Source organism: Lampetra planeri, chromosome 78 (assembly GCF_965212315.1).
Source record: "Lampetra planeri chromosome 78, kcLamPlan1.2.h2, whole genome shotgun sequence".
Lineage (NCBI taxonomy): Eukaryota > Metazoa > Chordata > Hyperoartia > Petromyzontiformes > Petromyzontidae > Lampetra > Lampetra planeri.
This window is the reverse complement of record NC_136183.1, coordinates 2,659,536-2,731,624: the sequence shown is the minus strand read 5'-3', so window position 1 is coordinate 2,731,624 and position 72,089 is coordinate 2,659,536. Positions and strand designations below refer to the sequence as shown.

General features: G+C 48.2%; 1 protein-coding gene, 1 long non-coding RNA gene and 1 pseudogene across 6 annotated transcripts; 2 read left to right on the top strand and 1 right to left on the bottom strand.

Annotated features, from left to right (window-relative positions):
* Positions 1–490: 490 nt before the first annotated feature.
* On the bottom strand, positions 491–15,612 carry LOC144738157 (uncharacterized). Of its 2 annotated transcripts, XM_078621127.1 has the most exons (4): positions 15,554–15,612; positions 13,617–13,804; positions 11,902–12,382; positions 491–3,119 (listed from the first exon to the last, which is right to left on the bottom strand). In XM_078621127.1, exon 4 carries the CDS (start codon positions 3,034–3,036, stop codon positions 1,684–1,686), a length of 1,353 nt encoding a protein of 450 aa, XP_078477253.1. In that variant the 5' UTR covers positions 3,037–3,119; positions 11,902–12,382; positions 13,617–13,804; positions 15,554–15,612; the 3' UTR covers positions 491–1,683. The 2 variants fall into 2 exon arrangements, with proteins under 2 accessions (XP_078477253.1, XP_078477252.1); XM_078621126.1 differs by lacking the exon at positions 11,902–12,382.
* Positions 15,613–42,219: 26,607 nt separating this feature from the next.
* LOC144738226 (uncharacterized) lies at positions 42,220–69,870 on the top strand (annotated as a pseudogene). Its single transcript, XR_013589186.1, has 5 exons — positions 42,220–43,783; positions 43,892–43,996; positions 54,943–55,112; positions 55,814–55,853; positions 65,986–69,870. The product of XR_013589186.1 is annotated as an uncharacterized LOC144738226 (transcript).
* Positions 59,413–64,685, top strand: LOC144738194 (uncharacterized). 3 transcript variants are annotated; one of them, XR_013589166.1, is made up of 3 exons: positions 59,413–59,478; positions 60,273–60,447; positions 63,545–64,685. It is a non-coding gene; the product is annotated as an uncharacterized LOC144738194 (long non-coding RNA). The 3 variants fall into 3 exon arrangements; XR_013589167.1 differs by having other exon boundaries at positions 63,542–64,685; XR_013589165.1 differs by having other exon boundaries at positions 63,515–64,684.
* Positions 69,871–72,089: the final 2,219 nt, after the last annotated feature.

The following is a 72,089-nucleotide window of genomic DNA, read 5'->3' as shown; positions in this document are numbered from 1 at the left end:
TCCCAAACCTCTACATCCACAAATGGCTGTGATTTGTCTCGGGCTCCATTAGTGACTTGGAAGTCAAACCCTGGAGCCTTCACAGGTCACCTTCACGAATGGTGACATTTCCCAGCTGCCATCTTTATTGGGTCCTTGCATCACAAACGATGGGCTAATGGAACTTCAAATTTCACACGTCAATCTCAGACCCTGCTCCTTGTAGACCTCCTTACGCGTGTTTCAGTTTCAAAACAATTCAAAAGGCCTTCCAAGTATACTTTAAGTGGTTTTAAATGTGTTCCCTGGCAGTTGTGAAGATTTGATTACTGTGTAAATGCATTCCAAGACAGTGCAGTCGTTAGATTCCGTGGAGGCGAGTTCTGCTCTTGGCAACATCACAAGCCAGAGAGGGGGAGGCCCTGACGGAACCCACTCTTTAATTTGAGGTGACGTCTTCAGAGGGAGCTTCTACATATTTAAGTAAACATGTGGAAAACAAGTTGGGATATCAATGGACACATATATAAAGTTTTATTTAAATGAAAGTAAAAAATGAATAAAACCTAGGCTAGAATACAAATCTGTAACAAAAATCCACGATGGCATCAAATGTGCTCTTTAAAGTACCTCCTTGCGAAAAAACAGATCGGCAGACATCTTTCATTCAACGTTCTCTACACGAAACAAAGGAATGTCTTACACAAACTATACATACCATGGACTTCTATGAATGCATGTGTTCAGTACAAGCCACCTGTGGACTGGTTTTGGTGTACAATGTCTCAACAACAGTCGGGCTTTGCTTCAACTGATGTTCATCAGCAAGGTCCATTTCAAGTCTCAGTTCGACAAAATTTATATACGTAGTACAAAATGATAATTAGTGTTGTTGAGAATGTATCTCCTATACGTAACTTTTAAGTGGTATACCTTAACTGATGAATGATCCGACTAGGCTCCCGATTTCAAAGACAATGAGTTGCCCCAGATTCAGATGTGGCCTGATTCACAAACATACCCTTTGACCCATACCACCAAAACAGATACTTTGTCCGGACATTACATATTCCATGTTTGACATTAATACACAAAATGTTGCATGTACGTACAGAATCAGACAGGTATTCTTTCAATTATGATTCAAAAGAATCAAGAGGCACATTGGCAACATTTTATTACTATAATGAAATGTACTGCATCACGTTGCAACGTATTTACAAGTTAATCTGACGAGATTAGGCCTATATGTGCCGCACTCTCATAAAGGGAAGCCAAGTAGTAGTACATTCTCTATTTGTTGCAGAGGTTCAAGGTTCAAATCCGACTGGTATATCAATCATCGCCCCCGACTTACAAACTCATATCCACATGCAAGCCAGTGAACGGTCACCTTGTGGCAAACAGGGGCAGATGCCCATTATGGGCACCCTTCGAGTGTCTAAGATGAGATATGTTAGAAAACACATGAGTCGCTCCCGGATTCGAGAACGACCCAACCTACAGATCCACAAAAACTGGCCACTCTTACACTGCAGTTTGAACCTAGAAATTGAGTGTTCAACTTCACATTATATTCATTAGAAAGGCCTGTGACAGAGGTGCATCCATTAGAGCTTAATTGTCTCAAGCTTGCACATCTACCTGGTCTCCATTTGACTTTGTATTGTCTAAGAAGTCCACCCACACCTTCACATCCACAAACTACTGGGAGTTGCCTCGCTCTGCCTCACAGTCAGAATTTAGTTCCTGCTTCACACTGCCTCCATCTATGTGAAGGTCCGATTTTGGAGTTGAATCATCTTCAAATTTAACCTTCACTTCTACGCTCTTCACTGTTACTTCTTCACATTTCACCTTCGCCTCTTCATATTTCACCTTGATACCTTTCAAAGTGTCCAGGCTAGGGTTGTCTTCTGGTTCTTGTTTCATGAACAATGGGGTCATTGCAGCACTTTGACTTTCACAAGCTGATTTCAGATTACACTTCTTGTGGATTTTCTGATGCGTGTGTGTTCTCTGGTGTTTTTTAAGATTTGATGACTTTGCAAACACCTTCCCACACAGAGTGCACTTGAAAGGTTTCTCTCCTGTGTGTGTTCTCTGGTGTGATTTAAGAATTGATGACTTTGCAAACGCCTTCTCACACACAGTGCACTTGAAAGGTTTCTCTCCTGTGTGTGTTCTCTGGTGTGATTTAAGAATTGATGACTTTGCAAACGCCTTCCCACACACACTGCACTTAAAAGGTTTCTCTCCTGTGTGTGTTCTTTGGTGGGTCTGAAGATATGACGACCATGAAAATGCCTTCTCACACACAGTGCACTTAAAGGGTTTCTCTCCTGTGTGTGTTCTCTGGTGTCTTTGAAGATGTGATGACTGTGCAAACGCCTTCTCACACACAGTGCACTTGAAAGGTTTCTTTCCTGTGTGTGTTCTCTGGTGTCTTTGAAGATGTGGTGACCATGCAAACGCCTTCTCACACACAGTGCACTTGAAAGGTTTCTTTCCTGTGTGTGTTCTCTGGTGTTGTTTAAAAGTAGATGAATCAAAAAATGCCTTCCCACACACACTGCACTTGAAGGGCTTATCTCCTGTGTGTGTTCTCAGGTGGGTTTGAAGATTTGATGACTTTGCAAACGCCTTCCCACACAGAGTGCACTTAAAAGGTTTCTCTCCTGTGTGTGTTGTCTGGTGGATCTTAAGATTTGATGACATTGCAAACGCCTTCCCACACAGAGTGCACTTAAAAGGTTTCTCTCCTGTGTGTGTTCTCTGGTGTGATTTAAGAATGGATGACCGTGCAAACACCTTTTTACACACACTGCACTTAAAAGGTTTCTCTCCTGTGTGTGTTCTCTGGTGGGTCTTAAGATTTGATGACTTTGCAAACGCCTTCCCACACAGAGTGCACTTAAAAGGTTTATCTCCTGTGTGTGTTCTGTGGTGTTGTTTAAGAGTAGATGAATCTGAAAATGCCTTCCCACACACACAGCACTCTAAGGGTTTCTCTCCTGTGTGTGTTCTCAGGTGCTGTGTCAAGTTTCCAGTTTGCATGCTGGTCGCATTGTTTCCTTCTTGTACTGAACTGCGCTGAGTGCCTTTGCTCCATCAGGCCAATTCTGCAGAAAGAGCGTCAGCTGCAAACAGAAAAGCATGTCCACACCATCTATGTGAGTATTGAGGCACAGAGGAATGCATATATACACAGTCACACATGACTTACACATCTATACATATTCATATTTTCATGATATAGTGAAAGAGATTCCCCAATTCATCACACGGGCTGTTAAGGCGCACAATGCGAGGGCAAATGGTCATAAATATGCCTGGACACCCTAGTGTCTTCAAAATTAATGTTTACCAAAAACTCCAAGCACACAATTTTGGTTGTCTAGCTACGACAGGAATATTTATTTAAGAAAAATTAGCTAACATAGCAAAGGCTGTTGAAAAGAATACTATTTGTATTATGCAGAAATGTATAAATGAATGTTCATTTGCAACTTAGAGGTGTGAAGCCAGGCTCAGATGAGCTTGAATGCGAGGATGAACAGATCTAACTTAAGCTGCATATGTGCAGTGATAATTTCCTGACTGTTTCCATTCTTATAAAATTTTGTTCTGTACCTGTTGAATTCCATGATGAAATGGGGCCTTGCATATGTTCTAGAAAAAGATCACCTCCCTGGGAAAATCTTGACTTAAAACTTTCGTGACAGCAGGAATTCATATTCTTTGGTTATTTCGGTAAAGTCACGTAGATAGAAAATAATAATACAAATAAAGTGAATAGAAAAAAAAAACGACTAATGTAGACTGTAGCCTGGTTCTTAACCTCGGTGAGCGTACTGGCAGTCTATAATGTCAACTGTAGCCTGGTTTTTAACCTCGGCGCGTGTATTGGCAGTCTATAATGTAGACTATTGCCTCTTTTTTTGACGAGACCTTTGCAATGGACTAGACCTTGGCGATGAACACTCACAGCTTTGTGTAATAACAGCCATAGAGGGTTCACGTGGGGATTGGCTTGCCGGTCCCGCTTTGTAGCCAATAAGGGGTGAGCCAGGGAGCATGGCCTCGGCGTGATCACGGCATGTTAGCAGGGGTGATTGGCCTGGACAATCGGGGCCTCAGCTAATGGGAAGCCGGATCAGAGGCGTGGATTGACAGGGAACCATCGGGAACGGTTAACGCTGTCTACGGAGGATTGGCTGGGGGGTACCACGTGACGAAGGGATTAAGAGAGAGAGGGAGAGAGAAGTCGGGAGCAGACTTGGGAACGAGAAGAGCAGGAGTCACGCGCGTACGGGGCTCTGGGTGCCACGTGCGCGGTGGGGACTTGGCGGGAAGTCTGCCCGCTTTCCGTTGTCTGTCAGAAACGGGGAGTGTGTGAAGTGTAACTGTGGAAGTTGAAAATAAAAAGGACCGATTCCGGAAGCCGTCTCAAGAAGGTTTATTACATTGGTGTCAGAAGTTCTTCTGCGACTGTTTGGACGATCGTCAAGATGACCAAGCACCTCAGAAAAAAGAACCTGCCCGAGCCTCCAACGGAGGAAGAGGCCGAGACGGACGAAGATGAGCTGTAGGGGGCTACAGCCCCTATGCCGCCTGCTGATACTGCTCTTCTCGACGCCTCTCAGCGTCGACTGGGAGAAGATGCGACCACCGCAGGAACGAAAGACGGATGGCGGCTGATGGTGGAGCAGATCGAGTCGTTACGCGCCATTCTGCTGAGTCTGGTGACCGCGGTAGCGTCCTCACCAGCCGTGGGTCGCCAGATTGCGGATCAGCTGGACGCCGCGGGAAGGGGTCCTACAAAAGAATCGGAGTCCACAATTGCTCCTGCCACGCGGGAAGAAGCCGACGTTTTGGGCGGGGCGGCTGCGCTGGAGCCGTCGGCCGCCATTTTGGGCGCGCCTGCCGCCACGCGGCCGCCGGACGCCATTTTGCCTGCGACGGGTGGAGCGCGGGAACCGCAGTCGGAGACGCCCGCGGCACGCGCTTGCCACCGCAGACATCGCCTTCCACAGATTAAAGAATTTCTCGCCGGGGGGAGTGCTTTTACGTGGCGCTTCGAGTCAGCCTTTAGATCTGTGCATTGGACGGAGGAGGAGGCGCTGGGAGCGCTACCTACACTGCTTGATGATGTTTCTCTGGGGGTCTTCCGCTCCATCCCGGCGTCCAAGAAGAAGACACTGCGAGATGCATTCGCAGAGATGGCGGTATTTTACGACCCACCGACGTCAGCCACCAGAAAATGTATGTCGCATCGCCGAGGATCGGAGGAGTCGCCTTTGGCTTATCGGGGGGCGTTGATGGCGCTGGCCATGGCTGCCTATCCCGACGCGACGGCCGATCATTTGGATCCTCTCATCCTTTCCCGTATGCTGGAGTTGTCTCAGGAGCTCAACATTTCTCTACCAGTGTGCGGCCACGAACCGCTTACATCGCGATGGGTGGCGCGCTGCCTGGACGCTAAGTTTAACATCAAGCGCTGGGACCAGATGGCGGCGTGGACGGGGAAACCCGAAATCGACGGGCCGCCCTTGGGGTGGTCTCCACGACGGGTCGTGCACTGCTCCGACGACTCTGGCGACGACGACGTGCTGGCTGCTGCTGTTCCGCATGGGATTCCGGGACGGCGGCTGCGCGACCAGCGTGGTGACTACGCAGGCCGTCCACGTGCGGGGGCCGGGTCATCCGACCGCCGGCCGACGACGGCCGCGTGTTTCAAGTGCGGCAGACGAGGCCATTTCGCCCGCGACTGCCGCTGCCGACCTCTGCTGTCGCCTCTTCCGCCAAGGGGACCTCCATCTCCTCCACCTGCTGCGGAACTGCAACAACCTCGGGCGAGTCGGCACAAATCGGACACCCGGCAGGTCGTGTCACATCATTCATCCACTCGCACTCATTCTTACACTCCTAAGGATAATTTTACTTCTCCTGCACCATTTACACGCTCTGCTACACAGTGGAAGAAATTGGCTCGCAGGGTTGTGGCTGCGGCGTCAGGCTCGTCGACGGTACGGGGTACCATCGACGGCGTTGACGTCCGTATTTTGGTGGACACTGGCGCATCTGCCACCATCATTTCAGATGTTATTTTTCATTTGTTGTCCATTCCTACGTCGCGGATACGCAGGGTTAATGATGCGTGTGTAGCCGCAAATGGGGGTAGCATGGGTATCTGTGGTCAGGTAGATGTGAGCATCGCTATCGGAAATATTACCGCCGCAGGACCTGTGTTGATCTCTCGCTCGCTAGCTGTCCCATGCTTGCTTAGTACTGATTTCCTGCGCCGGATGCCGCTGAAAATACGGGTCGACCAGGATTGTTTGGAAATGCCGGGGGGTCGTAGGATGTCGTTCCTGCCTTCCCTGCTGGCCAGTGCGCCTACAGGTAACGCAGTTACTGCCGTAGTCGCTGCTACGGTGGAGGTTCCGTCGGGAGCGCAAATGCTCATTCCGCTGCGTTACCGAAAACCCCTTCAAATTGAAAGGGATGCGAAGGGCGTGCTATTATCCCCATGAAATTCGGTAGCTAAATCTTTTTCCTTGGCGGCGGCACAAACGATCGTGCGACCAGGTCAGGCACCTTTCATACAGGTGTTGAATGGGGGACCTGACCGCGTTGTTGTTCCGGAGGGATCGGTGCTGGCTCACGCCACTACCGATTTCGCCTCTTGTGACGAAACGCCGCGCGCCCGGATGCCCGCTGGTGGGCCTCCACACGATTGTTCGCAAGAACGCTGGATCGCAGATTTATGCGGGGAAAATTCTTCTTTGTCGAATGAGCAAAGGAATGCTCTGCGTTCATTATTGCTACGGTACGCGGATGTTTTCAGCAGAAATGATTTGGACCTCGGCCGCACGTCGCTTTTGTCACACCATATTGACACCGGTGCGACACCTCCCATCTGTATGCACCCTCATCGCATGAGCCCAGCGGAAAGGGAACACGTGCGCGGAGCAGTAGATGAATTGCTGGCGGCGGATATTATTTCGCCGTCCAACAGCCCTTGGGGCGCGCCCGTCGTTCTGGTTAAGAAAAAAGATGGTGGTACAAGATTTTGTGTTGATTTCCGCCGGTTGAACAAAATTTCGGTGGCGGACGCGTACCCTTTACCGAGGATGGATGACTCATTGGATGCTTTATCGGGTTCTAAATTCTTTTCCACCCTTGATCTGTCATCGGGCTTTTGGCAGCTTCCCCTCGATGATGAGTCAAAAGCCAAAACGGCATTCCGCACGCCGCAAGGTCTCTTTGAATTCAATCGGTTGCCTATGGGCTTGAATGCGGCTCCGGCGACGTTTCAACGGCTCATGGAATTGGTGTTGGCTGGACTACAGTGGGAAACGTGCCTCATATATTTAGACAATATCATTGTTTTCAGCCGCACGTTCGAGGAACACCTCCAACGCCTGGAGACGGTTTTCCAAAGAATGCGGGCGGCTGACCTCAAGTTTAAGCCTAGAAAATGTCACCTTTTGCAACACTCCGTCCGTTACTTGGGTCATATTGTCAGCTCAGACGGCATGTCCACTGACCCTCTGAAAACCAAATGTGTTCGAGAGTGGCCCACACCCACTTCTGTGGGTGATGTTCGGCGGTTTATTGGATTCGCTTCCTATTATCGCCGCTTCGTTAAGAATTTTGCGACGTTGGCGAAACCATTACACGTTCTAACGGGCAAAAATCAAAGGTTTAAATGGGGAGCGGAGGAAGAAAGTTCTTTTAGATCACTTCGGGAACACCTCGCCACGGCGCCTACGCTAGATTACCCAGACTTCTCACAGCCGTTCATCCTTGATACGGATGCTAGTGATATCGGCATTGGGGCCGTTTTGTCGCAACGTAAGGACGGGGTTGAGCGAGTGGTGGCGTACGGCAGCAGGGTTCTGTCCCCTGCGGAAACGCGATATTGCGTGACAAGGCGGGAACTTTTGGCGATTGTGCATTTTGTTCGATTGTACCGGCCGTACCTGTATGGAAGGAAATTCCTCGTTCGCACTGATCATGCGGCTTTGCAATACTCCTTGAAATTGGACCAGCCGTCAGGCCAATTGGCTCGGTGGTTGGAATCGTTACAGGAACTTTCCTTCCATATTACATATCGTAAGAGGGCCCCCGTCACGCGAACGCTGACGCGCTCTCAAGGCTGCCACCCGTTCCACCGTGCACTTGCCTGACGGGCACGCACCGCTGCGCGGCACCGCCCACCTCGCCCTGCCCGGTTATGGGGGCGATAGCGAATGAGGACGACCAGAAGGTGTCGGTGGACACCGATGATACCTTACGGCTGCCGCACGCGGTCTGGTTACGTGAGCAGGAGGCTGATACCTCGCTGTCTCCGCTACGGAAATTGATAGGGAAACAAAAAGCTCAATTGGCGGGATGGAAGTGGCAGATGTTCCGAGGCAAGTCGGGACTGTTAATGTGCACCGACGGGTTTTCTGACCGACCACGCTTGGTCGTGCCTACTTCGCTTCGCTACGACCTGCTTCGCGCTCTGCACGCTGATAAGTTGATGCACCTCGGCGTCCAGAAGACTTTGGCCGCGATGCAAAAGGATTTTTTCTGGGCCGGCATGATGGCAGACGTCAATGACTTTGTCTGCTCATGCCATGATTGTGCGAAGAGGAAACCGCCTCAGAACCACTATGTACCGCCATTACGTTCCATTGAGGTGTCCCGCATCAACGAATTAGTTGCTCTGGACATTCTGGGCCCGTTTCCCCCGTCGGCTAGGGGCAATAAATACCTTCTGGTCGGGGTGGAATATTTTTCTCGATGGCCGATGGCCTGGCCTCTACCCGACCAAACGGCTGCGTCCATCACCGACGCTTTCTTGAACGGGTATGTCATGGATAAGGGGGCACCTGAGAGGCTGCTCACAGATCAAGGGCGGAACTTCTCCTCTAAATTGCTTAAGGAGGTTTGTGACGCGCTGGGCACAAAGAAAATTAGCACTTCCCCATACCATCCGCAAACGGATGGTATGGTGGAACGATTCAACCGTATCCTCTCGGCTATGCTTTGTCACACGGTCAGTGAAAACCAAACCGATTGGGACTTGCACATACCAGGCGTCTTAGCGGCATACCGCATGGTTCCACACGCATCCACGGGATACTCACCATTTTTTTTATGTATGGCCGTGAGAATGTTCCACCCATCGATGTGCAACTGTTTAAGCCGAGTAAACAACCGTCCCGCTCCTTGCCTGATCACGTGCGGGACTCGCTTGAACGAGTTACGGAGGCGCGAGAGGCTGCCAGGTGTGCGACGGCCCGTGCCCAGGCAAGGAACGAACGGTATGCGCGTCGATCGCGTACTCGCATGCCTTGGTCAGTGGGAGACCTGGCATGGCTCCACTGCCCCCAGGTGCCGGTGGGCACATCCCCTAAACTGCACAGGCCGTGGCGGGGGCCCGTAACGCTGGTGGATGTTCGGAACTCACAGAGTATCCGCGTTCCGTACGGAAAACGTCGGTGGTATGTTCATTCCTCGCGACTTAAACCCTATGTTGATACGCGTGTCGGTCCCTCATTCCCAGTAGCTGACCTGCTGGGTTCTGCCGGACCGATTACGCCGATTGCCACGCCCGTTGATCCCAAGGGGGACTGTGTTGTGCCTCCTACAAATGAACAGGTTCTGAGGGCTGAGGAAGCCCCCGCTGCCCCCCCTCCAACGGGGACTGCCCTGGATATGACCGAGAACCAACAACCTTCTTCTTCTTCAAGCCTACCACCTCCTGTCGATCTGAAGGCAAAGCGACCATGCGCTGGAAGCGGAGAGGGTCCCGCGTCGCGTACGCGATCGAAATCTCTCCCGTTTCGTTAACGTTCGATCGTCTAGCTGTTTCTTCCCTGTCGTTACCGCGCTGCAGGGGCGCCCTAATGTATGTCGGGTTTTTTCATGGGTGACTGTTTTTAAGTGTTGTTCGGCGCGGGGACGCCGTTTCACCCTTTATTGTTAAATGCACCTTGGTGCCCTAATAAGATGTTTTACGGAATTGGTTGATCACCCTTTTCTCAGCCGAGACGGCTGATTTTTTTCACCGGGGGGGGGGGTGATGTAATAACAGCCATAGAGGGTTGACGTGGGGATTGGCTTGCCGGTCCCGCTTTGTAGCCAATAAGGGGTGAGCCAGGGAGCATGGCCTCGGCGTGATCACGGCATGTTAGCAGGGGTGATTGGCCTGGACAATCGGGGCCTCAGCTAATGGGAAGCCGGATCAGAGGCGTGGTCCCGGATTGACAGGGAACCATCGGGAACGGTCAACGCTGTCTATGGAGGATTGGCTGGGGGGTACCACGTGACGAAGGGATTAAGAGAGAGAGGGAGAGAGAAGTCGGGAGCAGACTTGGGAACGAGAAGAGCAGGAGTCACGCGCGTACTGGGCTCTGGGTGCCACGTGCGCGGTGGGGACTTGGCGGGAAGTCTGCCCGCTTTCCATTGTCTGTCAGCAACGGGGAGTGTGTGAAGTGTAACTGTGGAAGTCGAAAATAAAAAGGACTGATTCCGGAAGCCGTCTCAAGAAGGTTTATTACATTGGTATAGAAAAAAAGTCCAGGCAGCTCCAACATAGTGTTACAGAGCCTAATGAAAGAATGCTGCTAGACTAATTTGAAGTGAGACTTTGGATGCCAAACCAGAGCTGGTCGTGAACACATTAACCAGGTATAGGAGCTCCTCCACCACGTGTAGAACTACCTGATTATTCATGGAGAGCTGAACAGGTGCAGTGTTGTATGACATTAAATTCCCAGGGAGGTGTTCTTTTGGTCTTTCGGTAAAGTCACGTCACTTTACCGAAAGACCCAAAGAATATGAATTCCTGCAGTCACGAAAGCTTTAAGTTAAGATTTTCCCAGGGAGGTGATATATTTTTGTAGAACATATGCAAGGCCCAATTTCGTCATGGAATTCTCCAGGTACAGAACAAGATTCTCCAACTCAAAATCAACGAGTAGCCATGACCAGATCATCAACATGCGTAACATGGTTGACCAGCAGGGGACGATTAGCGTATCATTGTTACTGTATGGAATGCAATTTTTTATAGGGCCATTGTGTGCTTCTCAAAATACATCATTATTTGAAAATGCTACGTAATGTAATGCATGGGGCCAGAGGGAATTTCGGCCACAAGCCAAATTGAACAGGAAAGGGCCCTGACTCCTGGTCACATAGCTTTAGATGGGCCTCACTAAAATCATAAAAATTCTCAACGAATGTGAGCAGAGGCAGAGACATCGAAAACAAAAAAACAATCCAAATCCCCAAGCGTCTTTATGGTACTACAGGCCGTAATTACACCAAGAAAGCAGAGATCTAGTTCCTGCTGAAAATCCATACTCCTGTGCTATAGCTGATGAACAGAAAATACAGCAGCCCCTTGAATAGCGCAGAGGTTACATTCTTGGAAAGTGCCGTGTGAAAGGTAAAATGGCGATATTCAATACTTAAGCCTTACCTAAATAATGGGGTGAGGTTAACGGCAACTAAAATATACATCACATTTTAAATAAGTACTGTACTGTATTCCCAATAAACTAAATTACTGAAATAAATGTGGAGAAACCGTATACAAAACATTCCAAGATGAGTAGAAATGTATATAAATAAAGCAGACTTACTGTTATTTTGAGAACTAATTGCACCAACACTTTGAAACATACACACATCAAAAATTCCATGTGTACTCAAGGGTAAGTTATTGTTTTTCACACAATTTTTAGCTTACCTGTTCACCTTTAACACCTGTAACACCTGCACACTCCAACACCCTGCCGCTGCTATATTTTTTCTCATTTACCACATTATCCTTACATATTATCAGGCCTGCATTTTTGCCACAAAATTCATTCACTTCCGGCTCCTTACTGTCCTCTCTGCACACGCACGGCTCACCTCTAATATACTGCAATATTTCTTCATGGGACCTTTGCCAGTACCAAAATATGAGAATAGGTTTTCCCCGTTTTTCTGACAACAAAACAGGTGTTAAGATGTTAAACCACCAAACTGAAACCTTTTACAAGGAATCATGTGTGCATTAACCACAATACTTGTGGTCAAAATGCAAACAAAAACATACTCTGATAGAAAATGCATTCTTAATTTGAAGCTTTCGTAACTGCAGGAATTCATACCCTTTGGTTCTTTCGAGAAAGTCACATGGGTATAAAATAAAATAAATCACGACGTTTCGTGCGCAACACAAGCGTCCGTCATCAGGTGGGAAAGCATGGTCTGAGGCAGACTGTTTTAAAAGATTTAAAATGGGTGTAGCCCAAGGGTCATAAAGAAGTGGCCGGGGCTAGTGATGTTAATGTAATAAATTACCATGTTAATGTGAAATCGAAGAGTGGTGCAATCCAAATCGGCCTCCCTACAAGACAGAGAAGGAGCGAGACTCTACCTGGGTAAACAACAACTACCACCACGACAACCACGATGTGAACTTCTCACTTCAGATCTCAGTGAGCGCGCACTAAAATAAATCACGCTTGCTAACACAGAGCGCACGCCCGGGATACACTGCCGAGTTCATTGATGACCTCACCACCGCGAAAGTTCAGCAGTATCTGACAAGCACAACGGGGTGGCAGCTAGATGCGAAATGCCCATATCCCCCATCTAACACCCTTGCCGAGCATGCGCACCTGTGTGTGTGAGAGATTTGCTCGCGAGCGTGCGGAATTCCGACGGCTGGGACGGGATAGCACCATTGCAAGTCTTCTTCCAGAGGAGGAGGTGAGGGGGGGGGGGGACGAGGGAGCCTCCGGGACCCCGTGGGACAACCCCAGGATGGGTAGCAGGGATACAGAGATATCGCAAGCAATGCGACCCAAGTACGCGAGGAGGTAACCCAAGTATGTGGGGAGGTGACCCAAGTACACATGAATGTGACCAAGCTGCAGTCTACAGCGGAGATAGTCCAGTCCGAGGTGGGAGGGCTACGCTCCATGGTCGGGGGGCTAACCAGGCGAATATCTCAATAAGAGGCAGAATTCGAACAAATGAGCACTTGGAGGGTAAGGGGGAGTGGGCAAGGGGCGTCTTATGGAACCACCACCCTTTCCCGTGCGTGCTATCTATGTGACCAATGGGGGCATCTCGTGAGAGACAGTCCCCAGATCGCCCACGCGAGAGAAGCACCAAGGTTAACCACCAAGGCCTCCCTAAAGATGGGACCACAGAGGGGTGCAATCGACGTGGTCCCAACACAAATAAACAGTCATGATAATGGTGAGCGAGTGACCCCCACGCAGATGCCGACAACAACACCCCAGAATGCGGCGACTGCGGGTGACTGGCTGTTGGAGCTGGTGCCAGGAATAATGGGGGCCACGTCGCTCGTGGAAGGGCAGGTGAAAAGGCGGCGTACTCAGATTCTGCTGGACACATGGGGCGGTAACATCACTCATGAGTGCAACACATTGCAGCGTGGTCGGGGTTGACGTGAGCCGCCTACAGGCCTCGGATCGTGCGCTGCACACTGCAAGTGAAACTGGGATGGGACTGCTGGGGAGGGTCACCCTTAAGGGTCGCCTCGGACACCAGGTGTGTAACCAGGAGTTATATGTGTCGAGCGTGTTATGCCACGAGTGTATTGCAGGTACCGATCTCCTGGAAAAGTTGGGGCTCAGCGTGCAGCCCCGCCGGCGATGCGCCATCGTGGAGGGCAGCGGATTCCTTTCTTGGGACAAGAGCCGGGTTGCCCTCCCCTCGAGCCCGTGGCCGCTATCCTGGCGTCGGCCGTCACCGTCGGCATTGGTGTTCCACTGGGTTTTCCGTTTTTCTCCCAAACCTAAACTCAAAATATATTTGGTGGTGGTCAAAATCCAATGCAGGACCCTCCTGAAACATAATCTTTAACTGCTAAATAAGAAATTAAATTGGAAAACCCTCAAACACAGTACAATATCTTAATTTTACCAGGTGAGGCCATCTGAGCTGCATAGCTCTTTTTCAGAATCGACCTGGACACAAATGATAGCTCAACTTAGTGGGTTATAATATGGAAATATATTGCAGCAAAATTCTCAAAATGCATGTTTTTAAATGTGGAGAAAAATCAATGCCACTACAGGGAGAAAAAAAAAAAAATGTAAACTGCAATTATAAATGCGTAAGGGTTGGAATCGAACCCACGCACGCAGAGTACGCTCACGGAGTACGCTCACACAAATGAGTACACTCGCTCACTCGGATTATTTTTTCTCCGGGTCCTTCGATTTTCCCCTCCACATTTAGTAACATGCATTTAGATTATTTGGCTGCTACAATCTTCCACGTGAAAAGCCATTTCGTTGAGCTATCATCTATGGCCAGGTGGCTTCTGACAAAAGATCTAACAGCTCTGTGAGCCTTGATTGGTAATATAAAAATAGTTTACACCATTGGAATCTCATTTGCCATTAAAAATATAATTGTTTTTTTTTACCCTTTTATCTGGCAACAAAACTGACACCTTTTTTTACGAGGAGTCATGTTTGCATAGACCACAATACCTTAAGTCATAATGCAAACAAAAAACATAACTCTGATAATGTATGCACTGTCCTTAAAGTAGATTGGTCCACACCCGAGACAGCTTTCCTTAGAGCCTAGTCTCACATGGTGTTGGACCAGATGACGCCAAAAGGCGCACAACTCAAAGACAATGCACCATCAGAGAGAGACTAGGCTCTAAGGAAAACTGTCTCGGGTGTGGACCAACTTCAAGGACAGTGCATACATTATCAGAGTTATGTTTTTTGTTTGCATTATGACTGCAGGTATTGTGGTCTATGCAAACATGACTCCTCGTAAAGAAGATGTCAGTTTTGTTGCCAGATAAAAGGGTAAAAAACCAATTATCATAAAAATAATTGTCCATCGGTCTAAAGGGTGCATCAGCAAAACCAACTCGGCAGAACGCTCCTGAATTAGAGTGCTGAGACTCATTGTGGTCATGTACTCGAGTGTGCACCATGGTGGCTGGGAGATGTTAACTGCCTCTCCTGGAATACAGGAAGTGGTGGGTTCGATCCCGACCCCTTCTGTATATTTGCAGTTTGCGTGTCTCTCTCTCTCCCCGTGGTCGCGTGGATTTTCCTCCGGATCCTCAGGGTTTTCCCCTCCACATTTAGAGTCAACATCACCACGCGTTTAGAGTATTTGACCGACAGACATTTCCACACGTTGATAAGCCACTTTGTTGTGGGAAGGTCGCTTCTGAAAACAAGAGCGGTATAGCAGCTGAAGTGGGCTTGCCCTTGGTAAGATATAAAAAAAAAACTGTAGAAATATTTAAAAGAAACACATTTCCAAGTAGTGAGCCAGATGAAGACAAATTAAACTTGAGCAGATAATTAAAGCAAATACAATCAAGCGAGGGCAGGAGGCAAGGCCCCGCATGGCAAGGCCCCGCGTTGTAATGTTCCAACCTGGACATCGATTCCATACTCGCTGCTACTCAATTGATATCCCTACAAGAGAGAGACGGAGCGAGGCTCTACCTGGGTAAACAACAACAACCACCACGACAACAACCACCACGATGTGAACTTCTCACCTCGGATTTCAGTGAGCGCGCGCACGGTGCAGCAGCTTCCGGATATATCGTGACGTCACGCGGCAGCAGGAGGTGACATGACGTCACTAGCGGAGTTCATTACACATTCCCCTCCCCCAACAAGCAGCGGTATAATTGAATAAGTTAATAAGTCGGCCCCATGTGGAGTGATTGGGCTTGGCTGGTAAACCCGTTGCAATAAACTTGCGACGGTATTCCTGAATAAATTATGTTAATGAACCGCCAGTGACTGGGCGTGGCTTTTCCCAAAAAATGATTTTTACTGGAACCGAAATCGACAGTGACCAACTAGACGTGACGTCACGCTCAAAAGCGCGGTAGAGGGGAGGGTTGGGGGGTTGAATACCTTGGTGACATGACGTCACTAGCGGGGTACAGCTCTCCCTGGCGTCTCACGCCGACAAGTTAATGAGTGGTGACGTCAGAGAGCGAGATCAGGGTTAGAGTTTAAGTTTATTTAGATTACATTTATATTGCTCCCTCTCTTGAACAGAGACCCCTTGGGTGCGTGAGCTCAACAACAACGTGAACATTATTGTGTGTGTACACTGTGTGTGTGTACACTGTGTGTGTACAAACTGTGTGTACAAACTGTGTGTGTACACTGTGTGTGTTTACAAACTGTGTGTGTACACTGTGTACGTGTACACACTGTGTGTGTGTACACTGTGTGTGTGTACAAACTGTGTGTTGGCACAGTCGGGGGTACAGGTGATGCATCGGCCAGTCAGCTGAGTCAGTCGACCCATGGCACCTGAGTCAACCCCGTGCACATAGCCTGGCACAAGCGCCATGGTGACGTCACCGCCACTAAGTGGCGAATGGCGGTTGTTGTTCTTGTTACTGTGTGTGTCCGGCAAAACAACCCCCTACCTCCTCGTGGTGCCGGACGGGCAACGTTATTGTGGACAGTGCTGTGGGGGGAGGGCCAATTCCTATTAGACTTTCCCCTGGGAGCTCTGGACGGGTGCGAGAGCGTGGTACTCCCTCCACCTTCAATAAATTACAACTAAACCACGTCCAAGATATCTAATTAATAAGCTTGTGCCGGAGGCCCCGGGGGGACAGGTGTCTATGACGTCTCCTGCTTAAACCCCATCTGACGGAGCTAGGAGATTGAATCTCTACCTCGAGAAACAACAAAAAACCACTACGGATGGCCACGTGGAATGTGCGAACGCTCACTGCGGAGGAGAGGCTGCCACTCCTCTGTCGGGCACTGGACCGGTACCGCCTGGATCTCTGTGACATTCAGGCGGTCCAGTGGACCGGCTCTGGCTCCAGCCACTATGAGGGTGAACAGTCCTCTGCTCAGGGCAGGAGACTACTAAACAACAGGGAGTGGCTCTTCTTCTGAACAAAAGAATGAAGGCGGTGTGGGAGCGTGGCGGTGAGGTGTGGAAAGCTATGAGCCAGGCTACTTTGGGCTCGCCTTCCCATCAACCGGAGGTGAGGAGTGGTGGTCGTGGTTACTTATGCCCCCACTGAAGACGAACATCTGTGGAGAGATGCAGGCAAGGCCGATGTGTCAGATGCCTTCTATGACCTCCTGTCACAGGTGCTAGCTAAAGTGGCCCCTCGGGATAGAGTCATCTTGTTGGGTGACTTCAATGCCCGAGTTGGTCATGATACTGGCACTTGGTCTGGAGTGATTGGAAGGCTTGGGCCAGATTAGCTCAATAACAACGGCAGGAGGCTGCTAGATTTTTGTGCAGCCCATGGGCTTGTAGTTATCAACACGCTCTTCCGGCATCGGCGCATCCACACAACAACATGGATGCACGCCGGGTCCAAGCAAGAACATCTGCTGGGCTACATAGTGACGGACCAGCGGATGCGAGCCCATGTCCTTGACACCAGGACCTACCGTGGAGCTGATCTGCCCTCTGACCATCGACTTGTCATCTGTAAGATGCGCCTGCCATTCTTCCACTCCGGTGGTGGGTGTACACCCAGGACCCCATTCCAAACTAAGGTGGCCTGACCTCAGTTAGCTAATGAAAGTTGCAAGCGAGAATTTCATCATCGCTTGCGGCTGGGGTTGGCATCGTCCCCCACTCCTCCAGATGTCGAGGGTAAGTGACTCATGCAGGTGCAATGGCTGCTTAAGTACGCAATCCAGACCTCCCCAGAAACCCTGGCTGACAGAGGTGTTCAGGGTAGTTGAGAATAAGTATAACCCGTAAAAACAAAGTTTTTCACTATAAATCCTTTATATGTGTGGCAGCGAACTTAATATAAAGGATTTAAAAATATATTCGCCTGTGGAGGACGCGGGGATCGATCCCGCGACCTTTGGCATGGGAAGCGAGGGCGCTACCAACTGCGCTATTCCGCCACGACCTGTGGAGGGGTTACGCTCTGGGCTCTTATACTGTGAATGAGTTCTATTTGAATATATGTAAAATAAACATTTTTTGCCTAAGAAGTGTAAAATTTTGGGAATTTTTTTTCACGAACATTAATTGTCTAGCACAACGAGTCTGTGTTGAAAATGTCAGCTCGATTGGATCACGGGAAGTGGGTTAAAAAACGAGCGAAAGATTTGCACGGTCGTAAGCAAGCAAGCACGCAAGCAAGCAAGCGAACTTAATATAAAGGATTTAAAAAGCGACAGACCCACTCTAATTGTCTACAGCATCCCACGTCAGAGAAGGAGGAGGCTTACCGCAGCCTTCGCTTGGACGTTCGGAGAGCCGTGAGGCACTGCAAGGATGGGTGGTGGTCGCGGGTTGCTGTGGAGATGGAGTCTGCCTCAATGGCCCGCGATCACAAATCCCGATTTAACTCCATCAAAAAAGTATCCTGCAGCGCCACACCTTTTACCATCATTTTGGGAAAAAACGGTGATCCAATTTCCGACTGCCAGGAACAGGTTTGCAGATTTGCTGAGCATTTTTGTGAAGTCCTGGGGGAGGGGAAATCCCTCGACATGGGAAACATCGTGGGACAAAGTGGAGATGACCCTACGGAGGCTGCGGTGCCCCAAATATTTGAAGAAGTCACCCCCTGTGAGTGGCTGGCTGAGGTGCCATCTGTTGAGGAAGTACTAAAGGCGATCCAGAGTCTGAGACCAGGAAAGGCACCGGGCAGAGATGATCTCCCAAGCGAAATGCTGAGGGAGGGTGGCGTTTGTGCACAGACTGCCCTACATGACATCATAACAACAGTCTGGACCACGGGACGGGTTCCGCAGGACTGGAAGGATGCCCTGGTGGTCCCCCTATTTAAAAAGGGAGCCCGCACAGACTATAGCAACTACAAGGGCATCTCACTCCTCAGTGTGCCGGGAAAGGTCCTGGCAAAGATTATTCAACATCGCCTTGCTAGGCACGCTGAGGAGAGGCTTGTGGAGCCTCAATGTGGTTTCAGGAAAGGGTGGTCCTGCACGGATGCCATATTTTCTCTCCGTCTGCTACAGCAGAGGTATAGGGAATTCCAACAAGACTTACATCTCTGCTTTATTGACCTGGTCAAGGCCTACGATACCATCAGGAGGCCTGGGCTCTGGGTTGTTCTTCGTGTTTTCGGAGTCCCTGACCCTCTGCTCACGATAATTAGGACCTTCATGATGGTGAGTGGGCCTGGGTAAAACTGCGTGGCCGGGAGTCGGAGCCATTCGCTGTACACCTTGGGGTGTGACAGGGATGTCCTCTCGCTCCGACATTATTTAACATCTATTTTGACCACATAGTTCGTGAGGCCTTCAATAGCTGTACAGAAGGAATTTCCATCTGGTACAGATGTAGTACCGTTGAGGACGCGTGGACACCCGAGTAGAGGCACACGTATTTATTTCACAACAGTCACTGGGGACATACAGTACTGGAGGGGGTATCGGCCCCCTCACCCGGATAGCTGGGAACACACAGCTAGCTACCCCTACTACGGCCGACGACCCCGACGACGCCGCCACAACGCGGTGGGCCAACACGGACCACTGCCTGGGTTCGATTTGGGTCCCCATAGTGGTGCGTGTTGGCCCGACGGTGCGCAATGTTGGCCCCCCGTTCGTTGCGGTGTGCTTGTGTGTAACGGGTGTGTGCTTTGGCCAAACATGTGGGGTGCCGCGACTCGCCGGGTCATGTTGATGGAGCTTGGAAGGAGGAGGAGGGCCGGCGTCCCGGCGAGGCGTCGTCCCCCGCTGTCGAGGAGAGCGGCACCCCGAGGCGACGTGGCCCCGGATGCCACAGTTATAGCAGCGCGGGAGCGCAGGCGGTGATGACGGACGGTCGGAGCGGCCCGACCCATCCCGGCCCGCCCGTACTCCCACCCTCTGCTGCTGTCGGAAGTCGGCGGCGTAGACCTCCTCCGTCGGGGGGGTGACGGCAGCCACCGTACGCCCGGCCGCTGCCCTGCTGGCCTTCCGTCGCTGTGACAGGAGGTTAGCGTGGAGGAGCCGCGCCGCCTGGAGGGAACCCATCTCCGTGTCCTCCTGTGCGACGATGGCGATGTCCAGGTCGTCCGCCAGCAGAAGAATTTTCTCAGTGACCATCGCGTCCACGCCTTGGTCATCCATACGAGGGAAGGCCGTCTTTGCCAACGCCAGAAGGCTCGTACGGTAGGCAAGGGGCGACTCCTTTGCACCCCGCTGGCGATCGTAAAATTGCTGTCTGCATTCCTCCGAAGGTCCGTAGACCCCAGCCAGCAACTGCAGCGCCATCTGAAGAGTGGAGCGCTTGTCCCTCGGTGCCGACGTAAGAGCGGCGAGGGCGTCGCCGTCGAGGAGCGCCGGCAGCGCGCAGAGGGCTTCGGCGTCCGACCACCCCGCCATTTCTTGGTGCGCGAGGAAGCGCCGCTGGAACCCCCCCCAGTCGCCCTCCTCAGCTACAAACTCTTTCAGTGGGGGCAGCCTTTGGTGTAGCGCAGTGATCGCCGTGGAGGCCCGCGCTTTGCTGTCCCCGCAACTCGGCTGAGCGTCAGCACGAACGACAGATGGAATCGCCTGTCGCGCTGATGGTGACGCTCCGTCCGTTGGTGGTGACGCAGCAGCCCCTGCGAGGCCGATGTTGGACCCCAGGTTGAGGCTGGCCACGCCCTCGGCAGCTGCTGCGGCGATGGCGGGAGATTCAAAGTTGTAGTCAGTAGAAATGGCGGGAAGGCGCAACGGTCGTCGGCCGTCCTCGCCCCGCGGCGGTCCAGCAGCCCCCAGCCGAGTGATGCTCTCGAGTGTGGCGGCAGCAGCATACAGCAGCTCCGCCAGCCTCGCGTGCGCCAGCCGAAGTCCGTCGGATGGCGACTCCCCTTCCTCCCGATGCCCCGGTAAGGATGCATTCGGCCCCGGCTGCTCGTTGCCTCCATCAGCCGTCTCTGGCACCGCACTTCCCGCGGTCTCCTCCGCCTCCTGCACCCCGGCCCGAGCTGTTCGGCGTGTGTCCATGTTCGTTGTTGTTCACTTCTGTCACCAGATGTAGTACCGTTGAGGACGCGTGGACACCCGAGTAGAGGCACACGTATTTATTTCACAACAGTCACTGGGGACATACAGTACTGGAGGGGGTATCGGCCCCCTCACCCGGATAGCTGGGAACACACGGCTAGCTACCCCTAGCCTGCCTCCTAATCCTCCAATTACTGGGCTAGGGGAGGCTGTCTGGCCCGACACTGGTCAGTCGGGCTACGGTACCCGGAGTCCCAGAGTCCTGGCTCTGGTTCACGGGACCACGCCGCTGGCTCGGTCCTGTGCGGCCCTGACAAGGGCGGCGTCCCAGGGGAGTCCAGGGCTCTAGCTAGGCAGTCTTCGGTCTTCAAGAGTTTACTTAAACATTCTGCCCCGAGCCCTCTGACACATCCCCCTTTATACTCCACCCCCGCTGAGGGGTGGGGCCCCGGGCTGCCTGGTGCGGACGTCGTTGAGAGCACCCCCCCCGTGCACTCACGTAGCCCCGCCCACTGTGTTTGTTTCCCATAAGCTGCCATGCATAACGGCTCTCTCTCTAACACCCCTACACATACAGCTCCTCCGTAACACCCCTACATCACCCCCCCCTGTACAGCTCGCAGCCGTCCCGGCTGCAACCTTGACAATAAAAGTTAATTCACCCCTCGATCCCCCAGCGTGTGCCTCATTTTTACAACAATAATGCAACGAGAAGAACAACAGGAAGGGAAAATAACCCGACGCACCCCACCCCCGAATAAATACGAAATCCGTACAACCAACGTATATACATTTTTTTCAGGAAACCCCCCAGCACACACACAACACACAGCGAACACAACATTCGTACAATGCAATGTGCCAGGAGCACACCACCGACGCCGCACACAGTGAGCATAACATGTGAACGTACACAGGAAAAAAAATATTTCAAAAAAAAAATTTCTTTTTTCCTTTTTTTCCCCATTTTCACTCCGTGCGTCACAAGAGTCTGCGCATTTTTGCGCGCGTCCTCGCCGCAGGCCCGTCACACGGGATAACCCCGGCCGGCAGGCCGTCGGGTGGCAAGTGTCCATCTCCGAGTGAGTCTGTTGTTGACGTCGCAAGACCCTCGGCATCCCCCGTGGGGGTCGTCGGGCGTGAGCCCGTCACTCCCGGTGCACCTGGGGGCGGGACAGCCGGCAACGCGTCAGGCGAGAGCAGCGGAGACGAACTCTTTGAGTCGGTCGCCCCCCCACATGTTTGGCCACGCGCGTGTGTAGTGGGACCTCGCACCGCAACGAAGGGTTTGAGCCTAGAGGGGTGTACAAACCACCGGCGCTTCCCCCATTTAATGCGTACGCACTGAGGTCTCAGGACCTCAACCACCTCGACGGGGCCCCGCCACGGCCGCACCAGTTTTGAGGAGGTCGCGAGCGGTACCTGGGGGACAGTGCAGCCATGCCCTGTCCCCCGGCTTCCACTGTAGCACATGCACGCGACCCAGTCTGAGGCGCTCATTAGCCCTCTGCCGCATGTCAGAATTTTGCATGGCAGCATCCCGCGCCTCTGTCAATTTTTCCAGGTTAAATTTAACATGTTCGGCCAATTGAGTTTTTCCCTGTGGCGCTGGGATCTGCAGCTGGGCCCGAACAGGTGGGTCAGGTTCGCGGCCATACATAAGGAAGAAGGGGGAAAATCCCGTGGCAGCATGGGGGGCCAATCTGTATGCTGCCAGGACCCCCTGAATTTTCAAGTCCCAATCTGTCTGTGAGTCCGAAACCTGCTGTGACAACATCGACGTGATGGTACGATGCAACCGCTCGACCATCCCGTCGGTTTGTGGGTGATATGGAGAGGTCCGAATCTTTTTCGTGCCCAGGATCTCACAGACCTGTTGAAGCAATTTGCCAGAAAATTTTTTACCCTGGTCGGTCAGCAGCCGCTCGGGAGCACCTTTGTCAAGGACATATCCCTGGACAAAGGCCTCCACGATGGCTGCTGCCGACTGGTTGGCCAGGGGCCAGGCCATAGGCCAGCGCGTGAAGTACTCCACCCCGGTTAACAAATATCTATTTCCCCTGGGGGTGGCGGGGAACGGTCCCAGAATATCCAGCGCGACAAGTTCGTTCACCCGGGAGACCCTGATAGACTGCAGGGGCGGGTTCGACTCCCTCGCTGGTGGTTTCCGCTGCGCACACCTAGGGCACGACCCTAACAGATCCCCGACATCCCTTGTCATGCCCGGCCAAATAAAATCAAGTTGGAGCAAGGCCAGGGTCTTTTGGGTTCCCAGGTGGAGGAGGCGCTCGTGAGCGGCCCACACCACCCTACCCCGTAACCCCGAAGGGACCACCAGCCGGTGTCGACGGGATTTCCCGTCCCAATGCATTAACAACCCACCGAGCATTTCCCATGCGTCGGCATCACCCCTCCCCCGCCCCCGGTCCCCGACGCGGCGGCGCAACGCAAGGAGGGAGGTATCTTCCATCTGCAAACGCCCCCATTCCGTGGCAGGCAACCCCAACAGGGAATCAGATTCCTGTTGTGCGATGGAATTCGTCATTGACGCTGCGTCGTCAGCAGCCGCCAAGACCGGAACAGGCATTTCACCAGGATGCCTGCACCGACCCGACCCTAGGAAGCATGGGCATTCGGGGGTGGTTGGCATGCGCGACAGAGCGTCCGAGTTGGTGTGGCGAATGCCCTTACGGTACGTGGTCTCAAAATCAAAATCCTGGAGAACCTCCAGCCATCGAGACAATTGTCCCGATGGTTGTTGGACTCGCAGGGCGTACTGTAGCGCCGCATGGTCTGTACGGACGGTGAAACGCTGCCCGTACAGATATGGCCGGTACTGCTGGATGAAATAGACAATTGCCAGCAGTTCCCGACGGGTGACACAATATCGTTGCTCCACTGGAGACAACACTCGACTACCGTACGTGACCACCCGTTCCACGCCCTCAACCACCTGGGAAAGCACGCCCCCAATACCTGTGTTGCTCGCGTCGGTATCGAGCACAAAGGGTTTTGAAAAATCGGGATAAACCAGGGGAGGGGCATTAACCAGAGTGTCCCGAAGGGAGAGGAACGCAGCCTCCTCCTCCTGTCCCCAATGGAAGCGGACCCCCTTTGACGTCAAAGCATGCAGGGGCTTAGCAATGGTGGCAAAGTCCGCGACAAAGCGTCGGTAATATGACGCGAAACCAACGAAGCTCCTGACCTCTCCCACCGAGGTGGGAGTCGGCCAGGAGCTGACGCACTGCGTTTTGGCGGGATCGGTAGCAATACCCGAGCGTCCCACGATGTGCCCCAAATAACGTACCGATTCGCGCAATAAATTACACTTTTGGGGTTTAAGTTTCAAATTAGCAGCCCGCATTTTGAGGAAAACGGCCCGCAACCTCTGGAGATGCTCGTCAAATGTTCTGCTAAAGACGATAACGTCATCCAAATAGATTAAACCCGAATCCCACTGCAATCCAGCCAAAACCAATTCCATCAATCGCTGGAAAGTCGCCGGCGCCGAGTGTAATCCCATCGGCAACCGGTTAAATTGGAAGAGACCATGTGGTGTACGGAATGCAGTTTTAGGCTTAGATTCATCGTCCAGAGGAAGCTGCCAGAATCCCGAAAGCAAATCCAATGTGGAGAAGAATCGCGCCCCCGCCAAGGCGTCCAGCGATTCGTCAATACGGGGAAGCGGGTATGCGTCAGCAACGGAAATTTTGTTGAGGCGGCGAAAATCGACGCAAAACCGCAACGATCCATCCTGTTTCTTAACCAGAACGATCGGCGCTCCCCACGGGCTGGTAGAGGGAGAAATGATGTCGGCGGCTAACATGTCATCAACAGCCGATTTGACATGGTCCTTCTCGGCGGGACTCAGCCGGAAGGGATTTTGGCGTATGGGCGCGCTGTCACCCATATCAATATGGTGACGCAGCAAATGGGTACAGCCTAAATCAAATTTGTTCTGACTGAACACGTCGGCAAATTCGCGCAGGAGTGTCCTAAGTTTTTGATGCTCTACATCCGACAGGTCCGTCGATCCCGCACAAAGCGCCTCAAGCCACCCTTCATCGGTGTCCGAATGTGGAAGCGGCAGAGTGGCAGTGCCAACGTGATTGGCGACAGGTTCCTCGCAGGGCACCGGCGTTGCGTGAGCAAGCACGGTCCCTTGAGGAATTACCACGGCCTGCGACCCCACATTGAGGACCGCGATGAAAGGGTCCCCGTCCCCCCTTACGATGGTCTGGGCGGGAATTAAATGCGGCCCGCTAAGCCCGGCCCTAGATTGCCCCAGCAGGACACCCTGGTCCCCAACACCCTTAGCGAAGGGCCTACGAAGTTTTAGGGGCACCAACATTTGTGCCCCCGGCGGCACGCGAACCGTTTGAACGACAAACGCCGGTACCGTCGCGAACGCCGACCGAGCCGCAGTAGGGGAAGGCAAAAACGCCATCCGTCGTCCCGACGGGAGCTCAATGCAACCTTGATCAATCAAAATCCGAATTGGCATTTTGCCCAAGAAGTCCGTCCCCAGCAGGCACGGAACCGCCAGCGAGGAGGAAACAAAAATGGGGCCGGACAATTTAATATCACTGATCGAAATTTGTGCGCGAATCTGACCCATGATACCCAATGAGCCCCCGTTAGCAGCGTAGAATGGGACATTAACCGGTAGCAAAGGACGACTCTGGACGGGGAGAATGTTGTATATGAGTTCCGAAATGATAGTCGCCGACGCTCCTGTATCGACGAGGATACGCACTTCGACCCCGTCAATGTGCCCTACTACGGCCGACGACCCCGACGACGCCGCCACAACGCGGTGGGCCAACACGGACCACTGCCTGGGTTCGATTTGGGTCCCCATAGTGGTGCGTGTTGGCCCGACGGTGCGCAATGTTGGCCCCCCGTTCGTTGCGGTGTGCTTGTGTGTAACGGGTGTGTGCTTTGGCCAAACATGTGGGGTGCCGCGACTCGCCGGGTCATGTTGATGGAGCTTGGAAGGAGGAGGAGGGCCGGCGTCCCGGCGAGGCGTCGTCCCCCGCTGTCGAGGAGAGCGGCACCCCGAGGCGACGTGGCCCCAGATGCCACAGTTATAGCAGCGCGGGAGCGCAGGCGGTGATGACGGACGGTCGGAGCGGCCCGACCCATCCCGGCCCGCCCGTACTCCCACCCTCTGCTGCTGTCGGAAGTCGGCGGCGTAGACCTCCTCCGTCGGGGGGGTGACGGCAGCCACCGTACGCCCGGCCGCTGCCCTGCTGGCCTTCCGTCGCTGTGACAGGAGGTTAGCGTGGAGGAGCCGCGCCGCCTGGAGGGAACCCATCTCCGTGTCCTCCTGTGCGACGATGGCGATGTCCAGGTCGTCCGCCAGCAGAAGAATTTTCTCAGTGACCATCGCGTCCACGCCTTGGTCATCCATACGAGGGAAGGCCGTCTTTGCCAACGCCAGAAGGCTCATACGGTAGGCGAGGGGCGACTCCTTTGCACCCCGCTGGCGATCGTAAAATCGCTGTCTGCATTCCGCCGAAGGTCCGTAGACCCCAGCCAGCAACTGCAGCGCCATCTGAAGAGTGGAGCGCTTGTCCCTCGGTGCCGACGTAAGAGCGGCGAGGGCGTCGCCGTCGAGGAGCGCCGGCAGCGCGCAGAGGGCTTCGGCGTCCGACCACCCCGCCATTTCTTGGTGCGCGAGGAAGCGCCGCTGGAACCCCCCCCAGTCGCCCTCCTCAGCTACAAACTCTTTCAGTGGGGGCAGCCTTTGGTGTAGCGCAGTGATCGCCGTGGAGGCCCGCGCTTTGCTGTCCCCGCAACTCGGCTGAGCGTCAGCACGAACGACAGATGGAATCGCCTGTCGCGATGATGGTGACGCTCCGTCCGTTGGTGGTGACGCGGCAGCCCCTGCGAGGCCGATGTCGGACCCCAGGTTGAGGCTGGCCACGCCCTCGGCAGCTGCTGCGGCGATGGCGGGAGATTCAAAGTTGTAGTCAGTAGAAATGGCGGGAAGGCGCAACGGTCGTCGGCCGTCCTCGCCCCGCGGCGGTCCAGCAGCCCCCAGCCGAGTGATGCTCTCGAGTGTGGCAGCAGCAGCATACAGCAGCTCCGCCAGCCTCGCGTGCGCCAGCCGAAGTCCGTCGGATGGCGACTCCCCTTCCTCCTGATGCCCCGGTAAGGATGCATTCGGCCCCGGCTGCTCGTTGCCTCCATCAGCCGTCTCTGGCACCGCACTTCCCGCGGTCTCCTCCGCCTCCTGCACCCCGGCCCGAGCTGTTCGGCGCGTGTCCATGTTCGTTGTTGTTCACTTCTGTCACCAGATGTAGTACCGTTGAGGACGCGTGGACACCCGAGTAGAGGCACACGTATTTATTTCACAACAGTCACTGGGGACATACAGTACTGGAGGGGGTATCGGCCCCCTCACCCGGATAGCTGGGAACACACGGCTAGCTACCCCTAGCCTGCCTCCTAATCCTCCAATTACTGGGCTAGGGGAGGCTGTCTGGCCCGACACTGGTCAGTCGGGCTACGGTACCCGGAGTCCCAGAGTCCTGGCTCTGGTTCACGGGACCACGCCGCTGGCTCGGTCCTGCGCGGCCCTGACAAGGGCGGCGTCCCAGGGGAGTCCAGGGCTCTAGCTAGGCAGTCTTCGGTCTTCAAGAGTTTACTTAAACATTCTGCCCCGAGCCCTCTGACACATCCCCCTTTATACTCCACCCCCGCTGAGGGGTGGGGCCCCGGGCTGCCTGGTGCGGACGTCGTTGAGAGCACCCCCCCCGTGCACTCACGTAGCCCCGCCCACTGTGTTTGTTTCCCATAAGCTGCCATGCATAACGGCTCTCTCTCTAACACCCCTACACATACAGCTCCTCCGTAACACCCCTACACAGATATAATGGGAGGCTGATCGATGCTCGGGTGCGGCCAAGGGATGGCTCCCTATTGCTCAACCATGTTATGTATGCCGATGATCTGGTAATCGCTGCTCACTGCTGATAAACCTGGAGCTTGCCACTAAGAGGTGGGGCCTTACCATCAGCCCCACCAAATCTAAGCACCTGCCAGGGTATTTTGTACAATGGGACACTCCACACCCACAACTCCCAATTGGTGATGGGGCAGTTGTGGAGAAAGTGTAAAGTTTCCCATATCTGGGCAGTGTGCTTATGACCGGCTCCGATTTAACAGCAGAGGTCTCACTCCGAATCAGTCGAGCGGCATTATATTTTCATCGGTTGCGTAATGCTGTGCGGAAGCTACCTCGTCTGTCACTCCGCACGAAGTTTCAGGTCTTCTCGGCCACAGTCATTCGCTCCCTTCTCTACGCTTGGAAAACATGGACCCCCCTAATGGAACATCTTCGCTGGTTAGAAACATTTATGCTGGCCTGCCTACGATCCATCCTGGGTTTAACCAGGCTGGATTGTGTGAGAAGCTCACAAATCCTTGAAAGATGTTGATAAAGTCCCATCGGTGAGCTCCTCCGGCAGGATAGGCTGCGTTGGCTGGGCCATGTAGCCCGCATACCAAGTCACCGCATGCCTAAACAGCTTTTGTTGGCCGGATCGAGGGGGCTAAACGGGCGTGGCATGGGCTAGAGAAGAAATTGAGTGATGTGATACAGGAGGATGTGGAGCTGAGTGGACTTACCGATGACTGGTACCAGCGGTGTCAAGATCGGCTTTTGTGGAGGAGGCTCGTGAAGGACTCTACTGGGCAGTTGGAGGCAGTCGCCCTCCAACAACAAAGGAGGGCGGATGAGCGACGGTCACAACGAGTGGAGCGCCGGGTGGCTAAAGCACAGCAAGTTGGCACAATAGGGGGCACAGGTGGTGCATCACCCACTCATCTCAGTAAGTTGACCCGTGGCACCTGGCTCTGCCCCGTGACCTCCTGCCAGCGGGCGTTCGACACTTCACGTGGCCTCAAGGTGCACATAGCCTGGCACAAGCGTCGTGGTGACGTCACCGCCACTTAGTGGCGAATGGTGGTTGTTGTATACTGTGCGGGTACACTGTGTGTTTCCGCTGTATGTGTACATAATACGTCTACACTGCGTATGTGCGTACAGTGTGTGGGTGGTCCGAATCAGTCGGGCGGCATTATCGTTTCATCAGCTGCGCGATGCTGTGTGGAAGCTAGCTGGTCTGTCCCTCCGCACGGATCTTCGGGTCTTCTCGGCCACAGTCATACCCTCCCTTCTATAGGCATGTGAAACGTGGACCCCTCTAAAAGGACCATCTGCACCAGTTAGGAACATTCAGGCTGCTATGCCTACTCAGATTGAGGGAAGCCAGGTGGTAGCACATTCTCTATTTATTGCAGAAGTTCAAGGTTCAAATCAGACAGGCACCCCTGTCTACTCCAGTAATATTAACCAAAATATGCACCGTCTGCTTAACAGCAGATGTACACATACTATTGTGTCATTGAAAACGAAGTCATTGCATGTTAGTGTCATGGTCAATATTTGGGTAATTCCAAACATCCAGAAATTACATAATGGAGATTACACATCAATTATCGTCCCCTACTGACAGACTCATGCCCACATGAAGGCTGGTCCAGGGCCACCTTATGCCACACAGGTGCAGCAGCCTCTTGGGGGTGCTCTTAGAGTGTTTGTGATGAGATATTATACAAAGCTCCGAGTTTCTGAGGCGATTAAGCAAGCGCCATATAAATGATAATAATTTTATAACAGAGTGAATGCTGGGGAGCTTATTGCCTCTCGCTCCTAGTTAGAGATCTACCCAACCCACAGGTCCGCTAATACTGGCTGCTCTTACTCTGCAGGTTGAATCGAGGAATGTAGTGTTCAACTTCACATTCTATTCATTAAAGGCCTGTGACAAATATGAATCTATTGGGGCTTCATTGTCTCAGGCTTACACATCAACCGGGTCTCCATTTGACTTTGTATTGTCGAAGAATTTCACCCACACCTCTACTTGCACATACTGCTTGGAGTTGCCTTGCTCTGCATCAGAATTCTCCTCCTGATTCACGTTGCCTCCATCGATGTGAAGGTCTTATTTTGGAGTTGAATCTTCATCTTCACATTTTATCTTCAATTATTCGCTATTCACCATCACTTCGATTTCAGACTCCACTCCTTGGGGATCTTCTGATGCCTGTGTTCTTATCTGGTGTCTTTGAAGATGTGATCATGAATGTGCAAACGCCTTCCCTTACAGAGTGCACTTGAAGGATTTATCTCCTGTGTGTGTTCTCTGGTGTTTATTAAGAGCAGATGAAACTGAAAAGGCTTTGCCACACACACTGCACTTGAAGGGCTTTTTTCCGGTGTGTTCTCTGGTGGCTCTGAAGAACTGATGACCATGCAAATTTCTTCTCACACACAGTGCACTTGAAGGGTTTCTCTCATGTGTGAGTTCCCTGGTGCTGTGTCAAATTTCCAGTACGATCCGTGCTGTATGCACACTGGTCGCATTGTTTCCTTCTTGTACCGAGCTGCGCTGAGTGCCTTTGCTCCATCAGGCCATTTCTGCAGAGGAAGCGCAAATGCAGACAGAAAAAAAATATCCACACCATCTACGTCAGTATCGAGGCACAGAGGAATGCATATATACACAGTTACACATGACTTACACGTCCATAATTTTTCATATATTCATGATATAGTAAAAAAGATTCCCCAATTCATCACATGGGCTGTTAAGGCACACAATGAGAGGGCTAATGGTCATACATATGCCTGGAAACCCTAGTATATTTAAAATGAATGTCAACCCAAAACTCCAAGCACACAATTTTGGCTGTCTGGCTACAAAAAGAAAATTTATAATAATCAAGCAAACATAGCAAAGGATGTTGAATATACGACTATTTGTATTATGCAGAAATGTATAAATTAATGTTCAATCGCAAGTTAGAGGCGTGAAGCCAGGTTCAGACTTGTTTGAATGCTTTGATGAACAGATCTAACTTCAGCTGGAAATGTGCTGTGTTAATTTCTTGACTTTATCCATTCTTAGAAAAAGTTCGAGAATAAAACAGAAATAAACAATTGTTTTGATTTAACCTGCGTGTTCAATGGAGTTAATATATTATACACGAGATACAAACTTGACACTGTCACACACTGGCATGGTAAAAATGGGGTTGTGTGTCCAGAACCATGCCTGGCCGCCTTCATCTGCTCAGTATTAATGTTTCCTCACTTCACCATGTAATTAATTGAGGATCATTCAACATAGAAGTCCATAATAAGTTCGGCTTTCACTTATCAATGATGTTTGCTGTCGACGATTATCAAACTCTAATTGTTGAATTCATAATGCAGTGATATAACTGCGCCACCACTCCTCACATAGATAAAGTCTTACATACACATACATTGCACGTGGATCATTAACATGTGCTATAAATAACAGCCACCATTCCAATCAGATGCTTACCCTGGTTTCTCACCGTCTGTGGCTCCGCCCCCTACCTGCCAACCCGTCTGTGATGTGTGTGTCTTAACTGCTATCTCCGCCTCGCTGTGCGCTGTGTTGCACCGCTAGCTGAGTAGTTAACCTCGCGTCCAATAAACCCTCAGAGCCAGGATGAACATCTGACTCCAAACGTCATTTATTGAATTTAACGAGGTAAAACTGGTAAGAAAACAGCACAGATACAACATCTGTTAATACACGGAAACACCAACACAATGAATGAACACCACATCATCATACCATTGTTTTAGATAACATGTTTCTCAACAATAGATCCTGGATGGACCAGGCCCCTACATTACCACTGAATAACTATACAAGAGCATAAGCTGCTGTTACATAAAGGCACATCGTGTATTCATCACATTGCACCCCAAATGTACAGTATTACACATAACACTAAATTGTGGATGAGATATTTCGTCATCCTTGCTCTCAGGATCGCAATAAAGTTACTTGGGTACAAGTTTGACTCGATTTATTAAATTACAAGTAACATTCACAATAAGGAAAGTACAGTAGCAGGCTTCGTTGTTAACTAGCACTCGTATTTATCATAACAATTTAACAGCATTATAAAGGCGTTTACATCATTATAACGGTCATTATAACATTATAACAGCATTGCCAATATTATAAGAACATAAAAGAACTTACAGACAATGCCTCTTAAAGTCCCACAATGGACAATTGTGGCTGGCTTCACTGGGACGCGATGTGTGCCGCCATCTTGAATTATGTGTGTAATGGCCGACGCCCGCGTGGTTGAGCGGGAATCTTAAATCGCAACTTCCTGGTCACGTGACCAAAATTAGCATAAAAAACAGGAAATCCCTATGTACATACGCCCCCCCTCCCCCCATCTGCCGTGAGGCAAAACCCCTGCCGTGAGGCAGAACAGTCTATAATCTGTTGCCTGCTTCTTTACCTCACTCAGTGTACTGCCAGCCTTTCATGTCGACTGTATCCTGCTTTTTCAGCTGCTGACCATATTGCCAGCTTTTTATGTCTACTGTAGCAATGCTTATGTCATTGAGTCAGCATACTGGCAGTCTGTAATCTAGACTGTAGCCTACTTCTCAACTTACCCGTGCGTACTGCTGCTCTTTAATGTAAACTTATTTCATCTTATTTCTTCAATGCATTTCTATTGTTTCGATTGCACACGCCACGCTATTTACTGATATGTAGTACTACGATGCCGATTAAAATGTTATACTGCTAAATACGTTGGATTTTCTTAGCAACAGCCCATTGCATTTCGTCTATCGTTTTGTGACATTCGTGGGAACATCGCCCATTTAAATTTTTCCGTACCACACCTTTACTTTCCACCAAAGCGGGGAGCACGCAGGGAGGTTCAATGTCCCAAATATTATTGACCTTGCTTTCTTACGGTGGGTGAGGAACATTGTGAGAGAGACATTGTTCTTCCATACCAAGAAAACACCATCGCACAATTTCTTGACACTAACGGAGCATACGATGCCCTACAATAACACATTTTTCTGTCGCAAGGCCAAGATGGGTACCACGTCAAGATTCCTCCAATTGCAAAGCTGCAGGACAAAGACATCTTCACGAAACTGTCTCCTCTAAAAAAACATATATTCCTTCGTGATCATGGACAGAGGAGGACACCACATTATGGTGCGCCAACCTCTTTCACCAGTATGTTGTCGATGAGTATGCCACATTCTATTGAATCAAAACCGCCTGCGTGTGAACAGTATGCTCATCTCTGGGACTTCATCAATGCCGAAGGAGATGCAAACTGTCACAATGTGAGCTGATTAGTTATTTTGCCTTCATCTTTCACAGCTCCACCAAGATACATGCATGAGAAGACTCGGGATGCCATGACGTACATCAGCCAATATGCCACTCCCCATCTCTTCATCACCTTCACTTGCAATCCCAAATGAAAGGAGATCCAGGTTTACCTTTATCCAATCCAAAAGCCACCAGACAGACATGACATCTTAGCAAGGGTCTAAAATTCAAAGTTTATGACCTCATGATGCTTATTATGACCAACGAAGGCGACATGTTTGGATAGGCAAGCAGTAACTTGCACACCATTGGGTGGCAAAAACGTCATCTTCCTCATGCTCACATTTCGCTATGGATGAGGGAAATAATTCATGCAAGTCACATTGACACATTTATCAGTGCTGTGCTATCTCACCCCCATCCAGACCCTGCCCTTTTTTCTATGTGGTCTGCAACCAAATGGTCCATGGCCCATGTGTCCAGTTCTATCCAAATGCGCCATGTATGCAAGACCACAGGTGTACCAAGAGGTATCCACGGAACTACTTGAAAGACACTCAGTCGGCCCATGATGGCTATCGTCACAGACATACTGAACATGAATTTCAAACAACGCTCAGACCTGCCACTAACTCGCTAATTAAGGTTCACAACCGGTGGATCATTCCCTACTGCCCTCTTCTGTGCAAGATCTTCCAGGCCCACTTTACCGTGAAATTCTGCTATTCTAAAAAAAGCCATCAATTATGTTTGCCAATACATCAACAAATGCTCGGACATGCCTGTCTTTGCCTTACAAAACAGAGGGGCAAAGTGCGCATGAGCTTAACCTTTTTTTCCAAGGAAGATACATCAGCAACAATGAGGCCATTTGCAGAATTCTTGGCTTCCCCATCCATGACCGTTCCCCCACAGTCGTCCATTTGGCACTTCACCTCCAAAATGGTCAACACATCTACATCACCAAAGGAAATGCCCCACAACAGACCCTGGCTCCACAAGATACAACCCTTATGGCATTCTTTGTTTGGTGCACAAGTGACCCATTTGCTGCCAACCTGCTCTACCATTAAGTTTCCTCCTACTATACATGTGTAATAAAGGATTTCGCCGACACACTGCTGGGTCTCCGTCTCTCTCTCTTTATTCTCGTTTGACTCTCGCACTCCGCTGGTCCCGACAGTGGACCGGCTGCTCCTCTCGCGCGCCCCGCACGCACCTTCTGTCAGTCGCACCGATCCCCGCTCCCGCACACCGTTGGCTGACGCTGTGCTCGAAGCGTCTCCAGCCACGTGGCTGATGGCGCGGGTACCCTTCGGCCACCCTACGTGGTCCTGCTCGGTGACTCCACCAACTGACCCGGAGCCCCTTCCAGATCCCACTTATATTCCCTTTACCACGTGATCCTGTCTCCACCCTCTCACCACGCCCTTCACCGAACCTTCCAGATCCTGACAACCCATAGCGCCCCGCTGGCTCCGCCCTTAGGTTCCGCCCCTGCTCTCCTCGCATCCGATTGGACCGGAGGTGAGCGGCGGACCTTCACGTACGCCCACATACTGGGCCCCGCCCCCAATACCCCGGGCCGTATGATTGGCCCAGAGCCGAGCAGCGACACCTCGCTTACGCTCGCATTACACATGGACTGCTAAAAAAATTGGAAGCGACGTGCTGCTGTTGGTGAATCTGATGGCTTAGGACGAGTCTACACAGTTCATCCCAAGGCAGTGGCCTCAAGGTGCACATGGCCTGGCACAAGCGTCGTGGTGACGTCACCACCACTTAATGGCAAATAGCGGTTGTTGTCTCTATCAGCGTCAATCCAACCATATTCAACTACTGTCAGTAGCAACACGCGCCTGTTCAACTTCCACGGCCCACGACTACACGCGACTCAAACTTGCTCCGAGTTTCTGTGTATCTGGAACTTCTTTCACACCATACATAGCCGACCGTGCTAATCTATAGGTCTCTGTGTGTACGTTGAACGTCTTTCGCACCATACGTAACCAACGGTGCTAATCTATGGATCTCTGTGTGAGTCTCTGGGTATCTAGAACTTAATTCGAACCATGCGTAGCTGTCCCTGCAGAATAGGAGCAGCTGGTATCTGTGGAGCTGTAGGCTGGGTAAATCTGTCGGCAGGAGCGAGAGACAATGAAGCTCCCACGCATTCACTCGTTACCAAAATCATATTTCCACTCATAAGTCGCTTGCCTAATTGCCTCAGCAACTCAGTGTTTCGTATCGAATCTCATCTCAAACAATCTAAAGGTGCCCCCTAAGTGGCAGCTGCCCCTGCGTGGCACAAGGTAGCCCTGCACCGGCCTGCACGTGGACATGAGTCTGTCGGTAGGGGGCGATCATTGACGTGCCATCTCCATTCTGTAGTTTCTGGATAATGTTTGGCATTACCCCAATGTTGACCCGTGACACCAACATGCAATGACCTGTGCGTTGTGAATGACACAACGCTATGTTTTACATCTGCCGTTAAGCAGACTGCGCATATTTTTGCGAATGTTACTGGGGTTGCCAGGTGTGCCTGTCGGATTTGAACCTTGAACCTCTGCAAAAAACAGAGAATGCGCTATCATATTATTGGTTCTTTTGGTAAAGTCACGCAGATAGAAAACGAACAATAATATATAAAATAATAAATAAATAAAAGTTGCAAAATAATAAATTGGTGAAAAGATGCCATTGGTCGACTGACTGAGATGACTGTGCCCCCCACAGTGTACACACACAGTGTACACACACAGTGTACACACACACACAATGTACACACACAGTATACACACACAGTGTGAACACACACACACAGTGTACACACACAGTGTACACACACACACACAGTGTGTGTACACTGTGTGTGTGTGTGTACACTGTGTGTGTGTACACTGTTGAGCACACTGTGTGTGTACACTATGTGTGTGTGTACACACTGTGGGGGGTACAGTCATCTCAGTCAGTCTGATGTGTACACACACAGTGTACACACGCACAGTGTGTACACACAATGTACACACGCAAAGGGTACACACACACACAATGTACACACTGTCCATGTGTGTACGCACACACACAATAATGTCCACATTGTTGTTGCTGAGCTCACACACCCAAGGGGTCTCTGTTCAAGAGAGGGAGCAATGGAAAATTAATCTAAATCAACTTAAACTTCAAACCCGCTCTGTGACGTCACCACTCATCATTACCTGATCTGCGTGACACGCCAGGGGGAGGTGTACCTAGCTAGTGACGTCATGTCACCAAGGTATTCACCACTCCCCGTCCAACGCGCCCTTGAGCGTGACGTCACATCTGCCTGGGTCACTTCCGTTATCTGTTCAAGTACTATCCTTATTTGATCTTAATTTTAGAACTTTCGTGACTGCAGGAATTATTATGTGTTTCTTTCGGTTAAGTCACGTCTAAAGATAAAATAATAAATTAAATAATAGAATACGACGTTTCGATTGCAACACAAGCAATCATCATCAGGTATAATGAAATAGCGACATAAAATCTAACCAGAAAACTATAGACAGACATATTAGCAGACAGATATCACCAAGATACATAGCGAGAGCAACACAGGTAACAGAGAGGGGTGATCGTCTCTGTGTGGTGGCCTTAAATAGACAGAGGGGGGGCGGAGGCAGAGAGAGGGAGGAGGGTTAGAGAAAAAATTAGCATATCAATGAGTGGTCAACAGACGTGGTGCTGCGAATGCGATGGCACGGCAAGCAAGCCTGAAAATCAGGAGAAGGACATACTAAAATTAAATAACCTAGTAAAATATCGAAATGTAATGTAATACAACACAGAGGGTCGGTCAACACACAATTAACGCATAGCCTGGTTGATTACGTATTTCAAAGATTGCTAAGTTAGAATTTAAGTGTGAACAATCTAAAGAGAGGACACAGGCAGAGAAAACAAGTCGCCAGAGAGAGAGAAAAAAGATAAGCTTAAAACTTCCCCGTAGAAGTGGTTCAATCTTAATTTTAGAACTTTCGTGACTGCAGGAATTATTATTTGTTTCTTTCGGTTAAGTCACCACGTCTGTTGACCACTCATTGATATGCTAATTTTTTCTCTAACCCTCCTCCCTCTCTCTGCCTCCGCCCCCCCCCTCTGTCTATTTAAGGCCACCACACAGAGACGATCATCCCTCTCTGTTACCTGTGTTGCTCTCGCTATGTATCTTGGTGATATCTGTCTGCTAATATGTCTGTCTATAGTTTTCTGGTTAGATTTTATGTCGCTATTTCATTATACCTGATGATGATTGCTTGTGTTGCAATCGAAACGTCGTATTCTATTATTTCATTTATTATTTTATCTTTAGACGTGACTTAACCGAAAGAAACAAATAATAATTATCCTTATTTGGGCAAAGCCACACCCAGTGACTAGCGGCTCATTAACATAATGTATTCGTGAAAGCCGTCTCGAGTTCGTTGTGACCGGTTCGGCACCCACGCCCCATCCCTCCACGTTTGGGCCAGGCTCATTAACATAATTGATTTAAGTTACAAAGCCGCTAAATTTCGATTTCAAGCTTTCGTGACTGCAGGGATTCATCTTCTTGGTTCTTTCGGTAAAGTCACGTAGAAGGGAAGTAATAAAAGAATAAAAATAAAACACAATAAAATAATTCTCACGACGTTTCGGCCACAACGCAAGCAGCCGTCTTCAGGTGAAAACCAGGTCCGTCGAGGCGACAGAGTCTGAATGAAACAGCAACTGCATCAGCAGCAGCATCTGCAGCAGCAGCAACTGCAGCAGCAAGTGCAGCTCCCTTTGATGCTGTTAATCCTGCATAATGCACATGCATATGTAGTACTAATCACATTCCTGCATTTCCCATAAATATGCTAAATTCCACTTGATATGAAAATTCCTTTGTCTAGGCGCCCAGCTTATATATATGCTCCAAGCTCGTGTGCTGTTTCATTCAGACTCTGTCGCCTCGACGGACCTGGTTTTCACCTGAAGACGGCTGCTTGCGTTGTGGACGAAACTTCGTGAGAATTCTTTTATTGTGATTTATTTTTATTCTTTTATTACTTCCCTTCTACGTGACTTTACCGAAAGAACCAAGAAGACAAAGCCGCTAATTGTGGGAGGGGAGTGTCTTGTACCACGCAAGTGACGTCATGTCACCTGCTGCTGCTGCGTGACGTCACGAGGTAACGGAAAGTTACTGCTCCGCGCGGGAACTGAAATTCTCATCGCGGTTATGGTGGTTGTGGTGGTGGTGGTTGTGGTGGTTGTTGTTGTTTACAGAGGTAGAGCCTCGCTCTCTCGTACGGATGTCATTTGAGTAGCAGCGAGCATGGAAGCGATGTCCAGGTTGGAACTTTAGAACGCGGGGCCTTGCCTCCTGCCCTCGCCTGATCGCATTCGCTTCAATTCTCTCGCTTACGTTTAATTTGTCTTCACCCGGCTCGCCACTTTGTAACTTTGTTTAAATATTAACACGGTTTTTATTGTTTACCAGGCCAAGCCCGCTTGAGCTGCAAAACCGCTCTTGATTTCAGAAGCGACCTGCCCACAACAACAACAAGGTGAGGCTCGTCAACAGCGTGGCGGTGTTCTCTCTCTGCATGTGGAGGTGAAATTAGGGGATCCGGAGGGAAATCCACGCGACCACGGGGAGAGAGAGAGAGACACGCAGCCTCGGCTGTGTTGATTGATCCTCAATGAATTACTTGGTGGAGTGAGGAAGCATTAATACTGAGCCGATTAAGGTGACCAGGCATGGGTCTGGACACACCACCACCTGTTAACCATGCCAGTGTGGGACAGTGTAAAATTTGTGTTTGCAGTAAAGTCTATTAACTCTGTTGAACACGGAGGTTTTATCAAAACAGAAGATTATTTTTGTTTTCCTCTGGAACTCTTTATACGACTGGAAACAGTCAATGCAAACATGACTCCTTGTAAAAAGGTGTCAGTTTTGTTGCCAGATAGAAGGGTAAAAAAACAATTAACATATTTTTACTGGCAAATGAGGTTCCCATAGTGTAGAACAGTCAAGAAGTTAACACAGTACACACATGCAGCTGAAGTCAGATCCGTTCATTCCAGCGTGCAAGGACATCGTGAGCCTGGCTGGCTTCACACCTCTAAGTTGCGATTGAACATTAATTTTTGCATAACACCTTTTGCTATGTCAGCTGAATTTAGCTTTCATAAATATTCCTTTTGTAGCTAGACAGCCGAAATTGTGTGCTCGGGAGTTTTGGGTTAACATTCATTTTGAAGATACGAAGGCAATCACGTCATCCGGAGAACGGCCAGCAGTAATTAGTATCGTGTCATCTGCAAAAAGATGTACCCTGGAATGATCTAGATCAGTGCCCAAGTCATTGACATAAAGAGAGAACAAGAGGGGGCCGAAGGATGGAACCCTGTGGAATCCCTTTTGTTATCTTAACAGTGACCTTCAACCATCTGAATACAGTTTGGGTGCGAGAAAAGAGGTACATTTTTAACCATTCTACTGCGTGTTTGGAGAAACCGAGACAACTTAGTTTACTAAGCAGGGTGTTGTGGTCGACTGTATCAAAGGCTTTGGACAAGTCAAGAAAAAGACTGGCACAGTACTACATATTATCAAGGCTACTAATGCAGCAGATGTGCTGTATTTTTTCGGAACCCAGATTGTGTTAGATGTAATAGATTGTTGTCGGACAGGAAACTGCTAATTTGGTAGTTTAATAATTTTTCAAAAATTTTCGTCAACGGGGACAAAATTGAGATAGGTCGGTAGTTATTTGGATCATCTTTAGGGCTCCCTTTGTGAAGTGGACGAACATAGGAATGTTGGATGGACCAGTTGAAAATATGGGCTATAGGTTTATATATTAGGTGACCAACAGTTAGCAGAGCAAAGACGGGAATACTATCTGCTCCGTTAGAGGGGAGGACTCTTTGAGGTAGGACAGTTGTTTCAGAACATTACTTTCGTGGATTGGCTGGAAACTAAATTCGTATAATGTTTGGACAGGTGTATAGGAATTTGCATGAGCAGGGGTGACTCCCAGTACATTATCAAAAAGGTTACCAGCTTCAGAAAAATTAAGGTTAAAATTGTCAACAATTTTTTTGGGCTCTAAAAAATAATCCCCATTTCGGTTAAGCTCAACGGGCAGATTATCTGTGTTAGATGCCTTTTCGATACTTTTGATTGTTTTCCAACTGACACACCGCTGCACACGCCGCCGCCATCTTGAGACGTCGATGGGCAGATCAGCTCCACGGTAGGTCCTGGTGTCAAGGACATGGGCCCGCATCCGCTGTTCCGTCACTATGTGGTCCAGAAGATGTTCTTGCTTGGACCCGGCATGCATCCATGATGTGGTGTTGATGTGCCGATGCCGGAACAGCGTGTTGGTAATTACAAGCCCATGGGCTGCACAAAAATCGAGCAGCCTCCTACCGTTGTTATTGAGCTGATCTGGTCCATGCCTTGCAATCACTCCAGTCCAGGTGCCAGCATCATGACCAACACGGGCATGGAAGTCACCCAACCAGATGACTCTATCTCGTGGGGCCACTTGAGCTAGCACCTGTGACAGGAGGTCATACACACACACACGAACTCGCACACACAACGCACTCACATATATGGACTAACACACCCACATGGACGTACCCACGCACACACAAACTTTTATAGAGTAAATAAGTTTGTAAATAGTTTTTATGTATGTGACTTTAGCACTACATTTTTAATTTAACTACTGTAAAGTTGATGGATGCGAAAATGTAATAGCACTGGCTCACTTACAGGACTTATGGCGTGGTACCTGGGTTCTTTTTTTTTTTTAAACCAAATCTTTAGCAAATTTTGTACACAGACAGAAATAATGACGTTTATAAGTCAGATGTTAATGATCCATGTGAAATGCATGTGTATTTAAGAGTTTATCTTTGTGGGGAGCTGTAGCGCAGTTATTTCACTGCATTATGAATTCAACAATTAGTTTCATTATCGCCAACAGCAAACATGATTGATAACACTGCGTAACAAAAACAAATTGTCCCTGCGTAGTAAGTGTTATTTTCTAATTGCTTATGCCTCAAAAGTACAGAAAATGGCTATTTTCTGTACTTTGCTTTTGTGACCAGGACAGTGATATTTTGAAATGTACCTATTTTCAATGAGAAAATGTGTTCATTTGTGTCATTCCTTAACGTAAAGTCCTGGTCACGAAAGGAAAGTGTGTGAGCATAACCAATAAAAAAAATAACACTAGCCATCCAGGGACAAAAATCGTGTTACATAGTGTAAGTGAAAGCTGAACTTGTTGTGGGCCCCTGCTATGTTGATTCATCTTGAATTAATTACATGGTGAAGTGTGAGGAAGCATTAATACTGAGCAGATGAAGGTGGCCAGGCATGGTTCTGGACACACCACCACCTTTTTACCATGCGGGTGTGTGACAGTGTCAAGTTTGTATTTGCAGTAAAGTATATTAATTATTAAACATTAGGTTAAATCAAAACAATAGTTTAATTTAGTTTTCCTCTGGTACTTTTTGTAAGAATGGAAACAGTCAGGAAAATATTTCAGCACATCTGCAGCTGAAGTTAGATCTGTTCATCCGAGCATTCAAGCAAATCTGAGCCTGGCTTCCACTTCGAAGTTTTGATTGAACATTAATTGATGTATTTCTGCATAATTTAAATAGTATTATTTTCAACACACTTTGCTATTATAGCTGAATTTTTCTTAAATATTCCTTTCATAGCTAAACAGCTGAAATTGTGTGCTTGGGAGTTTTGGGTTAACATTCATTTTGAAGATACTAGAGCATCCAGGCATATTTATGACCATTGGCCCTCTCATTGTGTGCCTTAACAGCCCGCGTGATGAATTGGGGAATTATTTTCACTATATCATGAATATAGGAATAAATATAGATGTGTAAGTCATGTGTGACTGTATATTAGCATTCCTCTGTGCCTTGATACTGACGTAGATGGTGTGGATATGTTTTTCTGACTGCAGCTGACGCTTCCTCTGACTCTTCCTCTGCAGAATTGGTCTGATGGAGCAAAGGGACTCGGCGCAGCTCGGTACAAGAATGAAACAATGCGACCAGCATGCAAACAGCACGGATCGTACTGGAAGTTTGACACAGCACCAGAGAACTCACACAGGAGAGAAACCCTTCAAGTGCACTGTGTGAGAAGGCATTTACAGAGTCATCACATCTTAAAACACACCAGTGAACGCACACAGGGGAGAAACCTTTCAAGTGCACTGTGTGTGAGAAGGCATTTACAGAGTCATCACATCTTAAAATACACCAGAGAACACACACAGGAAAGAAACCCTTCAAGTGCACTATGTGTGAGAAGGCATTTACAGAGTCATCACATCTTAAAACACACCAGAGAACGCACACAGGGGAGAAACCCTTCAAGTGCACTGTGTGAGAAGGCATTTGAAAAGTCATCAAATCTTCAGAGTCACCAGAGAACGCACACAGGAGAGAAACCCTTCAAGTGCACTATGTGTGAGAAGGCATTTACAGAGTCATCACATCTTAAAAAACACCAGAGAACACACACAGAATAGAAACCATTCAAGTGCACTGCGTGTGGAAGTGCATTTGCATGGTCATCAAATCTTCACAACCACCAGAGAATGCACACAGGAGAGAAACCCTTCAAGTGCACTATGTGTGAGAAGGCATTTACAGAGTCATCAACTCTTCACTACCACCAGAGAACGCACACAGGAGAGAAACCCTTCAAGTGCACTGTGTGTGAGAAGGCATTTGCACGATCATCGCATCTTAAAAAACACCAGAGAACGCACACAGGAGAGAACCCCTTCAAGTGCACTATGTGTGAGAAGGCATTTACAGAGTCATCACATCTAAAAACACACCAGAGAACGCATACAGGGGAGAAACCCTTCATGTGTACTGTGTGTGGAAGCGCATTTGCAACATTATCAAATCTTCACGACCACCAGAGAACGCACACAGCAGAGAACCCCTTCAAGTGCACTATGTGTGAGAAGGCATTTGCAATGTCATCAAATCTTCAAAGACACCAGAGAACGCACACAGGGGAGAAACCCTTCAAGTGCACTGTGTGAGAAGGCATTTACAGAGTCATCAATTCTTCACGACCACCAGAGAACACACACAGGAGAGAAACCCTTTAAGTGCACTGTGTGTGGGAAGGCATTTGCACGGTCATCACATCTTCAAAGACACCACAGAACACACAGGCATCAGAAGATCCCCAAGGAGCGGAGTCTGAAATCGGCTTGTGCAAGTCCAAGTGCTGCAATGAGCTCATCCCTGCTGAAAAAAGAACCTGAATTTAATTCCAGCTTGGACGCAATGAAATGTATCAAGGTGGATTTTGAAGAGGTGAAATGTGAAGAAGTGATGGTAAAATGTGAAGATGAAGATTCAACTCCAAAATCGGACCTTCACATCGATGTAGGCAACGTGAAGCAGGATGAGAATTCTGCCTGTGAGGCAGAGCGAGGTAACTCCCAGGAGTTTGTGGAAGTGGAGGTGTGGGTGGACTTCTTAGACAATACAAAGTCAAATGCAGACCCGGTAGATGTGTAAGCTTGAGACAATGAAGCTCCAATAAATGCACCTTTGTCACAGACTAAAAGAACACCAAAGAAAGTACTGTCTGTGAAAAGACATTTGCACGGTCATCAGTTCTTCAGATCCACCAGAGAACACACGGAGAAACCCTTCATGTGCAGTGTGTGTGGGAAGGAATTTTCAGGTTCACCTGCTCTTAAAAATCACCAGAGAACACAGGTGTAATGATTGTGGTGTCGCTGCTGTGTACAGACGCACACGTGTGACGTCACTGCGTTACTATCACGTGGGTCTACACACACACATGACGTCATCCCGGCTGGAGGCGGGAATGACGTCAGGGCCGGTGCTGGACACGTGACCGAATCCGAGTTGGGGGCTGGGGGCCAAGGGGGACCTCGGGGGGCACGTGGACAGCAGGGGGGCTTCGAGAGGGTGCTCGAAGGGTGGCGTGGCCGGGGTGAAGCCGGGCACGCCGAGGCCCATATAAGCAGCCTCCTCAGGGGGTTCGAGGCTGCCCGTGCTGAGAATGAAGACGCCTCGTCAAGATGCCAAGAAGAGAAGGCCTACAGTGAGCGGACCGCCAGCAGCCACCTGGCTGGGTCACGCTAGAGTAGCTAAGAGAGAAGTGTGTGTTAGCTAGGGTAGGTCGGTGGTCACACCCTATGTGTAAAGTAAGAGTAACTGTTGAGTCACTGTTGTGTTCATTAAGAAATGAGTGTTGTCTCTCAAGAAGTGTGTGCGCCTAATATGAACCCATTACACAGGCATCAGAAGATCCCCAAGGAGCAGAGGCTTGTGAAAGTCAAAAGTGCTGCCAGGCGCCCATCCTTAATGATAAGAACTACAAGAAAATCCCAGCTTGGACACTTTAAAATGTATCAAGGTGAAATTTGAAGAGGCGTAGGTGAAATGTGAAGATGCGGCAGTGAAGAGCGACGAAGTGACGGTAAAATGTGAAAATGAAGATTCAACTACAAAATCGGACCTTCACACCGATGGAGGCAACGTGTAGCAGGAGGAGAATTCTGACTGAGGCAGAGAGGCAACTCCCAGTAGTTTGTGGGAGTGGAGGTGTGGCTGTGTTGTGTATATGCCCCCTTTTTATTTTATTTTTAATATTATTTTTTTAAATAATTATTCTGCCAACATATATAATATCGTTTTTTAATAGACACGGGGCAACGTGGAACGAACACGCCCCCACACTTCCACAGATGCGCGCATACCTCATTTCAAAGGAAAGAGGGCATGAAAGAGGGCAATCAAGGTCATAAAAACTCCCCGAATTTCACACAAGAGGAACAAGAGAGGGGAGAATTGCAGGCGGGGGGGGGGGGGGTCAGGAGGACATCCTTTTGTTACGAAAAAAAACCCTTTGATAAATACAAAACCAGGCCACGAAATATATAATTATATTCTTAACAAAGGAAACAACATTGACGATAAAAAAAACACAGACGGGTTTTGAACCATGTTAGATAAACAATTACCAACTTAGCCATGAAGAGTAAGCAAACAGTATCTATCCTTACTCCAATTGGAAACCAGACTACAGTCTGCACCAGAGTCGCGATTCATCAATTGTTAATTAGATACGGACATTATTTACCTTAAATAATTTCTACGCGGCCGGGCCGAAGCATCAAAGAATAATTATGGCTTGGGTCGCTCCAAAACAAAATTCCTAGCCGGGATAGCAGATTAAATAATCACAAGAAGTCAAATAATAAGTACGGAATTAAAGTGGATATCCTAGAGGAGCTAAGGGCGGAGAAGGCTCTCAAAATTAACCAAACACAACACCCCATGGGAAGCGAGCAACACGGCCGTCTTTGTCTTTCCGAGAGGATCTCCACACGCAGGCACAAAGCCAGGAAATTGCCCCAATAAAGGTTGGAACACATGCCTCCGAAGATAAATAAATAAGCGCATGCGCCGGGTGCTTCCACCGTGGAAACAACCGTCTTTGTCTCCCCACAACACGGACAGCAAAAATTGCACACGCGAGGAAATAACATTTCCATGAGAGATCGGGTCACGATGAAACATCGTGAACACGGTTTCGGCATAACTTGGGCATAATGGAAATAAGTCGCATTTCAACTTCCAAACCAAAACAACTTAAGCTGTGTGAGACAAAAGATATGATCCCCGAGCAAGGGAGGGAATAATTAAGCTCGCTTAACGCGTAGGTTTTCGCGACAAATATTATTCAGTAACAAAAACATGGATTCGAATACTTTTTTTTATATATAACTCAATGCGAACGCGAATCATCGGTCTGGTTAATGGACAACTTAGGTGGCGCCGTCACAAGGCCTCCACCCACCCCTTCTTCCAGAACGACACACAGCTGTGTCTTCAAAGCTAATAAACACACGGACAACATGCACGCGAAACACACGGACGGACACACACACGGACGCAGATGGTCCACCCCCACAGGAATGTTTTATGACACCGCCTTTTGAACAACTCGGGAAACTGAGTGGAATTTCCAATATAAACCGAAGGAAAATCCATCCAAAGCATATCGCCAGGGGCTCTGAGCCCACCTCGTCAAGGGCTCCGGCTCCAACACAGATCGTCCGGGCCACGGGCCCCACCAGAGATCATCAAGAAGTTTTCGTCATCCAGAATGACGAGGTTCGCGGAGTAGCGACGTGCCGCTACAAGCCGAGGTCTGCACCACCTGAGAAGAATCGCTACCCTGAGTCGCCGAGCTGCGAGTGAAGCCAACAAAGACGCCAACGTCCACCCTGCCACGAACGAAGCATCGCTCCTCGTCAGAGTGACGACCAGCGAACAACCCGCAGGAAAGGCGGAGATCGCCAAGCGAGCAAAGCAGAGAGCGCGAAGCAGTGGAGAAAGCCTGGTCAAACGGCTGTGAGAAGGAGGACAGCGCTGTTGAATGCGCCGTGTGTCTAATAGACACCCAGATCAACCAGCATCAACCAAAACCGACTCGTCATCCCGCAGTGGAGAAAGAGAGTCAAAGTCTTCCGAGCGCCCCCGAGCGACAACGAGCGACAACGAGCGACAACGAGCGACAACGAGCGACAACGAGCGACACCGAGCGACCGAGCATCTTCAAGGACAGCATCGTGCCAACTCGTCGTCCAGCAGTGGAGAGAGAGCGAGGGAGCAGCAGGAGCAGAGCGGCTGCCACGCCCAACCCAGAGAAAACTTCTGGCCGCTGTTCGTATCCTCCCACACCACACAAGCTAACGACACAACTCCCGGCTCTAAGAATTAATTAAAATTAAAAGGGGACAACGCACACACAGCACGCACACGAATAAGACTTAAAAAAAAATTGTCATTGCGTTTCAAAAAGGGTTGCCATTTCGAGGTGGTGCGTTCAATATCAACGGATCGTGCAAAGCAGTTGCTGTCGTCGAGTTACATGAATAAGAAATGTTTTAGTCATTCATTTTCGTTAACTGCATAATCACGCCAATGAAGAAGTATTTTTAGTCATTCATTTTCGTTAACTGCATAATCACGCCAATGAAGAAGTATTTTTAGTCATTCATTTTCGTTACTGCATAATCTTGTCCGTGAATTTATTGACGTATACTTGCTTTCGGATAAGAGAGTGTCATGTGCTTGTTTAGAATAAAATTGCTTAACACCAACTGTTCGAGTGCTTCTTTCCAAGTCCATGCAAAACTATCTTATTCTTGATAACTGTATCCTGCGATGAGATATGAAAATGAAGACCTAAAATATCATAACACACACTAAGATAATCGGTAAACGTTAAATCGATGATAATCGTGTTATCCTGATTGATAACTCTGGATAAACGAAGCTGAGCCTAATTATCATAACTGCACACATTAACATAATCGCAAGCATCCGCATAAATTACTACGATTATCTCCGTGATTATCATAATTTATGCATATAATTACTCGCATTATCATAATTTATGCATATTAATACACACATTAACATAATTAATGCGATTTGCGCATTTTTCGGAAAATTTTTAATTTTTATTATTTTCATCAAAATTTCATAACCCGACACATACAACATAATGGGGGCTCGTCCGGGATCTCTCGCAGACAGTGTTTTGCATGGATGATGGAATGAACCACTACGTGTTAACCAGAATATCGGGATCGAACATTGCATGGTGATTGTAAACGGGCGTAAAACAAAAAAAAACGCCCTCTAAGGTTAAAACCCAGAATAGCAAGTTGAAACAGAGACAGTGGAATTAAGATAATATCGTATCAAACCGATTGCATCCTGTGATAAATGGTGTTAGAGGTACGCACTCTGAATCGGAAAATAACAATAGCTCGAGTCAAACTGACTACACTCTGTGAGATAATTGTTTTATATGCACTCTAAAAGGAAATGTCAAAGTAACTCTTGCCATACCTAAGATGCTAGGATTAAGAATAATTTTTGAATGGGTTACGGGATACTGGGAGCTCGTATTAAAACGTACCGACCAATCTGTTACAAAGCAGTACAGTCAGAGAGACATATGGGAAGGGAGCTGTATCGATAACACGAACACACCTCGGGGGAAACTAATTGACTGGATAAAATGTAACGAAGGCGAACACGATGCAAAAACTGCAGAGAAGGCAGGACAGGACTCATGCCCTCCCACACAGGCATACAGACAGGGATTGGGGAATGAGGAAAAAGTCGGAAAGGAAACAGGAGAGAAATCAGTGCTCGCGACACCAGCGAAACTCACAGACGTTGATCCACAGAATAAATATGAAAGTAACAGTAAATCACACTCTTGGGTACGTGGACAGAGTCAAGGGACTGATCGCAAAAAAATTATGGATATCGAACAAAAAATCCTTGACAAAGGGAAACCCTCACAATTCGAGAGAAGGGATGGAGAGATACATATGCAAACAAAAACATGTGAGACTGACAACTTCACAGATAGAGGGAGGCAAAATGTTAAAGTACAGTCGACAGGACATGCTCCACTAAGGGCAGAGGCAAAAACTGAAGGGAAATGGCAACACGAGCAACACAGCACTGGGCACGCACACACAAAATGCACGCCGCTTAAACACGAGCGACACAGCACAGACCAAAGTGACAGATTGCCTGATGATAACTTGTTTGATGATGACGCTGTCGGCAATCAACTTTCGGAATACCTATTCACCAGTAAAACCCTTAAATTGATGGACAAAGCTCTAGTCAGAATTCCCGATTTTGACCCCCACAATAAGTCCATGGATATACACACACATCGCAACAGTAGAAGAGGAGGCAATGATTAGAGGGCTGAGGAGACGGGATGAAAAAGCGAGTTTGTTGAAACGGAGCTTACATAAAGAATCTATACCATGGGTAAATTCACTACCACACAAGGTTAGAAATGATTTTAAACAACTGAGCCTGGCAATGATTCAGAAGTTTGGAGAATATTCGACACTCACTGAAGGGTTTTATGCTGTAAAATCGATGACCCAGGGCATGGACCAAGATCCACGTGACTACCTCGTACAATTTAAAAGAGCGTATTACGCAGGCGATGTGAATCAATACCACGAAGGAGATAAAATGTTCAAAATTATGTTTTTTGAATCCTTGAGCCCAGAGATTACAGAAAGGGTGAGAATGGTTTTGAATCCAGAAACCGCATCCTTACGCCGCATAGAGAGCAAGGCGTACATGGCATGGTTATACAGAGCTAAGAATCATGATTCGGATCCAGAACACAGGGAGAGGGATAAGGAACCCAGCCTCTCAGAGAGGAATAAAAATCACCGAGCAGTCCCACAATGCAGGGAGGAGCAAACATGCACGCACCTGTGGCAAAATAAACCAGAGAGAAGGTGGCACGAGAATGAGAGCGGCACAAAGCCGAACATTCAGGAGAATCGCAGAATGTGGAGACCAAGGGCAGAATCATATCAACACCCCATGCCACGACATACGCAAGGTCAAAATTACGCACAAAGATGGCGAAGTAACAATCCAGGAAAAATTTGGCACCCAAATGGGAAAAACACTGGGCCAAAAATGTACGAGAATCGCAGGAGGGAGAGGTTCAGAGCAGAACCATATCAACACCCCATCCCACGACACGCAAGGTTCAAATTACGCACAGAGATGGCAAGATAACCACCTAGCGGGAAGGTGGTACACAGACTTCGGAGGTATGGATGCGAACATTCAGGAGAATCGCAGGATGGGAGGTCAAACACAATCAGTCCAATTACGACCAATTCCTCCACCGGCTATACCAGGAGGGAATAGAAGAATAACACAGAATGCGGTCCAAATACATGATGAACCACCCACAGTGAGTGCGAGCGAGCGGCCAACACGCGCCCCACCCGCCGAGGTTTTGTTAAACCCTGAGCTCAATGGGAAATACAAGCAGGCTGCAAGTGACAGGGCGGGCAGATACCGCCACGACCGGGAAACATCAAATGCATACGATGCGGTAAGAAACGCGGACAGTGCTCCCGTAAATGACGCGCAAATCGAATGCAAGGACAGGGCTGAATTGAAGTGTGATCGGACAGTAGATAACAGACAGCAGAGACAAAGAGAGAACACAGAGACACGCCCTGAGGAGCGCAGGCGTGAGCCTTTGAATGAAAAATATCCAAGGGAAACCAAAATTTATGTGGATCGGAGTGCTAAAATGGAGACGAATGTTCATGACATATCGGGAATGGTGTTGGAATCTAACACACTCGTAAAAACAAAGAGGGCAACATTACGAGGCACAGAATTAAATCGACACACTGACTCGGCAAATGTGCATGTAATCGCAGAGAGAGCAAATGCCACGAACCAAGTGTCAAAGTAGGTTGTGTGCGCGAATTCTGATTATGTGCAGCACAATTTTTCACCACACACTCCCACGACGCGAGAGAGTGAGAGAGGAAACTACAAAAACGAACCCGAAAACCATGATCGAATTATCAAAGTGATAAGTGGTAAACCAGGCAACATGAGGAAGGTAACGCATAAATGCGTTCGAAACCGCTACCTAGCGTTTCCCAGGATTTAACAAAAACAAAAATGAATATTCGTCGGAGTTATGATGTATGAGAACCATGTAACTGGTGATATCGATGTTTAACGTGTTGTTATTTTCTTTGCTAAATTCAAATGTAACCATGTTAAGCAAAAACAAAAATGAATATTCGTCGGAGTTATGATGTATGAGAACCGATGTAACGCAATATCGATGTTTAACGTGTTGTTATTTTCTTTGCTTATTTCAAATGTAACCAGGTTAAGATCGTAATACGTGCACGCGCGTCGTAAGAAATAACCGCCGAGAGTAAGGGCGGCTGATGGGATTCATGACAAAAAAGGGGGCATTACTTTGTTTGAAAATTCGCCAGTGGCCAAATCGACCCCTGATAATTTTCAAAAGGGCGGACTGTTGTGTATATGCCCCCTTTTTATTTTTTTTTAAATATTTTTTTTAAGAATTATTCTGCCAACATATATACTATCGTTTTTTAATAGACACGGGGCAACGTGGAACGAACACGCCCCCACACTTCCACAGATGCGCGCATACCTCATTTCAAAGGAAAGAGGGCATGAAAGAGGGCAATCAAGGTCATAAAAACTCCCCGAATTTCACACAAGAGGAACAAGAGAGGGGAGAATTGCAGGCGGGGGGGGGGGGGGGGGTCAGGAGGACATCCTTTTGTTAAAAAAAAAAACCCTTTGATAAATACAAAACCAGGCCACGAAATATATAATTATATTCTTAACAAAGGAAACAACATTGACGATAAAAAAACACAGACGGGTTTTGAACCATGTTAGATAAACAATTACCAACTTAGCCATGAAGAGTAAGCAAACAGTATCTATCCTTACTCCAATTGGAAACCAGACTACAGTCTGCACCAGAGTCGCGATTCATCAATTGTTAATTAGATACGGACATTATTTACCTTAAATAATTTCTACGCGGCCGGGCCGAAGCATCAAAGAATAATTATGGCTTGGGTCGCTCCAAAACAAAATTCCTAGCCGGGATAGCAGATTAAATAATCACAAGAAGTCAAATAATAAGTACGGAATTAAAGTGGATATCCTAGAGGAGCTAAGGGCGGAGAAGGCTCTCAAAATTATCCAAACACAACACCCCATGGGAAGCGAGCAACACGGCCGTCTTTGTCTTTCCGAGAGGATCTCCACACGCAGGCACAAAGCCAGGAAATTGCCCCAATAAAGGTTGGAACACATGCCTCCGAAGATAAATAAATAAGCGCATGCGCCGGGTGCTTCTACCGTGGAAACAACCGTCTTTGTCTCCCCACAACACGGACAGCAAAAATTGCACACGCGAGGAAATAACATTTCCATGAGAGATCGGGTCACGATGAAACATCGTGAACACGGTTTCGGCATAACTTGGGCATAATGGAAATAAGTCGCATTTCAACTTCCAAACCAAAACAACTTAAGCTGTGTGAGACAAAAGATATGATCCCCGAGCAAGGGAGGGAATAATTAAGCTCGCTTAACGCGTAGGTTTTCGCGACAAATATTATTCAGTAACAAAAACATGGATTCGAATACTTTTTTTTATATATAACTCTATGCGAACGCGAATCATCGGTCTGGTTAATGGATAACTTAGGTGGCACCGTCACAAGGCCTCCACCCATTCCTTCTTCCAGAACGACACACAGCTGTGTCTTCAAAGCTAATAAACACACGGACAACACGCACGCAAAACACACGGACGGACACACACACGGACGCAGATGGTCCACCCCCACAGGAATGTTTTATGACACCGCCTTTTGAACAACTCGGGAAACTGAGTGGAATTTACAATATAAACCGAAGGAAAATCCATCCAAAGCATATCGCCAGGGGCTCTGAGCCCACCTCGTCAAGGGCTCCGGCTCCAACACAGATCGTCCGGGCCACGGGCCCCACCAGAGATCGTCAAGAAGTTTTCGTCATCCAGAATGACGAGGTTCGCGGAGTAGCGACGTGCCGCTACAAGCCGAGGTCTGCACCACCTGAGAAGAATCGCTACCCTGAGTCGCCGAGCTGCGAGTGAAGCCAACAAAGACGCCAACGTCCACCCTGCCACGAACGAAGCATCGCTCCTCGTCAGAGTGACGACCAGCGAACAACCCGCAGGAAAGGCGGAGATCGCCAAGCGAGCAAAGCAGAGAGCGCGAAGCAGTGGAGAAAGCCTGGTCAAACGGCTGTGAGGAGGACAGCGCTGTTGAATGCGCCGTGTGTCTAATACACACCCAGATCAACCAGCATCAACCAAAACCGACTCGTCATCCCGCAGTGGAGAAAGAGAGTCAAAGTCTTCCGAGCGCCACCGAGCACCACCGAGCGCCCCCGAGCGCCACCGAGCGACAACGAGCGACACCGAGCGACAACGAGCGACAACGAGCGACACCGAGCGACACCGAGCGACCGAGCATCTTCAAGGACAGCATCGTGCCAACTCGTCGTCCAGCAGTGGAGAGAGAGCGAGGGAGCAGCAGGAGCAGAGCGGCGGCCACGCCCAACCCAGAGAAAACTTCTGGCCGCTGTTCGTATCCTCCCACACCACACAAGCTAACGACACAACTCCCGGCTCTAAGAATTAATTAAAATTAAAAGGGGACAACGCACACACAGCACGCACACGAATAAGACTTAAAAAAAAAATTGTCATTGCGTTTCAAAAAGGGTTGCCATTTCGAGGTGGTGCGTTCAATATCAACGGATCGTGCAAAGCAGTTGCTGTCGTCGAGTTACATGAATAAGAAATGTTTTAGTCATTCATTTTCGTTAACTGCATAATCACGCCAATGAAGAAGTATTTTTAGTCATTCATTTTCGTTAACTGCATAATCACGCCAATGAAGAAGTATTTTTAGTCATTCATTTTCGTTACTGCATAATCTTGTCCATGAATTTATTGACGTATACTTGCTTTCGGATAAGAGAGTGTCATGTGCTTGTTTAGAATAAAATTGCTTAACACCAACTGTTCGAGTGCTTCTTTCCAAGTCCATGCAAAACTATCTTATTCTTGATAACTGTATCCTGCGATGAGACATGAAAATGGAGACCTAAAATATCATAACACACACTAAGATAATCGGTAAACGTTAAATCGATGATAATCGTGTTATCCTGAATGATAACTCTGGATAAACGAAGCTGAGCCTAATTATCATAACTGCACACATTAACATAATCGCAAGCATCCGCATAAATTACTACGATTATCTCCGTGACTATCATAATTTATGCATATAATTACTCACATTATCATAATTTATGCATATTAATACACACATTAACATAATTAATGCGATTTGCGCATTTTTCGGAAAATTTTTAATTTTTATTATTTTCATCAAAATTTCATAACCCGACACATACAACAGCTGGACTTCTTAAACAATACAAAGTCAAATGGAGACCCGGTAGATGTGTAAGCTTGAGACATTGTAGCTCCAATAGATTCACCTTTGTCACATGCCTTTAATTAAAATAACGTGAAGTTGCACACTCAATTCCTAGGTTCAACCTGCAGAGTAAGAGCAGCCAGTATTTGTGGACATATGGGTTGGGTAGATTTCTAACCAGGAGTAAGAGCCAATAAGCGCCCAAGCATTCACTATATTATGATAATATTTGCATTCATGTGGAGCTTAATTGCCCCTAATAAGAACGCGTTAATTTCAATGTTTGGTGAAACCCGCCACTACGTGATTTGTTCTCCAACACACCGGTGTGCTGTACTCGTGTAGTGTAATAACGCCGATTGTTGTCCAGCAACGGCAACTGCGGTGGACAAATAATACACACGCCAGTGAGCATATACACGGGTTAGTCGACAGGGCAGAAAAACTGGGGCAAGGGTCATGGAAGACCCCATCTGGAAGCTCCTGGAACCTGCTAGTGGTTTCGAGAAGGGAGGCGCGGCCAGGGCAGAGCCAGGCCACACTGGGTAGCATAAAAGCAGCTGAGAGTGGGAGCTCAGGGCTGTCAGTTTTGGGAGTGGGCTCATCTCGTCGTGGCTGTCATCTTCGCCGCCTTCGTCAATACCGTCTTGGCAAGATATTGCACGGCCGGATAGTTGTTGGTTGTCTCGGTCAGCACCATTGGTGTTACATGGTCAGGGTTGTGTTTATAAGGTGGCCCGGGAAATTCAGGGCCACGAGGCCCGCCAGCATTGGCCCAAAGTGGAGGCTTGGCCGTGGCGGGAGGAGGACATGGTGGCTGTGGTGTGCGGCCTGGGGACGTACGGGAGAAGGCCCCCGCAGGTGGGTTGGCAACCGGCGAAGCCCCCTCCGCCTTGGGGTCCCACGGCCAAGTGTTTCAGGTGTGGTCAGCCGAGCCACATCGCCATAGAATGCCGGGGTGTCAGTAGGGTGCCGGCAACGCTACCGTAGCACTCCGACCTGCCGGCAACATTTTCCCAAGCTGCGCCGGATCCGAGTCTCTGATGCTTTCCGTGACTGCCGTGTGCAAAGTGTCAGGGGCTGGATCTGATTAGATGCTACTGCGGATTTCAGGGACGGGCCATGCCCTTAGGCCATTGTTTTTTTGTTCCCATTCCTCGGAATCCCAAGGAATGCAAAACCCTGCCAAGGCGGGGGTGACCAGTGTCGAGGACCGGCTCACGTGAGCTATGTTCTGGTAAAGGCGGACTCTCCCTTGTAAGGTGGGATTCGGGGGGGTGGTGTATATTGTTTGGCTTGTGTTATCGGTTCTCGTGGGGGGGGGGGGGGGGGGGGGTGGTGTCACCGTCATGCTGTCCCTGATGGGGTTCTTGCCCATGCCGCAGTTGCGCTGCTTGTTGGCGGTTTGTGGGGGGGTGCCGTGGGTTGTTCTTTTTGTTGGCGGTCCGCGGGGCGCGCCGGAGTTGCGCTACGTGGTTATGGTTCGCGGGAGATGCTGCGGTTGTGCTGTATGGTCGCGGGAAGTGTTGCAACCAAGGTTTTCTTTTTTGGGGTAAATTGTTTTTTCGTGTTGGTGGTGTTTCTCGGTGTTGGGGTTGCTTTTCCTGTCCACCGGTTGCAGTTGCAACGGCAGCTGCGGTGGACAAACAGTGCACACGACGGTGAGCACATACACGAGTGTGTCGGCAGGGCGGAGGAACTGGGGCAAGGGTCATGGAAGACCCTATCTGGAAGCCCCTGGAACCTGCTAGAGGGTTCGAGAAGAAAGGCGCGACCAGGGCGGAGCCAGGCCGCGCTGGGTAGAAATAAAGCAGCTGACAGCGGGAGCTCACCGCTGCCGGTTCTGGGAGTGGGCTCGTATCGTCGTTGCTGTCATCTTCGCTAGATATTGCATGGCTGGATAGTTGTTGGCTGTCTCGGTCAGCACCATCGGTGTTACACGGTCAGGGTTCGGCTAGACGACTAGAGAGAGCGCATTTATATTTATGCGATCTAACCCAAAAAAAATCTTATGGATGATATTGGTCGCGACAGCCTACGCGTTAAAATTGCTTAATTGCCTCAGCAATTCGGAGTTTTGTATCATATCTCATCACAAACACTCGAAGAGCACCCCTAAGTGGCAGCTGTCTCTGTGTGGAATAAGGTGGCCCAGCACCAGCCTGCATGTGGACATGAGTCTGGCAGTTAGGGGCGATAATTGATATGTAATCTCAGTTGTGCAATTTCTGGATAATATTTGGAATTTCCAAAATTATGACAATGACACCAACATGCAAAGACCTATGTGTTTTGAATGACACGATAGTATGTTTTACATCCACTCTTTAAGCAGACGGTGCATATTTTGGTTGATGTTACTGGAGTAGCCAGGGGTGCCTGTCGGATTTGAACCTTGAACCTCTGCAATAAATAGAGAATGCGCTAACACTTGGCTTCCCTCAATCTGAGTGTAGGCATGTGTGGTGCCACAGCGACGGGGCCGCTCGGCCGAGCCAGGGAGCCGCCCGGCTTCCACCGCCGCACTGCCCCCCATCACCCCCCCCACATAAACACGCACCCGCACCCACGTAGGGCCTCGTGGTCGGGTCACCTACCCTGAGTTTTCACCCGAGGGCCCCCTAGGGGGGTTACCCCACGGTTTCTCAGGGCCAGGGAATTGGACAGGACCCTTCCCAGGCCAAGTAACACTGCGGCGCCGTGGGCGGATTTGAGATCGCACGACCACGGCGAGCTCAGAGAGCCCCGCAGTTAGAAACGCATACAAACACAAACACGGGTCAGCAAGGCAGATAGCTGGGGTCAGGACCCGGGACGACTGATTGGTCGAAAGTTCAAAGGCCGGCGGGATCGCAAAAGAGCGGGAAATCCTAGGCTCAGGATTGGTCGAGAGACCAAGGCGGTCGGGACGGGGGCGCCTAGCCTTTGATGTGAATAGTTTAAAAGAAAACGCAGGGGCAGTAGGGAAGTCTCTTCTTCTGGAGTTTGGACACGGGGTCAGCGACGAAGGAGTCATCGGGCGAGCCGCTAGATTGTCTGCAGGACGATCTGAGCTCCGCAAGGTCACCAAGGACTACAGACGGTATCGTGTTGCGCGCCTTACAACACCTCAGAGCGGAGAGTAGGATCCGTAGGAGAGGGTTAGTTCGGGGTAAGGACGAGTAGGAAAGCGGTTTAGCAGAGAGCGCAGCATAGAATAGGGCTACACGGCACCAGAGTGTGGGTTAGAAGCGCCTTGCGGGCCCGCACACACACACGGGTGGCTCGGTTGGTTAGCAAGGGCTAATAAAATCTCGAGCGTAGTAACAAAACCGTGTTGTTGGGTGTTTTTGGAACGTGGTATTAGCGTGCACTGCATTCGCGAGTGTGTGGTCGTTGTATGCATAAAGGCCGTGGTCTCTGTACGATTGTGCGGGTACGGAGGTGTGTGCGTTAACGCCCGGGGAGAGCACTTTTATGTGTTGGCGTGACTACGCAGCCGTGTGAGAGGAGAATCGTCCTTGTACGATATTTGGGTTGACGTGCACGCGCGAGTGGGGGAGGGGACGAGTCGTTGTGTCGGCGTGTGCCCCGCTTGCGTGTGCTCGTTACTTGCGTAAGCTCTCGGCGTGCGTAATCGGCGTACCCCAGGTGCGCGATCGTAACGTGAGCGGCCAGCGCGGCGCAGAGCGGCGCAAGAGTGGGTGTCGCGTGGGGAGCTGCGTGTGTGTGCGTGCGACCACCCCGTGTGCGATACAGGTGCGCGATCATAACGCGAGTTGAGTTGGAGTGCGCGGAGCGGCGTGTGTGTGTGTGGGCGTGCGTACGTTCGCTCCGTGTGGGTTGCAGGCGCGCGATTAGGACAGGGAGGTATCGTAGTAGGGAGGGGCAGAATACTACTCGATAGTTAGCCATGCCGGCTACGCGGACCCGCGGGGGAGGGGAATCCTCGGGCGATGGTTCCCACGCCACGGGTGAGGAACCTAGCAGCGGGGGGGCGATTGATGATGCTAGCCCAGCCGTTAGCATTATCGAGGGAGGGATCTCGGGGGCTAGCGACCCCCACACATGCCAGCCAGTGTTTCTAACTAGCGCAAATGTTCCATTTAGAGGGGTCCACGTTTCACATGCCTATAGAATGGAGGGCATGACTGTTGCCGAGAAGACCCGAAGTTTAATGCGGAGCGACAGGCCAGGCAGCTTCCACACAGCATTGCAGAGCTGATGGAAAGATAATGCCGCCCGACTGATTCGGACCACCCACACACTGTACACATACGCAGTGTAGACGTATTGTGTACACACAATGTAGAAACAGCGTACACACAGTCTGCACATGCACTGTATACACTATACACAAACACACTAACAAAAACAATGACTTCCATTCGCCAATACGTGGTGGTGATGTCACCATGGCGCTTGTGCCAGGCTATGTGCACGTTAAGGCCACGTGTAGTGTCGAACTCCCGCCGGCAGGAGGTTACAGGGCAGACTTCGGTGCCATGGTTCAACTGAGATGACTGGCCGATGCACCACCTGTGCCTCCTAGTGTGCTAACAGTGTACACAAACACGGTGTGTGCGCGCGCACAGTGTGTGTGTACACAGTTTGTATACAGGGGCCGTCCATAAATGACGTCACGCGAATTTGGACGATTTTGACCTCCCCCCCCTTCGTCGCACGACGTCACAAAAAGTCAGACCCCCCCCCCCTCAAATATAATGTCACAAAGCTCTGCCCACCCTCACCCCCGAAACATGCTTGAAATCGCTTTAAACTATTGTCACTGCAGTGCGTATTTAATGTGGCGCTACACTCTGATGTAGGAGAAAACATTTATTAAAACGTCTATTAAGTCGAATGTGTTGTCTATATTTATTTAAGTTGCGCATTTTTATGTGACGTCACATTTATCACCCCCCCCCATCATCGCACATCGTCACATATCGTCACAAATGTCTGACCGTCCCCTCCCCAGTTGCGTGACGTCATTTATGGACGGCCCCACACACACTGTATACACAGTTTGTACACACACACACACTGTATACACAGTTTGTACACACAATGTTCACGTTGTTAAGCTCGCGCACCCAAAGGGTCAATATTCAATAGAGGGATCAATGGAATAGGAATCTTAATGAACTTAAACTCTAACGCCGCTCTCTGACGTCACCACTGCATTACCTCATCGGCGTGAGGGGGAGGTGAACCCAGCTAGTGACGTCATGTCACCTGCTACCGCGTGACGTCACGAGACACCAGGAAGCTGCCGATCCGCGCGCGCGCTCACTGAGATCCGAGGTGAGAAGTTCACATCGTGGTTGTTGTGGTTGTTGTTGTTTACCCAGGTAGAGCCTCGCTCCGTCTCTCTCGTAGGGATATTAATTGAGTAGCAGCGAGTATGGAATCGATGTCCAGGTAGGAACATTACAACGCGGGGCCTAGCCATGCGGGGCCTTGCCTCCTGCCCTCGCCTGATTGCATTTGCTTTAATTCTCTGCTTAAGTTTAATTTGTCTTTATCTGGCTCACTACTTTGAATTTTTTTTCTTTAAAATATTTCTACAGTTTTTTTTATCCTACCAGGTCAAGCCGACTTCAGCTGCTATACCGCTCTTGTTTTCAGAAGCGACCAGCTCACAAAAAAGTGGCTTATCCAAGGTTTCACTGTAATTTGTTTGTTGTGTGATATATTGTACTAGGGTGGCAAGATGTCAACTTCCTCACATGGTATGCAGAATGTCGTGGGTTCGATTCCAACCCTGACGCATTTATGATTGCAGTTTAGATGTTTTATTTTTTCTCTCTCTCCCTGTTGTGGGATTTATTTTTCTCCACATTTAGAAACATGCATTTTGAGAATTTTGCTGCAAAACATTTCCATATTATAACCCACAAAGTTGAGCTATCATTTGTGTCCAGGTCGATTCTGAAAAAGAACTATGCAGCTCAGATGGCCTCACCTGGTAAAATAAAAATATTGTACTGTGTTTGAGGGTTTTTCAATTTAATTTCTTATTTAGCAGTTAAAGATTATGTTTCAGGAGGGTCCTGCATTGGACTGTTTGACCACCACCAAATATATTTTGAGTTTAGGTTTGGAAAAAAAACGGAAAACTCAGTGGAACACCAATGCCGACGGTGACGGCCGACGCCAGGATAGCGGCCACGGGCTTGAGGCGAGGGCAACCCGGCTCTTGTCCCAAGAAAGGAATCCGCTCCCCGCTGCCCTCCACGGTGGCTGCACGCTGAGCCCCAACTTTCCTAGGAGGTCGGTACCTGCAATACACTCGTGGCATAACACGCTCGACACGTATAACTCCTGGTTACACACCTGGTGTCCGAGGCGACCCTTAAGGGTGACCCTCCCCAGCAGTCCCATCCCACTTCCACTTGCAGTGTGTAGCGCACGATCCGGAGCCTGTCGGCGGCTCACGTCAACCCCGACCACGCTGCAATGTGTTGCACTCACGAGTGACGTTACCGCCCCCCTTGTCCAGCAGATTCCGGATACGCCGCCTGTTCACCTGCCCTTCCACGAGCGACGTGGCCCCCATTATTCCTGCCACCAGCTCCCGCAGCCAGTCACCCGCAGTCATCTGGCGCACTTTTGGCGTCATCTGGTCCAACCCATGTGAGACTAGGCTCTAAGGAAAGCCGTCTCAGGTGTGGACCAATCAACTTCAAGGACAGTGTACATTATCAGAGTTATGTCTTTTGTTTGTATTATGACTGCAGGTATTGCGGTCTATGCAAACATGACTCCTTGTAAAAAGGTGTCAGTTTTGTTGCCAGATAGAAGGGTAAAAAACCAATTATCATATTTTTACTGGCAAATGAGGTTCCCATAGTGTGGTAGTTGTTGTTTACCCAGGTAGAGCCTCGATCCTTCTCTGTCTTGTAGGGAGGCCGCTTTGGATTGCACCACTCTTCGATTTCACATTAACATGCTAATTTATTACATTAACATCACTAGCCCCGGCCACTTCTTTATGACCCTTGGGCTACACCCATTTCAAACCTTTTAAAAACAGTCTGCCTCAGCAGCAGACCATGCATTTTCTATCAGAGTGTTTTTGTTTGCATTCTGACCACACGGGGGAAACCTATTATCATATTTTGGTACTGGCAAAGGTCCCGTGATGAAATATTACAGTATATTAGAGGTGAGCTGTGCGTGTGCAGAGAGGACGGCAAGGAGCCGGAACTGAATTAATTTTGTGGCAAAAATGCAGGCCTGATAATATGTAAGGATGTGGTAAATGAGAAAAAATATAGCAGCAGCGGGGTGTTGGAGTGTGCAGGTGTTACAGGTGTTGAAGGTGAACAGTTAAGCTAAAAATTGTGTGAAAAACATAATAACTTACCCTTGAGTACGCATGGGATTTTTGAAGTGTGTATGTTTCAAAGTGTTGGTGCAATTGGTTCTAAAAAACACACAGTAAGTCTGCTTTATTTATATACATTTATACTCATCTTGGAATGTTTTGTATACGTTTTTTTCACATTTATTTCAGTAATTAAGTTTATTTGGAATACAGTACAGTACTTATTTAAATTGTGATGTATATTTTAGCTGCCGTTTACCTAACCCCATTATTTAGGTAAGGCTTTAGTATTGAATATCGGCATTTTATCTTTCGCACGGCACTTTGCAAGAATGTAACCTCCGTGCTATTCAATGGGCTGCTGTATTTTCTGTCCATCAGCTATAGCACAGGAGTTCGGATTTTCAGCTGAAACTAGATCTCTGCTTTCTTGGTGTAATTACAGCCTATAGTACCATAAAGAGGCTTGGGGTTTTGGTTTGTTTTTGGTTTTCGATGTCTCTGCCTCTTCTCACAATCGTTGAGGATTTTTATGATTTTTGGCTGGCCCATCTAAAGTTGCGTGACCAGGAGTCGGTCCCTTTCCTGTTCAATTTGGCTTGTGGCCGAAATTCCCTCTGGCCGCATGCATTACATTACGTAGCATTTTCAAATAATTGTGTTTTGAGAAGCTCACAACGGCCCTATAAAAAAATGCATTTCATACAGTAACAATGATACGCTAATCGATGTCTGGTTATAGTCAAGGGATTTTCCCCTGCTGGTCAACCATGTTACGCATGTTGATGATCTGGTCATGGCTACTCAATGATATTGAGTTGGAGAATCTTGTTCTGTACCTGGAGAATTCCATGACGAAATGGGGCCTTGCATATGTTCTGCAAAAATATCACCTCCCTGGGAAAATCTTGACCAAAAGCTTTCGTAACTGCAGGAATTCATATTCTTTGGGTCTTTCGGTTAAGTGACGTGACTTTACCGAAAGACCCAAAGAACACTTCCCTCGGAATTTAATGTCATACAACACTGCACCTGCTCAGCTCTCCATGAATAATCAGGTCGTTCTACACGTGGTGGAGGAGCTCCTATACCTGGTTAATGTGTTCATGACCAACTCTGGTTTGGCATCCAAAGTCTCACTTCGAATTAGTCTAGCAGCATTCTTTCATTAGGCTCTGTAACACTATGTGGAAGCTGCCTGGACTTTTTTACATACAAAGCTGTGAGTGTCCATCGCCAAGGTCTAGTCCATTGCAAAGGTCTAGTCCATTGCAAAGGTCTCGTCAAAAAAACAAGCAATAGTCTACATTATAGACTGCCAGTACGCTCACCGAGGTTAAGAACCAGGCTACAGTCTACATTAGTCTGTTTTTTTCTTCTATTCACTTTATTTGTATTATTATTTTCTATCTACGTGACTTTACCGAAATAACCAAAGAATATGAATTCCCGCTATCACAAAAGTTTTAAGTCAAGATTTTCCCACGGAGGTGATCTTTTTGTAGAACATATGCAAGGCCCCATTTCGTCATGGAATTCAACAGGTACAGAACAAGATTTTATAAGAATGGAAACAGTCAGGAAATTAACACTGCACATATGCAGCTGAAGTTAGATCTGTTCATCCTTGCATTCAAGCTCATCTGAGCCTGGCTTCACACCTCTAAGTTGCAAATGAACATTAATTTGTACATTTCTGCATAATACAAATAATATTCTTTTCAACAGCCTTTGCTATGTTAGCTAATTTTTCTTAAAACCGAAATTGTGTGCTTGGAGTTTTTAGTAAGCATTCATTTTGAAGACACGAGGGTGTCCAGGCATATTTATGACCATTGGCCCTCTCATTGTGTGCCTTAACAGCCCTCGTGATGAATTGGGGAATTATTTTCACTATATCATGAATATATGAATAAATATAGATATGTAAGTCATGTGTGACTGTATATATGCATTCCTCTGTGCCTTGATACTGACGTAGATGGTGTGGATGTGTTTTTCTGTCTGCAGCTGACGCTTCCTCTGACTCTTCCTCAGCAGAATTGGTCTGATGGAGCAAAGGGACTCGGCGCAGCTCGGTACAAGAAGGAAACAATGCGACCAGCATGCAAACAGCACGGATCGTACTGGAAGTTTGACACAGCACCAGAGAAGTCACACAGGAGAGAAACCATTCAAGTGCACTGTGTGTGAGATGGCATTTGCAAAGACATCACATCTTCAGAGTCACCAGAGAACGCACACAGGAGAGAAACCATTCAAGTGCACTATGTGTGAGAAGGCATTTGCAAAGTCATCACATCTTAAAACACACCAGAGAACACAGGCATTTACACTATGAGATCTCTTTTACCAGTGGCAAAATATGATAGTAGGTTTTTACCCTTTTAACTGGTACAAAACTGACACCTTTATTCAAGGCATCATGTTTGCAATGACCACAACACAAGTAGTCAAAAAAGCAAACAAAAAGAAGCAACTCTGATAAGGATGATAATATGCACTGTCCTTGAAGTTGATTGGCCCACACCCGAGACGGCTTTCTTTAGAGCCTAGTCCCCATTGGTGTAGGGCCAGATGACACCAGAAGGCGTACAACTCAAACACAGTGCAATATCAGAGTATTGAGAGCTCGGGGTAAGCATTTACACTATGAGATCTCTTTTACCAGTGGCAAAATATGATAGTAGGTTTTTACCCTTTTAACTGGTACAAAACTGACACCTTTATTCAAGGCATCATGTTTGCAATGACCACAACACAAGTAGTCAAAAAAGCAAACAAAAAGAAGCAACTCTGATAAGGATGATAATATGCACTGTCCTTGAAGTTGATTGGCCCACACCCGAGACGGCTTTCTTTAGAGCCTAGTCCCCATTGGTGTAGGGCCAGATGACACCAGAAGGCGTACAACTCAAACACAGTGCAATATCAGAGTATTGAGAGCTCGGGGTAAGCATTTACACTATGAGATCTCTTTTACCAGTGGCAAAATATGATAGTAGGTTTTTACCCTTTTAACTGGTACAAAACTGACACCTTTATTCAAGGCATCATGTTTGCAATGACCACAACACAAGTAGTCAAAAAAGCAAACAAAAAGAAGCAACTCTGATAAGGATGATAATATGCACTGTCCTTGAAGTTGATTGGCCCACACCCGAGACGGCTTTCTTTAGAGCCTAGTCCCCATTGGTGTAGGGCCAGATGACAGTTAAAAGGGTAAAAACCTACTATCATATTTTGCCACTGGTAAAAGAGATCTCATAGTGTAAATGCTTACCCCGAGCTCTCAATACTCTGATATTGCACTGTGTTTGAGTTGTACGCCTTCTGGTGTCATCTGGCCCTACACCAATGGGGACTAGGCTCTAAAGAAAGCCGTCTCGGGTGTGGGCCAATCAACTTCAAGGACAGTGCATATTATCATCCTTATCAGAGTTGCTTCTTTTTGTTTGCTTTTTTGACTACTTGTGTTGTGGTCATTGCAAACATGATGCCTTGAATAAAGGTGTCAGTTTTGTACCAGTTAAAAGGGTAAAAACCTACTATCATATTTTGCCACTGGTAAAAGAGATCTCATAGTGTAAATGCTTACCCCGAGCTCTCAATACTCTGATATTGCACTGTGTTTGAGTTGTACGCCTTCTGGTGTCATCTGGCCCTACACCAATGGGGACTAGGCTCTAAAGAAAGCCGTCTCGGGTGTGGGCCAATCAACTTCAAGGACAGTGCATATTATCATCCTTATCAGAGTTGCTTCTTTTTGTTTGCTTTTTTGACTACTTGTGTTGTGGTCATTGCAAACATGATGCCTTGAATAAAGGTGTCAGTTTTGTACCAGTTAAAAGGGTAAAAACCTACTATCATATTTTGCCACTGGTAAAAGAGATCTCATAGTGTAAATGCTTACCCCGAGCTCTCAATACTCTGATATTGCACTGTGTTTGAGTTGTACGCCTTCTGGTGTCATCTGGCCCTACACCAATGGGGACTAGGCTCTAAAGAAAGCCGTCTCGGGTGTGGGCCAATCAACTTCAAGGACAGTGCATATTATCATCCTTATCAGAGTTGCTTCTTTTTGTTTGCTTTTTTGACTACTTGTGTTGTGGTCATTGCAAACATGATGCCTTGAATAAAGGTGTCAGTTTTGTACCAGTTAAAAGGGTAAAAACCTACTATCATATTTTGCCACTGGTAAAAGAGATCTCATAGTGTAAATGCTTACCCCGAGCTCTCAATACTCTGATATTGCACTGTGTTTGAGTTGTACGCCTTCTGGTGTCATCTGGCCCTACACCAATGGGGACTAGGCTCTAAAGAAAGCCGTCTCGGGTGTGGGCCAATCAACTTCAAGGACAGTGCATATTATCATCCTTATCAGAGTTGCTTCTTTTTGTTTGCTTTTTTGACTACTTGTGTTGTGGTCATTGCAAACATGATGCCTTGAATAAAGGTGTCAGTTTTGTACCAGTTAAAAGGGTAAAAACCTACTATCATGTGAGAAGGCATTTGCACAGTCATCAAATCTTCAAAGCCACCAGAGAACACACACAGGGGAGAAACCCTTCAAGTGCACTGTGTGTGAGAAGGCATTTACAGAGTCATCAAATTTAAAAACACACCAGAGAACGCACACAGGGGAGAAACCCTTCAAGTGCATTGTGTGTGGAAGCGCATTTGCAACATTATCAAATCTTCACAACCACCAGAGAACGCACACAGGATATAAACCCTTCAAGTGCACTGTGTGTGAGAAGGCATTTGCACAGTCATCATATCTAAAAACACACCAGAGAACGCACACAGGAGAGAAACCCTTTAAGTGCACTCTGTGTGGGAAGGCGTTTGCAATGTCATCACATCTTAAGACCCACAAGAGAACACACACAGGAGAGCAACCCTTCAAGTGCAGTGTGTGTGGGAAGACATTTTTAGATTCATCTACTCTTAAACAACACCAGAGAACACACACAGGAAAGGAACCTTTCAAATGCACTGTGTGTGGGAAGGTGTTTGCAAAGTCATCAAATCTTAAAAAACACCAGAGAACACACGCAGGAGAGAAACCCTTCAAGTGCAGTGTTTGTGGGAAAGTTTTTACACAGTCATCAAATCTTAAACAACACCAGAGAATGCACAAGCATCAGAAAATCCACAAAAAATGTAATCTGAAATCCGTTTGTGAAAGTCAAAGTGCTGCAATGACTCCATTGTTCATGAAACAAGAACCAGAAGACAACCCCAGCCTAGACACTTGGAAAGGTATCAAGGTGAAATATGAAGAGGCGAAGGTGAAATGTGAAGAATTAACAGTGAAGAGTATACAAGTGAAGGTTAAATTTGAGGATGAGTCAACTCCAAAATCGGACCTTCACATAGATGGAGGCAGTTTGAAGCAGGATCTAAATTCTGACTGTGAGGCAGAGCGAGGCAACTCCCAGGAGTTTGTGAATGTGGAGGTGTGGGTGGACTTCTTAGACCAGGGGTCCTCAAACTTTTTAAACAGGGGGCCAGTTCACTGTCCCTCAGACCGTTGGAGGGACCGGACTATAGTTAAAAAAAACTATGAACAAATTCCTATGCACACTGCATATATCTTATTTTGAAGTGAAGAAACAAAACGGGAACAAATACAATATTTAAAATGAAGAACAAGTAAAGTTAAATCAACAAACTTTCCAGTATTTCAATGGGAACTATGGGCCTGCTTTTGGCTAATGAGATGGTCAATGTCCGGTTCCATATTTGTCACTGCTAGTCGTAACAAGTGATGCAAGTGTGCATCCGTTAGTCTAGATCTGGTTGGAGATTTCAAATGTTTCATTCTGGAAAAAGTTTGTTCACAGACATAAGCGCTGCCAAAGATGGTTGCCATTTTGAGTGCATGGTTCCTGAGATGAGGATATGTCTCAGAGGGGAGAAATGCATAGAAATTATGAAGGCTGCTTGACTTGAATGCGTCTTTCAGAGAGTCACAATTCTGCAGTTCAGCCAGTTCAATTTGGTAAATTGTATCCACATTTTCAATGTCAATAGAAAATGGGTTACGGAAAAGCTGTATGTCCTGTTCATGAAGATGAAGCTCTTGAAATCTAAATTGGAACTCCTTTTGCAATTTTTCCAGTGAATCCACACATGTTTTGTTTGGGAATGCAACCAATGGTTTTTCCGCTAACAGATTTTGAGTTGTGGGGAGATGGCAGAAGTTTTCCTCCTTCACTTGTTTGATGAGGAGGCCTAATTTTACTTCAAATGCTTTGACATGTGATTGCATATCACAGATGAGCTTCCCCTTTCCTTGAAGTTCCACATTGAAACTGTTGAGTAGCTCTGTTACATTTGTCAGAAAGGCAAGGTGCCATTTCCATTCTGCATCATTGAGCTCTGGTACTTCTTTGTTTTTTGAAAACAGAAAAGCTGTAATCTGTGGAAGTAAGTCATAGAAACGTTTCAAAACTCTCCCTCGACTCAGCCAACGGACTTCTGTGTGGTACAGAACATCTTCATAGTCAACATTTAGCTCAGACAGAAATTCCTGAAATTGTCTGTGGTTTAGTGCATGAGCTCTAATGAAGTTAACAGAGTCCCACTTCAGTGATTTACTACACAGCGCTTGTTGGTGGATGAGGCAGTGTATGGCTATTGGATGAGAATGGTTATGTTTGTCCATCTCTTGGTTAATGCGAGCAATTACTCCTTTCTTAGACCCCACCATGCTAGGAGCACCATCAGTTGTCACACTGGCTAGTTTAGCCCAGTTCAGCTCCAAACCATTCACAGTTTGGCAAACCTTTTCATAGATATCCTCTCCTGTAGTTGTTCCTTTGATGCTTTGCAGTGCAGCAAGCTCTTCTGTGACTTTGAAATAGTCATTCGTCCCACGAATAAAAATTAGAAGTTGTGCAGAATCACGAACATCATTGCTTTCGTCGAGTGCCAAGGAAAAATAGGAAAGTTTTTTTGTGGAGTTTTGCAAATGCTGATGGAAATTGTCTCCCATTTCTTCAATCCTCCGTGTAATTGTAGGTCCTGAAAGACTCACTGTACTAAATAAATCGGCCTTCTCTGGACACATCTCTTTGGCAACAGAAAGAAGGCATTCTTTAACAAATTCTCCCTCAACGAATGGTCTGCCAGTGCACACTGTTAGCTTGGCAACTTGAAAACTTGCTCGCAGTGATGAAATATTTAGCTGCTTCTGCTTCACAAAAGTATTTTGCTGAGTTGTTCATGTATTTTTCAGTTTTAATATTTTATCTTTTCTCACTTCTCCGACCAAACAATCATATTTATCTTCATGTTGAGTTTCATAGTGTCGACGTAAATTGTATTCTTTGAACACAGACACTATATTCTGGCATATCAGACACACAGCTCTTTCCTTGTACTGCATGAAAAAGTAATCATAAGTCCACTGTTTTTTGAATATCCTACACTCCGAGTCAATTTTTCTCTTTCTTGACATCATTGTTTCCTAGGGAGTCAAAATTGCTATTAGTAAAATACCAATATATATACAGCGCTACAAAAACAATATACCAGCAATAACTTTGCCCACACAGAGACATACAGACTGCACTGCCCATCAATGCAGTCTGATTGGGGGAACTCCGCTTTTACCCCAGGCTCACACTGGTGCGGGTGCCATTATAAAGTTAATTACACCTGCAGTTTTGTTCACAGATCGCAGCCCAATGAGTGCTCACCAGCGCAGCCCAATTAGTGCTCACCAGCGCAGCCCAATTAGTGCTCACCAGCGCAGTCCAATTAGTGCTCACAAGCGCAGCCCAATTAGTGACCATGGGCCGGATAAATGCCCTCGGTGGGCCGCATGTGGCCCGCGGGCCGTAGTTTGAGGACCCCTGTCTTAGACAATACAAAGTCAAATGGAGATCAGGTAGATGTGCAAGCTTGAGACAATTAAGCCCCAATGCATGCACCTTTGTCACAGGCCTTTCTAATGAATATAATGTGAAGTTGAACACAATTTCTAGGTTCAAACTGCAGTGTAAGAGTGGCCAGTATTTGTGGACCTGTGGGTTGGGTCAGGAGCGACTCAAGTGTTTTTTTATCATATCTCATCTTCGACACTCGATGGGTGCCCATAATGGGCATCTGCCCCTGTTTGTCACAAGGTGACCGTTCAGTGGCCTGCATCTGGATATGTGTTTGTAAGACGGGGGCGATGATTGATATGCCAGTCGGATTTGAACCTCTGCAACAAATAGAGAATGTACTACTACTTGGCTTCCCTCTATGAGAGTGCTGCACGTATAGGCCTCATCGAGTCAGAGATCAACTTGTAAATACATTGCAACGTGACGCAGTACATTTCGGTATAGTAATAAAATGTTGCCAATGTGCCTTTTGATTATTTTGAATCATAATTGAAAGAAAACCTGTCTGATTCTGGATGTACATGCAACATTTTGTGTATTAATGTCAAACATGGAATATGTGATGTCCGGACAAAGTATCTGTTTTGGTGGTAACCTGTACAAAAACTCACGTGAGAGCTGTTATTTTTGTGATACGGGTCAAAGGGTATTTTTGTGAATCAGGACGCATCTGACTGGGGCAACTCATTGTCTCTGAAATCGGGAGCATAGTCGGATCATTCATCAGTTAAGGTATGCCACTTAAAAGTTACGTATAGGAGATACATTCTCCACGAGAACACTAATTATCATTTTGTACTACGTATATAAATTTTATCGAACTGAGACTTGAAATGGACCTTGCTGATGAACATCAGTTGAAGCAAAGCCCGACTGTTGAGACATTGTACACCAAAACCAGTCCACAGGTGGCCTGTACTGAACACATGCATTCCTAAAAGGCAGTGTTATTTATAGTTTGTGTAAAACATTTGAAGGCATCGCGGATTTTTGTTACAGATTTGTATTCTATTATTTGGTTCTTTCGGTTAAGTCACGTCTAAAGATAAAATAATAAATTAAATTAAATAATAGAATACGACGTTTCGATTGCAACACAAGCAATCATCATCAGGTATAATGAAATAGCGACATAATATCTAACCAGAAAACTATAGACAGACATATTAGCAGACAGATATCACAAGATACATACATAGCGAGAGCAACACAGTTGACAGAGAGGGGTGATCGTCTCTGTGGGGTGGCCTTAAATAGACAGAGGGGGGGGGGCGGAGGCAGAGAGAGGGAGCGGGGTTAGAAATATTCTATTCCGGACAAAGTATTCTATTATTTAATTTAATTTATTATTTTATCTTTAGACGTGACTTAACCGAAAGAACCAAATAATAATTCCTGCAGTCACGAAAGTTCTAAAATTAAGATTTGTATTCTAGCCTAGGTTTTTATTGAATTTTTACTTCCATTTAAATGAAACTTTCTGTATGTGTCCATTGATATCCCACCTTGTTTACCACATGTTTACTTAAATATGTAGACGCTTCCTCTGAAGACATCACCTCAAATTAACGAGTGGGTTACGTCAGGGCCTCCTCCTCTCTCTGACTTGTGATGTCACCAAGAGCAGAACTCGCCTCCATGGAATCTAACTACTGCACTGTCTTGGAATGCATTTACACAGTAATCAAATCTTCATAACTGCCAGGGAACACACATTAAAAACCACTTAAAGTACACTTGGAAGGCCTTTTGAATTGTCTTGAAACTAAAACACGCGTAAGGAGGTGTACAAGGAGCAGAGTCTGAGATTGACGTGTGAAATTTGAAGTTCCATAAACCCATCTTTTGTGATTCAAGGACCCAATAAAGATGGCAGCTGGGAAACGTCACCATTCGTGAAGGTGACCTGTGAAGGCTCTAGGGTTTGACTTCCAGGTCGCTAATGGAGCCAGAGACTAATCACATCCATTTGTGGATGTGGAGGTTTGGGAGGACTTTTCGTACAATGTCGAGTAGAAGCAGACAGCATGTGTGACCATTAGTGTTGGGTTTACCTGTAACCAAAATAACGAGACACGGTTTCCCAATGTTTATTTCAATTGTTTATTTTTTTGTTGATTTGGAATACAGTACTTATTTCAATTGTGATGTAAATTTTAGTTGACGTTTACCTAACGCCATTACTTGGGTAAGGCTTAAGTATTGAATATCGCGTTTTTAGCAGACTCGCAGAACTTTCCAAGAACGTAACCTCCGATATTCAAGGGGCGGCTCTATTTTCTGTCGATCGAGTACAGCAGAGTAGTACGGATTTTCACCAGAAACTAGATCTCTGCTTTCTTGATGTAATTAAGGCCTATGGTACCATAAAGAGGCTTGATGCTTTGGATTCCTTGATTTCGATGTCTTTGCTCACATACTAGGGTTTCCAGGCATATGTATGACCATTAGCCCTCTCATTGTGTGCCTTAACAGCCCGTGTGATGAATTGGGGAATCTTTTTTACTATATCATGAATATATGAAAAAGTATAGACGTGTAATGCATGTGTGACTGTGTATTTTGCACTTCCTCTGCAGAATTGGTCTGATGGAGGAAAGGCACTCAGCGCAGCTCGGTACAAGGAAACAGCACGGATTGTACTGGAAATTTGACACAGCACCAGGGAACTCACACAGGAGAGA

Coding starts and splice junctions, on each gene's coding strand:
- LOC144738157 (XM_078621127.1), bottom strand. CDS start 3,036: ATGCAAACTGGAAACTTGACACAGCACCTGAGAACACACACAGGAGAG.